Source organism: Camelus ferus, chromosome 35 (genome assembly GCF_009834535.1).
Source record: "Camelus ferus isolate YT-003-E chromosome 35, BCGSAC_Cfer_1.0, whole genome shotgun sequence".
NCBI lineage: Eukaryota > Metazoa > Chordata > Mammalia > Artiodactyla > Camelidae > Camelus > Camelus ferus.
The window spans coordinates 6,954,128-7,026,216 of NC_045730.1; positions in this window are offsets into that span (position 1 = coordinate 6,954,128).

The following is a 72,089-nucleotide window of genomic DNA, read 5'->3' on the forward strand; positions in this document are numbered from 1 at the left end:
CCAATGGGCTAAGAAATCATTCTCACTGCAGAATTATCTAATCCCAAGAGTTACAGGATCAGAGTTGGCTGCTCGAAATAAAAATACTGAAAGCCAGCCCATGTTTTAAAAGTGAATTTGCTCAGTGTTATTCCACATGCATGCTTTTAAGAGGTCTATGGTAGAAGCCACAACGCTACATTCTGCCTTGCAGGCTAAGTCATGATCATGGTAATAGAATGGGGAAAATAAATCTTCCCGAACTCGACAGCTGAGTATAGGTTTCCACAGTGAGTATAAAGAAGACTTTGAAGGGCAAATAAATGGAAAATGAGGTGGGAAGGTGCATGCAGAGAGAAAACAGTACAAAGACTAACTGAAATAAATGCCCAGCAACAAGAAGGGTAAGAGCTAACTGCTGGCAAGGAGAAGGCCAGGATGCAAGTGCTGCTGGGTAGGATGGGAGATGCCAGAGCATCAAGCTCAAGACAACACAATGGCTTTGTGGATTCTGAGGCAGGGAGGGAGGGAAGCTGTGATTACGAAATGCAAATCCCAGTGAGACTTCCTCATGTGATCCTATTTCAATACTTCAAATATGTTCCCACCTACAAATATCGGCTTTTAAGACAAGGACCAAAAGGCCGAAAGAAACCATCACCCTCCCTTTGGAAGACATGTCTGGTTTACCATTCCTTATGATAACACAGTGCCTAGAGAGGGGCGTCTATAAATTTTCTGTATAAAACAGACTCTTTGAGTTTCTCGGGGAGAATGGAAGGGATACATGCATTTTCTTGTTTGTTTGTTTGTTTGTTTTTCTGTAGATTAAGGAGGTTTTGGTGTAAATTGTAAGTGGGGCTTTCAGTACAGTGAGAAAAACTGTTCCATTCTCAGTGACACCTTCCTCTCTAAAATGCATATTATCACAGAAACCAATATTTCACTAATAATGAAGAAAAATGCATTCAAATGTTGCACAAATCAATCTTTTCTATGATTGGAATGCAGACCTGGATGGGGATCGGTCTCTTAAAAATAAGGTATTTTTACAATGTACAGATAAAAGTAGATGAAAACTCTCTTCAACACAGAGAACATTTAAACGCTTTACTATTCCAGTAGTTTCACTAGTAATTTGATTTAAAGCTGAACGTTCAATTTGAATCTTAAAATTTTCTTAAGAGAAAAAACTTAAGATTCAAAATCTTAAATGTAATGAATTTCAAAGATCTCTACAAAAAAAAGTTTAATATAGAACTTTAAAAACTACAACAAATTACATAGAATAAATAAAATATAAGAAAATAGACACTTTTTATTTTGGACTATTAAGTAAATATGTTTCTGTATTTATAAGGGTGAAAATATTTTGGATTACAAAGGGTTTTTTTTTTTTTTCAATCCTACAACATGCCCCCCGTAGTACAGCACATTTTAACCAGTATTACAATTTGGGTTAATGTCTGTAAAATATTTTAATTCAAATATTGTAGCCTTAAAATAATAAAAAGCTAGGTACAGAAAAAATATTGGTTCTGCACAAACAATACTCAGAAATTTTAAAATTTACTATCAAAAGTTTGACTTCTATTTCTTGATGCCAAGAACGCATTGTACTTTTTCCATAGTGTAAATGATTCCTAAATGTTGGCTGATCACACATGCTGTTGTGTATGGAATGGTCCAGTCCTGCTATAATTACTAATTGCTTCCCCTTTCTCAAATGGGGGAAATCATGAAAAATTATGTGGTCACTCTAAATACCACTGAACTTTGGGATACTGATGAATTGTTACAAAAGAATAGAATTATGATTTGTGTTTATCTGTCTAAAAAACAACAAATTTCATATTTATTCTGACTATTCTTGTGAGCTAGTATTTACCTAGTGCTATAATTTGTAAGCTGTGGTGCCTTGCCCCATATATCATTAACAGCTGTATTCTGTTGCCCCTAATTTATAAAGAGGGAAAGTGAAACTTGAAAGTGGTAAGTGACTGTCTCAAGATCATGTAAGTAGCAAGAATAGAAGCAGAATGGAAACTGAAGACAGGTCTACGTGATTCCAAAGCCCATGTTAAATGAATGAATAATGTAAACACCCACTATGATATTTATGCTAGCAATACTGGGAATGAATATTGGCCTAGGAGAATGTCCTGTAGTTGTTTTGCTCTTCTAAAGTCACAGATTTTGGTGTGACTCCAACTGCATTAAATTCCATCTAAAGTGTCCATTTCAGCTTTACAGCTGAAACACTTCTAGGTCTGCTCTGTCAGATCCAGCAATGTTCCTCCCACAACCATTTCTCATCAGGATTAATTCTAACCTCAGGGGTGTATGCAGTGTGAAAACATTTATGGAGAAAAACACCACTATCTGTCTTTGATTCATCCTGTATTAGCTTTCAATGAGATGTATAATTATTCCCTTATGGTCTTTGGCTATTAGCACCAATATCTACAGTTTCCAAGATTCTTAAATCTTGCCCTGCCCACTGAATGGGCAGTTTACCCCTTAACCTGCCCTCTTCACAGATCGGAGAGCAATCTGGATCCATGGTTCTCCTGTGCTATCCATCCATCCATCCAAATTCCTTGTCCTTCTGGACATTAGAAATGTTCAACTGCTTGCCAATAGCCCACTGATTTGATGGGGCCCCTCAATGTCTTTCTGTCTATACACCCAAGGCAGTGATTAATTCCCTACTAGCAGCCATGCTAGTATGAAGGGAAAAGCTGCTGCCTCCCAGATTTCCAAATGGAAAGCAAACACAGCCTCTTCTACTCTTGGCTCTGCATATTTTAAGGAGTACCTATCATCCTAAACCCAAATAAGAAGCGTAGGAAACCAGAGTTCCCTTTATCACCCATGGCTGTGTCCAACTTTCTTGCCTCTTCTCTAGCTCTTCCTCTTCTCCCCATTGTGGAGCATCTTGTCTATAACTCAAAAGCTATGTATTTTAATTCCTCCCTCTTTTACTGTGAGATGTAAAATTCTGAACAAAAAGGTACAAAATTCATCATTTATTTCTTGTTTCTTCTTCCACGTTGTCCAAGGCAGGAGGAAAGCCCTCAGGACATAAGTGGATGAAAGGACAAGCTGAGGTTAATGCAGAATTAATTCTTCAAAAGTCTGACCTTTCTCCCAGAGCAGTGCAGTACTCCTTAGGACTGACTACATTTGTGAATACACAGCAAAAGTCCAATGATCAGATGGAGAAGATCAAAGTAGAATAAAGCAAGAACAGAGAGAAGACAGAAAAGAAAAACAAGAAAGGTTTAAGGTGACAAGGAAAAATAGAGAATGATGAGAAAAGAGTAGAGTGGTAGTAAGAAACAGCAAAAAAGAGGAAGCAAAAAAAGGACAGAAAAGAAGGGAGAGAAGATGCAAGAAGTGATGGAAACATACAACAGAGAAACGAGGTAAGAAAAGAACTGGAGAAGAGACAAAACAAAAAGAAAATTTAAATTTCAGAGAAGAAAACATTTGATCTTCCAATTCCTAATGGGCACAAAACATCTCACATGGCAGCCTAAATCCATCTTCCCCATTCCTTCTGCCCCAGAGTGTTTCCAGCTTCTCATCTTCACAGCTGGCCACAGTAAGTGTATCCAGCTGGGTAAGCCTAGGCACTACCACTTTAAGATTGCTGCTCCATGATGCTCCTTTTCCCCTATTTTTTAGGGTTAGCTGAGTTCCAGACACTGACCTAAAGGATTTATGCACATTATCTCATTTGTATCTTACTCCATATTCTCTGCCTTCTTGGCTGCTCAGCTATACTCTCTCACATACTAAATCATCACTATAAACAACCCACCTACCAACCTTTAATTTACTACATCAAAGAGTAATCAAATGTTTGAGTCAGTCCTTGGTGTGGACAACTGTTATAGTTTCCTTTGGTTTTGATTTCCAATTCAAAACTCCTTTTTCTAGGGGTTATATTACCAATCAATGAAACACGTGTTATTAAAGCAAATCATGGGCAGCAAATTATGTTTGGGACTCGGAGGTGCTACTTTATACTCCTGGAGAGAAGCCCTGTGTTTAAATCTGTGCAAGACCTAGAATGTCACCTGGGTGCCTTTTACAGGCAATGTGCTGAGTGTAAAGACTACAGCTGAAGAGGGACTGTGGCAGAACAGTAATTCTTATTCCAGGATTCACAGCTGTTCTCTATTTATCATAAAGAAAGGCACTTGAGACATTTTGGCCAACCATCCAAAATTCTTCTTAGCAAAGAACTGATGGAAGAAACATCTCCATTTATCAGGTGACCAAAAGAGAAGCATACAAAGAATTGTGGATTTTTCTCAAAGATATGTCAGTGGCAGTGTTATGAAAATTTCCTCAAAAGTTCATGACCCACCTTCAATGTGATTTTTTCCCTCTGTCTTACGGGATGCTCCAATTTGTATTATATATTCTTATAACTTTTATCTCATTTCAGATGGCTCCCTGAGAGCTGAGCTAGCCAAACACTCAGCCAGGATGTCCTGGATCTACTTTCCCAGTTACTACCTTTGTACCATTAGGCAAGGTTTTCTAAGCATTCAAAGGCTCACTTTCCCCATTTGGAAAATGGGAATAATAACAACTAACCCTTTCTGTTGTTATGAGCATGAACTGAATATGGCATGTCAAGCACTCAGAGGTTTTAGCAGCGACAATAACAATGCTACTCATTATTCTTATTGGTGGTTCCAGCACTTGTTAAACATCTTGCATAGCAAACTCTCCAATTACTATTTGTTAAATGAATCATTTGATTTGAGAATGAGCACTGTATTATTATTTGTCTGCTTACTTTATTCATTAAAAACAAAATAATGATAAAATACAAAAACATAAATGTTTTCAACTTATATGAGATTTCATCATTTTGGAAGAGTACCTATAAAACATTTCCCTCTAATGATTCTTGGTTTGATGCTTCCTTCACTGTTTTAAAACTGAGAAAGAAGATGACTATAAGATGGTGGTAACTTCAGTAATCTACACGTGCCCTGCTACTTACAGAAGACTTAGAATGCATATCTTCATAAAATGATATACCAATAACCAGGTCCCTGGCTGATTTACTTTCACTCTGGTCAGAGAATTGTATCAAGATCTTCTACAAATAGCTCTGCTCTTTTCTCTATCCGTTTTTCATAAATCAATAAGTTAGCTAGCTTAAACTTAGCTAACTCACTGTTGTATTGCTCATAAACACATATAGTAAGTTAATTTTGAGTAAATCTCTCTGTTGAATACAAGACTAAAATTATATATCAGTCTACTAAAATCAAAAATCAAATCACAAATGGCTACATAATTAAACACAGCAAAACTAATGTTAACGGTGCATCAAACTTTTTTTTGGTAAATAATAAAATCTTGTTTACATCCAGTTAAATAAGACATCTACATTGACTTAAAACTATTTGGACTCTCTTGACTGATTTTGACCTTCCAGAGTTTAGGAAATTCTTGATTTGCATGTGAACAAACTATAATTGAATGTTCAAAAGAAATATCTATTTTCCCCCTTTTTTCCCCCAGCACATATTAGAACAATTTCCAACTGAGCTGCTTATTGTGAAATTTTGAGGCAGTTTATTTTCTCAATCTTTGTGTAGCCTGTCTCTCCCCCAAATTAGGTTCCTTATTAATCATCTCTGCACATATTATAGTTTTAAAAAGGATACCGTGCTATTACGCTCTATCTTCTGTAACAGTATGTGGTGTTGTGTACTCTCTAATCTGCCACCAGAGTGTCACTGCACATCTCCTTCATGCAGGAAGGGATGTCTACTAACTTACTTTGACAATCAGGAGACTGAAACACAGCTTCTTCCAACACGTAACAATTTGGGGACTAGAGCATTTGAAGATTAGCACTTGTACAAAGCTCTATTTCCTCATATTAGACAGCAAAAACTATACATCAGGAACATTGCTGGAATCAGTTTTGTTGTGTATGCTGCCTTACTGAGATCCCACAGTTTATAAGGAAGATTTCAGCTGTCTATATGGTCATAATTAAAGTCTCAATAGAAGGTGGGATATCACAAACATTTAGATTTTAATTTTTATTCTGCTGCAAAAGACCATGTCATGTCACATCTTTTTTCAGTCATATTTACAAACAGAACTACCACAAGGTTCTCCCCTATCCACCCTTTGCCAATTCTTCCATGCAAGGCTTATTAATGATGTTTAAGTTCTTGGAAGGCAGAGACTGTTTGCAGAGTGAGGTGATATTGCCAAATACAGGCTGCAGTGCTTTACCTCTTATAAATTTAACAGTAAGCTGCTCAACCAAGAAAAAGGAATTTCACATTTGAAATGCCACCTGCATTGCAGGTCTCTTAATTGGGCCAATCCTTCTTCCCCATTCTCTGAAGAAAAGACACCTCCATAGAGAAGCTGGTTCTTAGCTAACAAGGTCACCAAATAATAATGCTTAACTAGAGCTTCTTGTAATTAAATAATAACAAATGCAAAATAATCCTGAGTCCTTATCAACTGATCAAAAGGGACGTCTGGTTTCAGAGCTGTCAGTTTCAAGACTCAGGTGATGGGCTAATTTCTCTCAAGTGTTGATTTGGTTCTTTTCTCTTATGAGAACATATAGAATGATAACCCAGCTGTGCCCTAACCATATGTTCAGATTCACACAAAAGTCAAATCAGCTTTCTTTTTCTAAATTACTTCCTCCCTTGATGTATGGACCTTATTTATAATCTCCCTCTGTGCAGTCATAACACTATCACATTGGGCTTAGTTTCTAAAAACCATAGCAATTGCCTGAAAATTGATTTGATGTCTTTGGCCCATCCCTCCCTTTGGTCCCTGAAGACATTTCAATATGAGCCATGACATTATGATGGATGAAATCTGGCATTTTACTGTAGCAATGCTACTCCCATGTGGAAAATAACAGCTTGTTCAAAAGCTGGTCTTCCAGCCAGAGTTGGGATAGATGGTAAGCCATATTTCCAATCTCTTCCCTTTCCTTTCAAAATATCCTTCCTCAAACTTCTTTGTATTATCAAATTTTCCTGGCATCACAGGTGGAAGCTAATTGTAGGTCACATAATGACAGTGATAATTATGTCACCAGAAGACAGGGTTAATTGTGAATAGGAAACAATCTAGATGTTTGAACATAGAATAAAATAGTTTTCCAGTACAAACTCTGCAAAAACACCCAAGTTTCTGCTGATTTGCGAAGCAACTGTACCTTTTAAAGATATACTGTAAGGCAAAAGTCTAATGCCAGTAGACCAGATTGAAAAAAAAATCACGTTTATTTTTTAATAAACCATATGTTCTTATTTGTAAATTACAATATTTTTTCTAACATTATATTAACTACCACAGTCAACTGTTAAGGCTAATAAGTACGAATGTATTTACAAATTCCCTCGTCAAAAGGGGGAGAAAAGATAGTTAAGATTCCACTAGTGTGTGCAATTAGTATCACTTATATTTAAACGATGATGTATCTTGGGCCTTGGTGTTTTAAATATACTGGTTAATAACCATCTCTGAGGATGACTCACTGCAACTACATTTCTGTTTGTTCTGGGTTGTTTGTATAGGTCCATATCCCCTACTAAAATAGAATAGTTGGACTTATGGAAATATACTGTAATTAAAACATTTGTAATTGAACACATACAACTAGTATTTACGGCCTTCACCAGTAAAACTCAATACTTACTTAACGGCCTGCAGCAAGCAGATGACTAATGACTGCAGTGAGGAAGCAGGACTGATCAATGTGTGTTGAACTCAGGGGGCCCGACTCCCCAAGAGCAGCCTTGATGCCTTCAGATCTGTTCCATCTCATTAGAGAACAAAATAGCTCTTACATTCCCCACATTCACTGTTCATGTTTAAATGATAAAATGAGGCAGTCACTGTCAAATACATACATACCCTGTGAATTATTTGACCATATCCATCATTTTCATGTTCACAGGAGATTGAGCTGCAGGTAAAATCCAGCTCACGACACTGACATTTTGTACTGGGCCAGTTTACTTGGTGTGCCATAATTTGACTTAATTTATTTTTCAGTTTCACTTTTATCTTGTTCACTTTCTGTAGCTACCTCCCTCAAATTCCTCTGACAACCTGAGAATGTCTTGCAGCTGAACGTAATATTAATTACATTTCAAAGCAAACCTTTATTCATTTGGGGACAATCTGTGAAACAGAAATCTGTGACTGAAGCTGCTGCCAAGCCAATTACTGCAAAATAACTCAAATATGTCTCGACAGATTGCATTTTTCCTATTGTTAGATTGTTTATTCCATAGATCAAAAGGCTACATTCCCTTTAATTAAAATGAACTAACTCACAGAGTTAGATATATTATCTGTTCCTTGGGACCATATATGGGTTTCTGTATAGACAGACTGTGCTAATGAAAATCTGAGTTTGGTTTTTTTTTTGTTGTTTTTTTACCTAACTGCATAATTCTAGTTTTTTCTAGATGTTTCCAGGCTTTCTTGATGTCAAGGCAGCCTTTGTATGAACAAGCCAGAGAAGAAAGAACTAATCAGCACTGAAGACCAGAGTGCAAAGAAATTATTCAGTTGCTCAAAGAAATTCACCCTCGGCACACATCACATTGCATCACACGTGCAGAAGAGATTGGTGAATTCCAACAGGTTCAGTGGAATAAGCACTTGACATTCAAATTCTTACCCAAACTTTATCTAAACAATCCAGATTTCTTAGTTCCACAATGCAAAGCTCGGGATTTTTATTTATTTAGTTTTCGTGAAGCTCTTGAGGGACTGTCATATGAGGTTTTAGAAATATTCTTTTCAGTTTAGGATAAAATAACAGCAATCAATATATTGATCTACAGAAGAATAAATTTAAAAATTTTAACAATTGTTTTATATATATATATATGATGAACCAGTATCTCATATTTGTGTTTTTGCAAATTTGCCATTCAAAAGCAAAAAGGTGGCTTCAGAGCCATAAATATTATTTTTTTCTAAGATTATACTTAATTTTAGATATATAAGGAAACACATTAAAAACCTATAAAGGGTCTGCAAGATGAAATTATTATATGCTACAATCCTCTCTTGATATCTAACATGATTATTTTGTCTTCCACTTAAGAAGGTTCTGTTAACATTGAAGAAGTTCAGTTTGGAGAAGGAAGAATCTCAATGCTCAGGGAAGTTTGGGCTTTAAACACACAAGGCACCAGCCAGGGGAAGAACAATGGAGAGTGTGTGAGTAAGTCAAACTGGACAAGAAAAACATCAACTAAGGGTTTGCTGAAATCCTATTTTTTCTCCAGTTCTTCCATTTTTCAGGAGAGTGTGTGAGAAAAGGAAGATATTTTCAAACACACTCTCAGCACGTGGATCAGTGCAGTCCCCAGGGTCCCCAGCTGGAATGAATTTCAATGATCTGCATCCATTTGCCACATCATTTGTTCCTCTTCCATAGCTGTAGGCTGTAGATGGTGGCAAAGTCGTTGCTCAGCTGAGGGTTGGAGTTCATTTCCACTGTTCTGCTCTGGGCTTCCTCCCACTCCTGGCATCCTACCAGACTCAGGAAGCTTCTGGATCTCCATGTTTGGGACAATGTGAGTCAACCACAACAGCAATGGTCGCTTCCTCTCTCTCCCTCACTTCTCAGATACAGGCTGTCTCAGCTCAGGCTGCCACAAAAATACCACAGACAGAGTGGCCTGAACAAGAGACATTTATTTCTCACTGTTCTGGAAGCTGGGATGTCCAAGATCAAGTTGCCAGCATGGTCAGGTTCTCATGAGAACTCTCTTCTTGGCTTGCAGACAGCTGCTTTCTTGGCATGTCCTCCCAAGCACTTCTTCAAAGAAGGACTCTAAAACCATCACAAGAACCTCACCCTTATGATCTCATCCAAACCTAGTCACCTCCCAAAGGCCCAGCTTCCAAATCCCCTGGCACTGGGGGTAAAGGTCTCAACACAGGAATGGGGCTGGTGGGGCTAACAACTGGTCCATAACAAAGGCTGTTTTTGTTCTACTTCCTTCCGACCCCTCATCCAGAGCCATCTGACAAGGGATTAGCCTATTTCAGTTCTGACACTAGCCACATATATCTGCTGGAAATGCACCCCACCCTTGCTCTCTGTTTGGATCTAGGAAGTTGCAGGCAGAGCTTTAAATCACGAGTAAGTCACTTGGGTTTTTGAAATCTGTAATTCTGGCCTAAGCATTTCTGAATACAGGCATCAACAACACTCCTCTGTGTTTCTAGTGGTTAATGGACTATTGGTGACATTTAACAACACAACATAGGATTCCAAGAATAATTCATCTTTCTGGCAAAGGAAATGATAGAACTATCAGCCAATGTGGAAATATGACAGTATTTATAGGCAAATAACCTCTATTCTGTACAAATTGCTGAAGGATGTGAAATCTTTCTGGCTATCCATATCTTCTCCCTTCAAAATGCCTATCACTCTTTGACGAGCCAGTTCATCATTACAGAATCCTGAGGAAGGGATACAAAGTTGGGAAGGTCATCAATAATCAATCACAGGTTCAGAAAGACTAAGGAATGGCTGATCTAATCTATGTTAACTTAGGTAGGTGTGTGTGACAGCCGTGGGCTTGCTCTACTCAGACCTCCCTCGAGAGAATCTGCTCTAAGGGGAGGAGCTTGCTGACAGCTTTGTGCTGCTGTGCCTTCAGAAGGGTCCACAACGGGGTTGAGGCCAGGACCTCCATCTCCCCAGGCTGTTCTTAGCCAATGACTGGGCCTGGTAGGAGTCCTGGGGTCAGCCTTGCAGAACCCTTCTACTGGGCAGTCTTTACCCTGGAGCTTACCATCAGCTTGGCTAAGGATTTCTCAGAGTTGCGCTAGAGTCCAAGCCTCTCCTTGTTAAGTCCTCTATCCTGCCCTCTCTTCTTTCTCAGGTGTCAGACCGATACTGTCAGTGGAAGATTCTCCCACATCCACCCCTGTTTCTTCTCTCCTTTATCCTTCACAACTGTTTGCCCCAGTGAATTTCTTACACTATTCATTCCATCCTGGTATAGGTTTCCCAGAGGAGCAGAATTCAAGCAATATGTGCATTCACATGTATATAATGATGCAAAGATTCGGACACAAAGGTATTGATATATACACACATTTACATGCATTCATGTGTATGTAGGTAGTATACATATGTACACTCACATGTGTGCACACAGACATACTTGTTTAACCAGCCTATACTTCAAAACATGAACTGACCTTCTCACACAGATATGCTAAGAGTACGTTAAAGACAATACGACTTTTCTTTCATTATCTTGATAAAGATTCTTACTGATAGGCAAGAAAGCATCCTTACCTATGTGTTAAAGGGTATAGCATGTTAAAGGGTATAGCATGGTACTTATTATCAGCATGATTGCTTACATTGCTTGTATTAAGAAAGGTAAACCCAAAACTAAAAAACTGTGGTATATATGACCAATATATCTACTCTAGTCTATTAAAAAGCCTAGGTTTTGTTCTAGTAGGTAGGCATTCGTTGAATATATTAGTTTTTCAGTTTTTAACTGGTATCTATTGGTGTTATAAGGATTCAATCTTTTATGAATATTTTATAAGGATGTTACCAAGGACTAAGTCTACCCTAGAATAAGAATGATATTTACGTTCACCCAAATAGAAGTCTGTCACATTTATCAAATTACTCTAAGAATCTTTCAAGACATTTCCCTTGAACATTGATAGATTTCAGGCTAGCCATGACATTTTCAGTAAATTTTATCTGATCGTCTGTTGATGCCTATCCACCTTTTGATTAAAAATCCATGATTTTAAAACTACATTATATTGAAATTTCTGAAACCAGCCAAAACATATAGTTCCAAATGGGATATCTGTGGAGGGTCTTTACATATAACATAATTCCAAATGACACTTATTTTTATATTTTAGATAGGAGCTTACTTTAAGCCTCATTTAAAATATTTCTATGACTTGACAACAGATGTGAAAATCAATTTTGATGATATACTTAAAAGTACCTTTTTATGTAAATGTGATGAATTAATATATACCTTCCTAAATACATATGAAATCGTGCCATTCTTTTCTTTCACAATATCCCATCTAGATTTTCCTCTTTAACTTGATACAGGAAAGCCCAATCAAGTTTTCTGGATTAAAACATCTCTACAGAGTTTGATTTTGCAATGAAAGAGTACATTAGGCAGAAATAACCTTTCTTGAAATCTGAATTACTCAGGGATTTTCTAGCACTCTTGATTCAACAGGCATGCCTTGAGCTGGGACATTCTATTAGCCTTAATCAGAAAAATGTAGCCATATGCTGACTGGGAAATACACTTTCTGAACATTGTACTTTTTAAAAATAGAAAGAAAATATATTCCATGTTATTGTCCACCTTTTAAATGCCAAAAGATCTAAAAAGGACAGGTACTCTTTCCATGTTGGTTGAAGCGTAAGTTAAAAATTTTAGTAAAGTACTTGGATAAAAGCAAATTTTATCTTCAGACTTTTTACTGATGCTGCTATGATAGAGAAAACATATTACATACGTCTTTCTTCTTCCCATTGCATTTTATTGAAAATTATTTTTTCTACATGTTAGTAAATGGTAAGTTATTTGAAATTTAATAAAGAGGAAAAAAAGCATGAAACAGGGAATATTGTAATGAGAACCGTCTCTCCCCCATTCCCCTTCGTCAACCTCCAAAATTTCAACATGCTCTTCACTTGCTCTGTGAAGCAGCACTGTTCGAGCTGGTTGTTCAAGGGGGCAAGATGAACTACTGTGTGTGTAGGCCATAAAGCATTTGCTAATTTTTCTGAGAGAGAGAAGAGCATATTTTAAAAGCTGATAAAATCCTAAAACTTCCTGTCACCCTGGACTTCAAACAGTTCTTCTGGAATCAAAATGCAAAGAATGTCTCAATGAAACACAGGGGTATCATTTCCCTTAACTTTCTGTTTTTTGAAGTTATTGATGAATAATTATGAGAGCCAACCATAGGATAAATATTTGAAAGGTTTTGGGAAAAATGACTGTTCCAGTTTCGTTACCCATGCTTGGAACTTATCACCTGTGTAGCTGAAGATACTTAAGATAATTAAGCTGCCAGTCAAATATACTCTCTGGAACTCTGCAGATTGCAAAGCAACAAATAAGCTCAAAAGAGTTTGAACAAATGAGACCGGGAGGCCAGTAGCTCAGGCACAGACTGCAAAGATAACTTTCACTCTATTTAGCATGAGAAATCACTCAAATATCTATAGTGATTTGGAGACATATCTCATGATGGTCTAAGAGACCAAAGAGAGTGCATTAGACAAAAATATCTAGGAATCTCTGCCTCTACTCAACATTTAAGTGGGCAGTCCTTTCTCAAACTTATTTAAACACCATTATGGACTGAATGTTTACGTACCTCCCCCGAATTCATATGTGTAAATTCTAACCCCCAATGTGATGGCATTTGGAGATAGGGCCTTTGCAAGATAACTGGTGTTGAATGAGGTCAAGAGAGGAGGATCTTCATGATGGGATTAGTGCTCTTATAAAAAGACATACCAGAGATTTTCTCTTGTTCTCTCTCCATCAAGAGAGAACACAGCTAGAAGGTGGCTATCTGCAAGCTAGAGAGTTCTCACCAAAACCTACTTTTATCAGTGATTATTTGTATGTATTGAAATGATAATGCATTTTCCCCTTTAATTTGAAAATGAGATGTTACATTAAAAGGCCATGTTCTTATCCAGTACACTCTACTGCGTTGGCTATATCCCACGTATCTTGAGTATCAAAAGGTTACATATCACACAGTCTCTGTGCTTCCCAGAGAGGACATTTGCTACTTTTACAAGGACAGGACTTTGGCTTAAATAATTTTGCTTAGTTAACTCTTCCAGTAAAAGATGGGAAAGTGGAAAACATCCCTCTCATCCTATCAACAGGAGCAGACCACACTCTGATCTCACATGAAGATACTGCAGCACACAGATGCAGAACCCAATCATTCCAAATAAGAGTGCAGAGAGAATGGAAGAACTACAAAGCCAGCCACACATTGAGGGAAACAATTTATGCATAATAAGCAATTAGAGGCAAACAATTGACATGGCATAATTAGAGCTATCCTCCCCTAGCTATTCAATAAAGCTGTGCTACATTTTAAAAATCTACTTTTAATCATTGAAATAATATATGAACTCATTCATCTTATCAAGCCTTTTGTAAAACCACTCATCCAGCCTAGTCTACTACCCAGAGGTTATCAGGGCTATCGGTTTTGTATGTCTTTAGAGAAATTTTATATACAGTGAGAAACACATGTATGTGCAAAAAGGTGTCATTTTTTGGAATCTAAAAGCATGTTCATTACATTGTGCTTGTGTTTTGAATGTAAGAATCCATTTGGAGAATTCCATGAAATCTTATAACTGCATAATAATCTATACTATGGGTGTTTCATAATTTATTTATTAGTGATAGTCATTTAGATTTCTTATAAGTTTTAACTATTACAATCTAAAATAAATTTCCTTCATTGCCTGTGCATTAACATGTAACTTTTTTAGTGTAGGTACCTCAAAGTGGAAAGCCTGGATTATGGAATTAACACATTTAATATTCAATAGATAATTTTGAATTAATACTAATATAAGAGAGAATCCATTTTATGTACATTCTCATCTATATTTATATTATTAAACATCCAAATTTTTAAAATATGACAGGATAAAATTTTCATCTCAATGGCTTTGATGTATACTTACCTGATTACTAAAAAAGTCGGCCTATCCTATTTATTGGCTATAGTTGTTTCACTGTCTGTGGATTGCTGGATCACATCAAAATATTTCTTTATGACTTTCATATTTTGAGTCATATTTTATGTTTTCCTATTCCAAGTTTGCAAACATAATTTTGTGCATACAATTTTAATAGTTTTAGAGTTTTTTAAAGTATGTTTCTGCTGAGAAATACATATTAACCTGAATATTTTGAGTATTTGAAATAATTTAACTGTTTCACTTTTCCAAAGGTATAGTCACTTGTGCTAACAAAATTATTTCAATGATTTGTAAAGTGCTGTCCATTGATTGAAAAGTGCTGTCTGTATCACATACTAAATTATCACACACATACAGAACACATAAACACATGTTGGTCTGTATTGGGACTCCCATTTGGTTCTATTGGTCAATTTCTTTATTTCTGTCCTTATATCAAATTGTTTAGTTAGTTTTTTTTTATATGATTTTTTAGGGTGTCCAAAAATCTGGTAAACACACGTCATCAAGGACATTTCGCTTTATTTCATATAGGTTTCTTTATATATATATATATATTTTAAGACCATACTGCCTTAATTATAGTTTTACTTTATAACAAAATTACATATGTGTTTATGCATTTCTTCCTACATTTTACTTTGCCTTCTAAAGTGTCTTAAGCATTTTGGGGTTTTTGAATTTTTAGAACCATTTCATAAATTTAAACAAACACATTGATACACACAATTGGGTTTTGGCTGGATGGAGCCACATTCAATTTATATACATTGCTTTGGGAAAATTAACATATTTTGTATTATTGAGTTTTCCAATATATAAGTATGGCAATCCAATGATTAAGTCTTCTCTGCTTTTTCTCAGTATGTTACATAAATTTCTGTGTCAAAGAAATCTTCTGCTTATTTTGTTGTATTTCATCTTACATAGTTGATATTTTGGCTGCCATTATAAATGGTACCTTACATTTTTGTACATTCTAGTCATTTCTGATTTTTTTTATGCTGCCATTTTGTTCAGCATAACAGTCAACTTACTGTTTTTATTAAGTGGTCAGTTTTTTTTGTTTTCCATAATATAATCACATCAATTTGCAAATATGAATATTTAAATATACTTTCAAGTCCCCATAACTTTCATTTTTCTTTCTTGACTTATTACAGTGACTAGATGGTTATAAATGTCGAAAATAAGTTGATTAGAGATTACCTCCAGTAGGTTGCTTGCTTTAAGTGTTTTTCTACATATTCTTTATTTTCTACATATTCTTTTTTTGAGTGTGGAAATTTACTCTTAACTGTAGTTTGCCTTTTTTTAAATCAAGAAAAAATGTCAAATTTTATCAAATGCTTCTCACCAGTTTAGAGGGTCAAATTACTTTTCTCCTAATTTGTGAATGTAGCAATTATGTTAATTGAGTTTAAAATTGTGGATAACATTTTCATTTCTTGGATAAATACACTAATTACATAATATTTATATTTTTAATAAGTTGTATTTTCTAAGAATCTTACTATTTCATTTAACTTTCAAATCTAATGGCAAAATTTGTTTATCATATCCATTTCTATAATTTTAATATCTCTATAGTCTTTTGGTGTAAACTTTTATGTTCCCTTTTCCTATAACTTCTTATATTTTAATTTGTGTTTCAGAGTTTATCAATTTTATCAAACTTTTCTACAAACCAATTTTAACTTTGCTAATTCTCTTTTTGCGTGTGTTTAATTTCATTCATTTCTGATTTCTCTAGTATTTTATTACTTGTACAATTCGATTTTAATTTGTTCACCTGTACCTTAATTAGATTTTTGGATAATTAAAGTTTAGCATTCTTTTTTTCTTAATGTATACATTTAAGATTATAAATTTCCCTCACAGGAAAACTTCAGTTACAATAAGGAGCTTTTAGTTTCAATTAATTACTTTAATTTAGAACTGTATTGTTATTTCTATTTTATTTTTTCCTTGAACCATGGATAACTTAGAAATGTAATTTTGTTTTTGAGTTTCCAAATGTACAGAGGTTTTTTGTTTTTTTTTCCCAGTTATCTTTCTTTTAAATTCTAGCTTAACTGTGATATGGTTAGAAACTTACTATGAATGTTCTAAGTCATTTAAAATTTGTTCAGATTTTCTTGTGACTCAGATCAATCAATTAAAAATGCTTATGTGCACTTGAATACAATGTATATTCTATGGTTGTTGCATTATTGGTTTACATATTTCCAATGGGTAAAGCTTACTGTGTTGTTTAAAGTTTTTGTATCATTGCTGATTTTGTCTGTTTATTCTGTTTGCATGGAGAGGAGTTGTGCTAAAACCTCTTATTATTATTGTAAATTAGTCTGTCGCCTAGTTATTAATCTCTATGTGTTTTATGCTTTAATTTTAGGCACATAAAAAGTTGGAATTTTTCTATCTTGTTGGCAAAATGAAACTTTCATGCTTATGAAATGTCCATCTTTAACTCAAGTTATGATTTTTGCCTTGAATGTTCTTCCTTTGTATTTATAGTTAAACCAATGTCCTTGGTTAATGTTTGCAAAGTATAATTTTATATATTTGGATATTATTTCTGCATTTTTAGCTTTAGATGTTTTTCTTCTAAGAAACACATGATGGATTTTGATTTTTTTACCCAGCCTGACAATCTTTATCTTGCATTTTTTAGGACAATATCTCATTTCAAGTTAATGTAACTAATTACTGACATATTGGGGTTTAAATCCACCATCTCACTATTTGTTTTCTAAGTGTCCTTATCTATTCTATGTTCTTTTCTCTCCTTTCTTTCCTTCCTATTTATCAACTGAGCCTTTTTTTTTTCTTCAGCTAAGACAGCAGAAGAGATGGTTTATTGTACACATGTTACATTCAGCCACAACTGAGAACAGAACCAGTCCAGAATATCACAGGTCCAGGGCAAAGGACCAAAAGGGCCTGTTTTGATATGAGCAAGATGGGTCTCTTAAAGATGGTCGAGGCGATCAGAACGGCGGTAGATGTTCCAGATCCATTGTGACAAGTTCTAGACAGTAGACATGCAGTCCAACAGTATCTAACAGCGTCCCTGGCCTCTGGCTTTCCTTGCTTCTGCTCCTGTGGCTTCCATGGGTGTACAAGTTCACTTGGACCTCTGCCTCATCTTTCTTCTTTTGCACTTCAGCCTGCGCATTCGCTTCTTCCTCCACTTCGCTGTCACGGCGAGGAGACTTCTCAGAAGATGGCACTAAGGCAGAGAGCACATATATTTTTTAATATTTAGTTTTTTTCCTGTTAGGTTGCTAGGTTTATATTTTTCTTTTCTTTTCGTGGTGAAACTAAAGGAATAAGCATTCATGCTTGATTCATCAAAGTCTGATATAAACTAGTTATTTCATCTTTTGTCAAGTAATGCAAGAATATTAGAACACTTAACACATTCCAATACTAACATATTATGTGCTATTGTTGTTTTTCTACTTTAATTCCATGTTACAGTATATTCCAAAAACATTACTATTATTGCTTTACAGAGTCAATATTTTTCAGATGTAACTATACATCCACTTTGTTATTGTTGTTCTTTATTCTTAAATCTTTAAACTTCTATCTAGGATCATTTCTTTCACTTTGAAAAACACTCTGGTACTTAGTGCAGGTTTTCTGGTAAAAACTTTGGTTTTGGTTTGTTTAATAATTAATTTTTGGATATTTTTAATTACATAGAATTCTCGTTGGGCAGTTATTTTCTTTCAGGGTTACTATTCTGTTGTCTTTTGACTGCTGCTTTTTAATTTGGAAAAATTAGTCATAGTGTTCACGATGCTTTTTGCAGGTCACACATCTTCATATTTCTGGCTGTGCTAAGACTGTCCCTCTGTCTCATTTTCAGTGGTAAAGTAGCAGATGTAGAGTTTGTCAAGCCCTAATTCCTCTTCATAGGCATGTGCTGAATCTGTGACTTGGTATCTTTTGTCAGTTGAGGGAAAATGAAAACATTCTTTATCTACTGTTTTTGCCTCATTCACCCTTTCCTTTGGGAATTCCAACTGCACAAGTGTTAGATATTCTCTGCTCCTTTATCTTTGATCCTTAAATCTTTGTTTTCAATTCCTAAATTTCCCTGTGCCTTGTTTTTGAATATTTTGAGTAAAATACTAGATATATTTCTTTCATTGATTCTTTATTCAGTTGTTTCTTAATGCTACTAAATACGCCCCTTACATCCTTGATTTTGGTTACTGTATTTTTCTAGCTAATAAAGCTGATTTAGCTGACATATAACATTGTGTAAGTTTAAGGTACACAATGTATTGATCTGATACACTTCTATATATGTTGCAAAATGATTACTACCACAGTAGCTAACACATAACACCTTCATCATATCACACTTCCTTTTGTGGTGAGAACATTTAACATCAACTCTTCTAACAATTTTAAGCATATCATACAGTATCATTAACTATGATCTCCATGCTGTACTGCAGACCCTTCAGAACATATTCATCTTATAACTAGAAGTTTGTACTCTTTGACCAATATGTCCTAATTCCTCAACACACTGGCAACCACCATTCTACTCCCTTTTATGAGTTTGGCATTTTTAGATTACACATATGTTTCAAAATTTACATTGTTATTTTTTTCTTGGTTTCCAGTTCTCTGTCAAAAGTTTAATTTTATGTCTTACTTTCTTGACTATGTATCAGATAGTTATTTCAAGATATCGTCCCCTTGTGGAACTGTTCTTATTGTTTGTTTCTCTTGGTTTTCAGTCATATTATCTTTTCATGCACACTATTAGTTTTCACTGGGCATCAGACATAACACACAACTGAAAAAAATATTTTGGGTCTGAGGAAGATATGTTTCTCCATAGAGAAATATGTATTTATGCTTCTGGCAGGCACCTGGGGACACTGGCTGTCCTATAGCAACTTCATTCAACTTAGGGACTAAAATGGTTCAAAGTCTTCAATATCTTTTGACAGTGTGCCTATTTCTGGATCACTTTTATTCTTATTACATAGCCTTTTTTTCTATCCCAGCCCAGGTCTCAGAAGGCTCTAGACCCAAATTTTTGTCCCCTATTTCTATGCTGGCTGTGGTGTAACTTTTCCTGTTACAGTAGCAGTGGTTTCCTCATGGGACCTCTCTTTACATGGCCTTGGGGGATGATCATAGCTGCGTCGTATCCAAAACTATTACCTTGTCTAAGATCAGATGTGCTACCCAATATCATTCATGAATTAATTTCCCATGTTATCTGTCAGAGGTGGCTACTGTGGCTGTAACTACAAAACCTGAGTGAGATCAATAAATTACCTCTCATGGAGAACCTCCATTGACTACCACTCATTTTTCCTAATTATTGTGTGAAATTCTTACTCAAATTCTCCCATGTGGACTTTAAAGTCATTCTATTCAGTTAAACCACGATTTTAAGATTCTCACTGAAATTAACTTGTGTATGACTGGCATTTTTAATGATATTAGTACTTTCCAGAAAGATGATTTTTCTAATCATTCAGCCCTATTTTACTTTTTAATAAAATCTGGTGATTATCTTCATATTAGATTCTGTATCTTTCTTTTCTTCTATTTAATATGATTTTTTGGTTTTGATGTTCTTGAGCTAAGGTCTCTTTATCCCCCCATTTCCACTTCAAAGTGTTTATTGTTTACATAGAAGGTCTACAGACTTTTACATATTTATTATGTATATGTAGGCACTTTATGAAAGTCTCACTAATTCTAAAAAGTGACTGCTTGTTAGTTTTTAATTACATATCTCGAGTTTTCTGTGTCTACAATCATATGTAGGCTTCTCTTTCTCATTACTAATTTGAACAGAAATAGTCAAGTATTTGCAAGTTTTTATGGTATTTCAGACATGTTTGGAACATATCCATCCTTTTAATTAGGTAGGCATCTCTTTCTAATTGAAAAACATTAGGAATGATAGCTGAGTTTTAGGAACTATCTAAGTATTTTGAACTTACATGTTTTATTTTTTATATTTCATTAATACATTAACAACATAAACATGTTTCTTAATGTTGAAACATTTTTCATTTCTACAGTACTCCACCTGATTATGCATATTGCTATATTTATTGAACTTAACTTGTTCTAATTTTATTTAGAAGTTTCATCTATATATTTACAAATGATATTAAATATCTTGTGCATTTTTAACCTGGCTAGAATTTAGAGATGTTTGGGCTTAAAAATGAGCTGTGGCGTTACATTTTTCATTTGTCTTTGAATAGTCTAAAACACATAGATACACTGTTGTTTAAAACAGAAATTGGTCTGCAAATCTGAGTGCTGTACCTTACTATTTTTACTATATTTTTATTAGTCTCCTCAATTTCTACTATAATTGATTTGTCAGATTTTCTCATGCTTCTTGGGTAAATTTTGTCAATTGTATTTTACCAAAAAATTGCATTTCCTCTAGATTTTCAAAATTACTGCCATTAAGTAATGTATTCTTATATTCAAGTTTATTGCATATAATATACTTTATTTTTACAATTTTATGGTATTTTAACATTTTCTGTATCTGTGACTATATATCAATTTATATTCCTAACTCTATTTTGGTTCCTTATTTTAACTTCAGCAGGTTCTTTAACTAGTTTCATATTTTATTTTCAAACAGCTAAAATGCACTTATTCTTTTGTTACCTTTTCTTTATCCTCCTTTATTTCATCTGCTAATCCTTTACTAATTTCCCCTCTTCTTTTGCTTATCATTACATAACAACATTTTTCTGTTACACATTTAAATCACTGACAGTCTTTACTTTTTTTTTTAACATTTTTTTATTGAGTTATGGTCATTTTACAATGTTGTGTCAAATTCCAGTGTAGAGCACAGTTTCTCAGTTATACATAACATACACATACTCATTGTCACAATTTTTTTTCACTGTGAGCTACCACAAGATCTTGTATATATTTCCCTGTGCTATACAGTATCTTGTTTATCTATTCTACATTTTGAAATCCCAGTCTGTCCCTTCCCACCCCCCGCCCCCTTGGCAACCACAAGTTTGTATTCTATGTCTATGAGTCTGTTTGTTTTGTATTTTTTTTTTAATTCCACATATGAGCGATCTCATATGGTATCTTTCTCTTTCTGGCTTACTTAACTTAGAATGACATTCTCCAGGAACATCCCTGTTGCTGCAAATGGCGTTATGTTGTCGGTTTTTATGGCTGAATAGTATTCCATCGTAAAAATATACCATTATCTTCTTTATCCAATCATCTGTTGATGGACATTTAGGCTGTTTCCATGTCTTGGCTATTGTAAATTTTGCTGCTATGAACATTGTGGTGCAGGTGTCTTTTTGCAGTAGGGTTCCTTCTGGATATATATGCCCAGGAGCAGGATTCCTGGGTCATATGGTAAGTCTATTCCTAGTCTTTTGAGGAATCTCCATTGTCGGTCTTTACTTCTAATAATACGATAATGTATGTCTCTAAAGTTCCTTTTAACACAGGTTTACTTTCTCACCATGCATTTTGATATGGTTTAGAATTTTAGTTAACTTTTGAATAATTTATAGTTTCATTTTTATTTTCATTTTGATACAAGAATTATTTAGGAGACAAAGCTGATGGTAGCTTTGGGTACCAAACTAAGGCCACAGAGATCAATATTACTTTAAAATTTATTTAGGAAGCCAGCTGAGAGATGGGTGTCAAAATTGAAACCTCACCTCCAGTTTTGGTGTGTAGGGTGGGGAGGGGGTGAGGGCGGACTTCTGGTTTTCTTGTGTGTGTATGATTTAAATAGCTCTTTTTTTTTTTTAAGGTAGTTGTTTTTTTTTCTGTATTTTTTTTAATGTCATCCTTTTAAACTTTCTATATTGGTAGATGTTTATAATTTATACAAAACAGAAGTAGAATAGTATATAAATAATTGAAAAGTATATTATGCATGTGTGTATTAGAGGGTGTACAAACATTAGGTTCCTAATAGGCACATACAATTTAAAAACAAAAAACAAACTGAGGACTACTTTTAGGGACAGTGGAGAGCCACTGAAGGTTTCTGAGTAAGTGAGTGAAAAGGAGCCTAACTGTTTAGCGCAAATGATAGCAAGGAACAGTGCCAGGCATCAAGGCAGATACAGAGGGGTAGTGCCTGCCTTCAGAGAGCTGGCAGCCTGGCTGACACAAGAAAAAGCAAGTAACAACAGTAAATGATAAATCGTGCTTGGCTGACTAAAAAGAGGACAAAAAGGAATAAATTTAAAAGAATGTGGAAAGAACATTATTTCTTTATTGTTTTTAAATACACATTTCCTGAAGGAAGAGCTGGATTTTCAGTAAGGCCCTAAATGGTGATGGCCATGCCACTCTATTTTTAATTCAAATTCCAAGCATTCTGTTTGGTCATATTTCTTTTTGCCAATCTTTAATCACCATATTGATGTTTTATTACTCATTTGGGGGACCATGTCCTTCAGTTTTTAGAAGAAATACCTCAAAACGTGAGTGTTTGGGGAAAAAAGTAAAAAATAAAATAAAAACGTGAGCTTTTGTAATTAAGGATTTATCTGTAGTCCTGATCATTCCGAAGATATTAACATAATGGTTAAAACATCCAGGGAAAAAGGAAGTTAGGGGAGTAATTTTCAGTAGCTTCCCTTTTTTTTAGAAATTCTACTATGATCAAAATTTCCCAGAGAGGGATTTTTTCAAGTTCCCAAAGAACATCATAATAAGGCATAATAATACTTTATAATTGTGAGTAATCAATCTACCCTCAGAGAATTTTCATGATCTTATCCTTGCATTCCCACCAGTTATGTCTCCATTGAGTGTAAGTGTGATAAAAGAGGTGAAGAGGTGTTCCAGACTCAGTCTGAACAGAATTTCAGGCCTCCTGACAAACACTGTGTTGGAAAAGAACCCTGAAATGTCCCACCCGATGCTTACTCAGACCCACCCTCCTCACAGTAACAGCATACGCATTGTTTTGGCCATTTAACAAAAGAGAAAAACTAAGACTTGGAGAAGATAAGTACCCAGGAAGATAAGTAGCCAAGTACACAGTTACTAATATTTTTTAATAAAGGTTTATTTTTAAAAAAATTTGCAATGCCACGTTTACAGGAGTGTATAGAGGTGGCACATCTTCTCCTTAACTGTGCTTTTTACCTTCTGCACAAAGGTAAAAATTTTTGTTAATCTCATAGTTAATGGTATAAAACAGAGGTCAGCAAACATTTTCTCCGAAGGGCCAGGTAGCGAATATTCTAGTCTTTATAGGTCACATATTTTTCTTTCACAACCCTTTAAAAATGTAAAATCCATTGTTAGCTTGCACCATACAAAGACAGGCTGGGCCAAATCTGGTTGCCAGCAGTCGTCTGCCCACCCCTGGTATGAAATGAGCAGCAGGCACTCTTGTCCTGAGAACACTGGTGCCAGACTTCTCAAGCAGCCTCCCTGTTCTCCAACAGGCTTTCCAGACAACAAAGCTTGTTTCCTCTTCTCTCCTCTAGATAACTCAAGACCTCAGAAATTCTCTGATTTACTCCTGGCTCTAACATTAGGTTATTTTATTCCTCAAGCTGTCTCAGCATGGAGTTGGGAGGGAAAACCTGTCACAAGATGCACTCAGCACGCTAGCCCAGTAATATAGATTTTCTTTTTTTTTGCTCCTGAAATATTTTTGGAAACCCTGCTAATGATCACCCCTTCCACTACTGTTGTCTTGACTAAAACCCTTATTAGTTCTACCTTGGAATGCTGACATCATTTCTCACCAGAGTGTCTCCTGCTTACATCCACCTAAAACCAAACTGCCTCCCATACTCCCAAAGTTGCCTTTAAAGCACGTACATGAACTTTCCTGCCACAACTTTCAGTGGTTCCCGATGTTGCTGAGATCACCATAAAGTCCAAATTTCTCAGGATTACACACAAGTGCCTTTAAAACCTGCGGAGCTGATCAAAAAAATATGTACAACTCTCCCAGGCCACTTCTTCCTCTCAGTGTATCTAAGTTCACCATATTCTCTAGCTGGTACACTTTTTCACAGCCCAAAGGGTAAAACCTTCAAATTAGTTGCTTTTCCCTTGAGTCATCATTTCAGATTTTACTTACATTATTTATTCTAATACCAGGATTGGTTATGACAATTTGACATTTTTGGTAATTATTTGTCCCTGCATTTCCTCTTTTTTTTTTTTAATTGGCCTGGATATTCTTTCACGTCAAAGACCATGGCTAATCTTTATACCAAACGAATATGAAAGTTTAGATACATCAATGAACCTTGAATAAATTAATTGCAAATGTCCATTTTATTATGTCACACATAAAATTTTCTAAAATTTTCAAATTTTAGTTCTCTACTCTTTATTACTTCTTAAGGGTGGCAGAAATTTAGGGGCATTAAGTACCATAAATTATAGCGTAGAGTGTAAAATGGATGAAGAGCTAAGATTAGTCAATGAAATAAATCTTTTTAAGTGAAATCACTCTGCAAGACACCCATCATCAAAATAATCAGAAGTGATAACCAGCCATTTAACATGTAACTAGCACAAAGGTACATTTGTGGCTGTCACAAAATCTAGCAAGTAGGCCTAGTAAAAAGCTTAAGTGGCTCCTAGCCAAGAAATTAGGCACTTATTTCCTCATCGCTCCTGTTGGAAAAAAGGTAAACGTGAGAGCCCAGCATCTGTGTCTTGGAGTTGCCAAGAACATCCACTGAGTGACCATTCTCTTGGCTTAAATGATAAAACATATTGAAAGGGGACGCAAAAGTAGACCAACTCCTGCATTGCCAGCAGGAGAAGAGGTGTGGGCCAAACCTGTATCACACTGCAATGTAACAGCCAATTAGTTGGGTAATTGGGTTTTGCCAGTAAGAAGGCAACGTTGTATTTGGAATACTGTACATTTCAGGCATCTACCTCTACAGCATATTTCAGCTTGAGGGAAAGGTAAAAATATCACTTCTTTGTCATTAGTTTTACTGTGATGTCTTTGGAAGACAACTTAAATATAAAGAACTAGGGAGAACAAAACACTATGATTAGCTTCAGTACAAGTGGACCAAACGAGATGGCAAAGAAGTGTCATTAGTCATTGGGGACTTCAGGATGTTAGGGGAAGGATAATCTTGTGACTTTGCATAAGTAAAATCTATTGCCTTTATTTTCAAGGAAGGGGGAGATATCTTTTACATTAAAGAATAATTACTGCTTGTGGAATAAGTATCCAGGATAAGGTAATATACAGAAGGCAAAGTTTTATTTTTGAATGGAATTACCTTCATTTATCTTGTTCTACTAGGAATCATTTAGGCAAAAAGAGCAGTGGGAAGAAAAATGAGGATAGATGGATGACAAAAATATATTATATCTGGAATTCACACTAAAAGAAAAAATAATCTATTTACATTTTTGAGCAGATCTGCATTTTGAGTTAAGGAATAACGTAGATAAAATTTTCATATAATCTAGTAGGGAAAATTCATGAAATCTGGTACACTGAAAAAAATCTTGTTATTTTTCAGATGATGTGGGTGGTAGGATATCCATTCTATAGCTTATTAACTGACTCTTCCCTCAGGTCACAAAGTGTGCTGCACAGAACACTAGCTCACAGGATGTTAATATTCCCACAAATGAAAAGCTCTCTGCCCAAACAGATTTTAACATTTCCAGGATAGAGAAAGTTAAATCCAATTATTAATTTACTATGCAGAAACAATAATATGGAAACATTTCAGAGACTGAAGAAGTAGAATTTTCCAGATTTTTCTGACCAGAAATGTTCTCAATGAACTTCTTACAGGACTATCTTCCATGAAACATATTTTAGGAAACATAATACTGACGTGTTTACAGCTCCATATTACTGAACTGTTTTCAGCCATTTCATACAATACTTTTGATTGTTTTGTGAGGATTTTTGTTTGTTTCTCAAGGAAGATCATAACTTGTGAAGGGTAGAGAAAGAGGTATTTGTATCTTTTGACTGACAGGATAAGTTTTACTAAATATACAGTTTTTAAACAATTGATACTCTTTGGCTCATTCTGTAGCTTGCCTCCCAATTTGGATAAAATTTAAAAAGAAAAAAATGCTTTATATTTTCAGCATCAATTTTAAAATTAACATGAGAGTTTATATGGAGTCTTTAAAATAAGGTTCAAAATATTTTATTTCAACAGCTGACTTCTCTCCCCAAACACCAAATAACCTAGAAGGCAGTTGAAAAGCATGCTGAAAGTGTTCAGAGAAAAACAACAGTCAACTAAGAATCCTATATCCGTCAAAGCTATCTTTCAAAAAGTATAGGAAAAATAAAGACATTTCCTGATAAAGCTGAGAGAATACACTGCTAGCAGATATTCCTTATTAAATTCTGAAGGGAGTCCGTAGGCTGGAAACAAGCGACCTCAGGTAACGACAACCCACGTGAAAAACAGCACACAGGTAAAAGTAATTACGTGATTACAAAATAGAGCATTGATGTATATTTCTTCGCCTTTCTTAACTGATTTGAAAAACAACAACAACAAAAAAGTGTTTAGTAACAATAAATCAGCATAGGTAACTTTAAAATCCCTCCTTTCCACTGCGTCTTACACGTCTAGGACCACGTGCCTCCTCAAGTGCCTTCCACCACCAATTACCCCTTTTTCTCTTCTCTGTGTCGCTACTCCTCATTTGGATAAATTTATGGAATGGATAAACTTGACTAAATCTGACCAAGAAATCTCCTGACTCCACACTGCCGCTGGTAATTACCTCAGAGCCATCTTCGCCCGCGGCGGCCGTCAGCACAAGCGGTCCCTCCTTGCTTCCTCAACTCATTTCTCAGGTCACTTCTCAGGCCACTTCAGTCAGCTTTTCACTCACATCACCAAACAGCTTCTGAAAGTTGGCAGCGACAGGCCGGAGAGAACTAGCCGGGACGCTCGGAGCGCGGGCGCTCGCTCAGAGAGAAGCAGCAAAAAGCACCCGGCCTCCTCGCGGCTGACCCCGCACTTCGCGGAGAATCCTGAGATCTCGCGGGATCTCGGGGCGTTCGGGAATGAGAAACAGCTGCGCGCGCAGGTGCGAAGTCCCTTTCTTCCCGCTGGTCTTGAGGAGTCTGCCCACACACCCGTCCTGCAGTCCCTGAGGCTCATGGACTGCTCGTCGCTCGGACCAGAGGCACAGTGGTCACAGTGCAGGGGCGCCATGTCCCCAGGCCGCTGCCAGGCGTGGGAACTGCACAGCGCCGGGAGGGACCGCCCCAAGCCGGCGGAGGGGTGAACTGCACATGCACCGCCCGCAGGCTCAGCCTCCCAGGATCCCGATGGGACAGTGAGGCCGCGCAGCGTGTGCTGCGCAGCCCTGGGGCTTCCATCTGATGTCAGCCAAGGTCCAAGGTTCAGGGCCACGGCGAGCCCCAGCTGCATTCTGAAATCAGAGGGCTTGAATGGGAGCCCGCCTGATACCGGCAGGTGTGGCATCTTTGGCCTTTTTCTCCATCTTCTTGTCCACAGCCATCCTCCGACTCCTCTCCCTGCAGACGTGCGTACAGTACTCTCCAACGACCACTTGCCTCTGTGTCCACACAAAGCACAGCCATGTCACCCTCCGATAGCTAAAGGAGCAGGGCACCGCAGCTCTGCCGCCGCCTGGGGACACGCAGCTAGGGCGGATAGGGGCGGGTTTGGCAGAACTCGTCCTAGACGCCCTGGAGAAAGGCTCCGGAATGTTGGTGTTTACAGCGCACGGGGCGCCTCCATTTCACTGGCACGCACGAACCTTCCAGAACAAGGACTTGACGTCCTGAGCCATGGAGGAGTGGATGTTCTCACAGCTAGACCCGGCTGGCTGTCCCACTGAATGAAGTGGCCTCAGCACACGTTGAGCCCAAGGGAAGAAAAAAGGCCCTTACTCCAGAAACCCAAGGTATGTTAAAGAGTTCACAGTTGATGGCTGGTCCTAAGGAGCCTTGGGCTTCCCATGCTGGTCACTGCTCTCCAGAAAGCACAAGATGATTTGATTACTGCACTTCATGCAGTAGGAGGAATAATAATAGAAAAAAAGAAAGAAATACATCCAAACACATATCCACTCAGTCACAAATACATGAACCAGAAAACCCCAGACTTTCACTCACATCCTCAGTCCAGTTCCTCCTTGGAGACTCAGATTAAAAAAAAAAAAACAGCTTAAAGGCTGTTTTTTGTTTTTCACTCATCATGTAATGTGATTTTTCAGAGTATTTATCAATGTTGAACACTCTTTGTTTTTAAATGGTATTTTTCCATTACTTTAAAATTTGATAGTGTTCTCTATTTTCTCTAAACACTATGGTCACTTCTTCCCAGTTTCCATTGGACCATTTTCCTCAGCATTTCAGGAATCCTTTTCCTCAAGTCCCTGCCCTAGTCACTCTCTTCTCCCTCCCAGGCAGTCGGCATAATTTCAGTATGCTGAAGACTCTCTAAAACTCACATCAGACATCGCTTGAGTCCCTGGATCATACATCCACTGGCCTCATTGTCATTTCCACTTGGATGTTATGTCAAGTGTTAATGTGACTACCTCTTATCTCTAAACTCCCTCTTTCATGCTCTACTTTGTGATACTGTGACTGGGACTCTGAAAACTACATTTTTTTTTTCCTGGCCAACTGCATCCCTTTTAGCCTCTGCCAGTAGGGGTATGAGGGAAGACTGAAGACTGGAGGAATCTTAGTCTTTTTATCTTGTGTGTGTTTGTTTCTGGTGGATAACTTACTTCCTGCTTGAGGTTACTCTCAGTGCTGTGGCTTCTTCACTCCAGCAACAGTGAGGCCTCCCTGTAACAGCAGCTGAATCCAGTTTGCATATTTTCCAACACTTGCAGAGAGAGCTTTCACTCAGAGATACCAGAACCAGCTGCTAGATTTGCCCAGACTCTTCTCTAAGATCCTTTTTCTTGGTATTCCTTTTATTCCCTCAGCTACGAGGATGATAGCTGTTCCTGCAGTTTACACCTGAGACATCTTAATTTTTTTCTCTTTATACTTTCATTAGTTAATAATTTTATGCCTAGTTTAACTCTCATTATATTAACTTCTAACAGCTCCTTATTAGTATAGTGGTTAGTAACCCCGCCTGTCATATTAATTTCTCTCTGTTAAAACTACTGGTATGATTTCTGTCTTCTAAATGGACTTTTCTGATCTTTCTGAAGCCCAAATCTGACTTAAACTGTCCAATGGCTTCTCCTTGCTCGAGGATTGGAAAAAAAATCCTCCTGAATGGTTACAGGGCTCTGCCTGGTTTTACTCATCCCTTCCTTTAATCTGCACCCTTTTTTCCCATGGTTCTCTGTTCCCATCTATGATAGGTTTCTTTCAGACATTTCTCAGATTCACTATGCTCTCTCCTCCCCTAATCTCATTACTCTTGTTCCACTTCTATCTGAAATGTGATCTCTCTTTTTCTGTTTAACAGTTGCTCATACTTCCAGAACTCAGGTTGAATTTTTTCCTTTCTCGGAGAAACCTCGCTTGATCCCAGTCTAGATTAGTTTCTTTTGTTGTATAATCTCAAAGCATCAGATTCCCTTCCATCACAGCATATAACTGACATACTGCACATGATCTCTCATTAACAGATTCTTGTCTATCTCACTCAGATGGTAAGCACCAGGAAAACACAGCATTGCTAAACACTGCATTCTCAGCACTGAGCAGCAAAGTGATAGGTTTACAACAGACATTTGTTTGATGAAAGAATACATGCATTTAGGAATAAATATAATATGAAAGCAGAAGTACTGTACAAATGGAAATCTGTATATTTGAGGCAAGGAAATGGATATTGATGCTCCCTATTAAATACCAAGTAGAACTTGTTTATTTTATTTTTGTTGATGCATTTTTTAATTTGAAAAGCATTTTTTTCTCTGAGATTCCAATGAGTAATATTTTCAATAAATAGTTTACTTTTAATTACTATGTTTTAATAGACATTTTTTAGTGGTAAAAGTATAACAGATGGTCAGTCTTCTAGAGGTGTTAGGAGAATAACATGGATATAAAAACTTGATACTTCTAAGATGCCTAGTCAATAAGAAATGTATTGCAACAGCTACTTCTATACCTGAACATCTTGCCTACATCTTGACGTGTTATTTACAGATGGGAAATTGAGACCAAATGTACTATTACTCTGGAAATCCCACCATGGTTAGGGAGCCACATCTGTTTATTTGTCTACTAGGAGAGGTGTAACGTCTATTAGAAAAAGAAGTCAAGAATGTATCTGGGAATTAATAAGGGAGATGCAATTTCAAATATATGCCAATTTTTTCATACTTCAAGCAAACATTTGAGTGAAAATTATGATATTTCCTCATTACCTGTTTTTTGTTTTCATTAGCCAAACTGTAATGAGGTTTGCATAACAAACATACACATACATAATGCATGCTATCCCACTGGCCAGCATCTTAAAGTTTGAGTTCAAATCTGGTGAATAATTTAATTTCTCTTGTACTTTAGTGATAATCTAAAATGTTAGAAATTTTTTAAATTTAGGTAGAAAAAGAAGACCTAACACATTTCACAGGTAAAAACAAAAGCAAGAAACAAAACTGTGAGTGATGTTATTATTTTTCATGAAGAAATATCATGTACACTGAGTTCACAAAGAATTAAAAAGATATTGGATCATTAGTTTTATGCCCTATAGGCAAGTTTGAAAACATGCCTTTCCTACTGTCCCCTTTCAGTCTTCAAAGAGACCGAGAGGGACAAAATAAATATCTTTCAGAATGGTAAGCATTAAATAGGAAAAAAAAAAAAAAGCTCAGGCAATCTCCGTAACTATGGTTTAAAACTACTTGGAAATAAATAGTATTTCTAAGAGTTATTCTAAGAATTTAAATAATATATAGTGCCATTTGGAGAAAATATTCAGATGTTGTATGATACATTTAATAACATTAATTTTTTAAACTTATTCTACAGTTCTATTGTGATATGCAATATTTAAACCAATTTTCTGAAAGCTAAGGGAATATATTTTAACAGTCTTCCCCATGTGGTACATAGTAAATCAGAGACATGCACTATTTTCTGTCTTTTTGCAGGGAATATTTGGGTTTGTTTTTTTTTTTCCTTTTATCCATTCATTTCTCTATTATCCTTAGGGAACATCTCAGATATTATGATAGGAGACCACAGTATTGCTCAGGTACTAACACAGTAACGTGGGCCAACCAAACGTGTCAGTCCTAAATAAGATTAGAAATAGCCCAAGCTTTCTGAAATATTTGTACCAGAATAACTCCTGGATGTCCTGCTGAAAAATGACCTGGCGAAGGATCTGAGGATACCATAGAGGAGAAGGAGAAATTTTGAACTGGGGGCATTGAAGGGGCTTCAGTTAGATCTGAAAAGGGAAGAGACATGTGTTTAAAGAGTTTTTCAAAAGCTCTTGAGTATTAGAAACATCACGTTTGAAGGAAATACCAAGTGGCTTTATTTCTGAAATTGAGAAACACTGCCCCGGTCCTATTCTTACAACTTACAGCTACATCCCATAATGCTTAAATTGATGGGAATAAATATTGTAAGTATTTACTATTGTTGGGTGTCTGGATACCATGTACTAACCCCCTACCCCGCTTTGCTAATCATTTCCAGCTATAACTTGAACAGACTGGACACACATGAGAGGAGGAAGTATCTTTCAAACTGTTAAGTGATTGATAGCAAGGTTTTATAATACTTTTCAAGGTAGTAAGTTTTCTTTTTTTTTTTTTTTTTTTCCTGCCTGAAATGTGGCTTGCTGGCTGCAGTTCCAATAGCCACCTTGAGTTTATGAGTCAACCCTGAATATGAAGGTGGAGCAGATGGTGGATGGTAGAGCAGGAAAGGAGGAGCCTGGTCTCAGAACCAACATACAAGCCCCAAACTCCCATGGCAGCTTCTAGAGTTCAAGTTACGAGGGGTTGAGGGAAAACGTACGTGTGTGTGGGTGCATTAGTTTTCTAGGATTGCTACTATGGACTGAATGTTTGTGTCCCACCGAAATTCATACATTGAAACCTAACCCCCAGTGTGATAGTATTAGGAGGTGGAGCCTTAGGGAGGTGATCAGGTTATGAGGGTGGAGCCCTCATTATGAGATCAGTGCATGCCTTTTGCAGGACATCAGGGTTCTTCAGGAAATACATACATCACATTGCAGCTTTGGGTAGAAGGTCAAAGAGGTGGACTCTGGGGTTCTCTCATGCTTGGTGGTTCCATGACTGAAGAGGTGCCTGCCTGACCAGATGGGAGGAATATTAATTCAAGAAGACTAAAGAAATCTGGGATGACTGATCTTCATTTTCCATTTGCTAAAATCTGGAAGTTAACTTTACTATTTAAGCATAAACTAATTTGAAATTTGTTATATTATATTAAGACTACTTATGAATGAATCTGTCAGCATCCTTTAAAAAACAAGCTTTACCAAACAGTCTAGATTCATTTCTAGATTTTAGGCTGTCTGACAGCTGTTGGTCCTCCTAGAAATAGTCTTTAATGTTTGGGTTGCCCTATAAGACATTAAGAATAGTTCTGATAATTCTCCGAGGAAAAACTCATGAGTTTACCGAGGAAATGCTGTGGGAGGAGAAAGGACATACTTCACCTTTAGGGATCTATTTAATTGAAGGATATTAGTGATTGCATTTTAAGTCCTTTCGACATTGCAGGTATGCACAAGTTCATCAGTCTGAAGACTTTGCCTTCACTGTAATGTATTACTGTTATGAGACAAAAAAGAATGCTACCTAATTGCAAGTCAAATTCTCCAGAATAGCATTCAGGTGCTACTTTACTAATAAGTAATAGAATATAACAGTTATTTTGTTTCATGAGCCATGAGCTGCAAGCATTCCTCATCTGGTGATGTTGCAAATGCTCACAGCCTGTAGTATGAATGACTTCCTTATAGTCTGGAAGAATGACCTGTATTTCTTCAGGACATGCCTGTTTTTCTGTCTTTGAACAATGTAGTAAATTTCTATCCTGCTCTCCTGATAATAGTGATTTACTCTATCACTCTTTTGGGAGTATTTTCCTGCTTGTGGAATAATTATGTTGGTGAACAAAAAAAGTACCGTCGAAAAGACTTGGATAATAGCAAGTCACCATTGGGTACAGTGGAAAAGAACAGAGGATGAGGGATTGGAATCTGTTTCTAGCCCCAACTTTCCTGCCTCCTGAATCAGTGCACTCTCTCTGTGTCTCTAGATTTCTGTTTGTTCACTTATAAAATGAGATGAAACTAGATCATCAAGTCTTAAACTGGGATGGCATCACAATCAACTGTGCAGCTTTCAAAAAGCAGATGAATAGGTCCCCTCCTCAGCTTTAGGGTCAGAGTCTCTAGCAGTGGGGGACGAGTCATGTATTTTTAACAAAGTGTCATGGATTCTGCCGATATACTCTGCTCCCTGAGAAATCTAATTATTTCAAAGGATTTTTCTATCATTATTATTTTATGATTCTATATATTGCACATTAGCATTAGAAGAATAATGACAATAAGTGAATATAACAATTTAACAGATATACCAGGATTTTAAAATCCAGCTGTGTCTCAGTAATCTGTTACTACCAATACAGTAAACCTCATGTACCAAAACAAATGTGGCATAGACTCTTCAGCCAGATGGAAAATACAGAAGGGAACTGGAGTGTGGAAAGGGGAGGAAGTTGGTACAGACGTTTTTTAGAGAAAGCAGCCTTACATGCCAAATGCCCTTTTCTCCCGTAGAGAAGGGTTGAGCTGAGCTCCTTAACTGAGAAAGCACTGGCTTCAGGAAGAACTCTTGCTCAGAGCCACCATACCCTGAGAGGTGAGGGTAAGAAACAGGTGGGCTATGGTGATGACCCCACCACAAGAGACAGTGTTCTCTTGTCTCAAGAACGTGGGGCAAGAGAGCTGAATAAGTGATTCACTGTGGCCTGGATGATGTCAGTCACAAGAGTGGATGTTTAGGGTTATGCATCCTGCTTTGCCAGCCTGGGTGCCAGACTCCCAAGTGACAGAGGCACCCATATTTTCTTTGATAAATGTTAATTAGTATTTGTTGTGAAGAGTGAAACATGTGATTCAGGGAGGGGTCTCTCTTGTCTGGATGTAAAGGTGGTGCTGGGACAGGAGGAGGAGTCTTAGCTTTGAATGAAGACGGAAGTGCTTATAATGCTGTGATGGGGCTTATTCTAGTTAGTAGATCTAGTTATATTTTGTGACATGGATTTGCCATTTGGTATCTATATGATAGTAGACAGAAAAACTAAGGATTTTGTCCAATCTTGCATCCCAAGGCAAAAGAAGTTTTGCCACAGTCTGAATGTCAAAGGAGTAGTTGCAGAAGTAGGTAATACAATTTGCTTCATCATAATCCACAGGTTATGCACTCAGCATACCAGTTAATAAAGACAGTATTGTCCCACTAAGGGTTTATTATCCAAGACAAAAGGGCGTTTCTTGATGGGTGAACTGCCAATTCAAACACCAATTGCCTTTGAAAGCACAATGCTTGATAGGGTTTAGTGGCTTTCCCACACCCAGAAAGTCCTCATGCTAGTGGCAGAATAACATTTAAGAATATTTTAGTATTTGTGATCTACATGAAACTAAACTTAGATATGTGTCTCAGATCCTTAACTTAGGGAAATAGCTTCCTGAGCCTGGTAACCATCTTGTGAAGGTCTAATACCAACTAATCACTTTTTGGAGAAATAAATGGACAAACACAATCAGAATTCTTTATGTACTGAGTGCTACCTGTGTGACCAGCAGTTTTCTAGGAATTTAAGACACATCAATGAACAAAACAAAGATGATCTTATATTCATGGAATTTATATAAAATAAAAGGAAGATAAGCTAAAAAAATACATTGTTAAAATGAATCATTTTGTTCCCCAGTAAAACTCTCATGTCTCACCATCTTTTGGGTTAATAAAGAAGTTACATTAGCAGTAAAAACTAAAATTTCAGGGATATGAAATCTGTAACCCAGAGTTTTCACACTACTCCTTTTGAGATAAGACAGGCATTATTTATTAATCTAGAAATCCCTGGAGTTGTCTTTCAGAATTCTGTAGTCAGAGGATCTCTTGTTTTCCATAGCAAAACAATAGATTTAGAAACCTTTATCAACTTAAAATAGTAAGTATATTTATATTTCAGTTCCTAAAGTGCAAGCCACAAACTTCTTTTGCCTTAATAGAAGAAAGAAAACGTAGAGGAACATAACCACAGTAAGTAAATCTAAAGCCAGAAATCAGCTCATCCTAGTGTGAAACCTGACATCCTGGTAGAAATTAAACAAGAGTCTTGTTTCCATCTCCTTAGACTCATTGTGGAAAGGTTTGTCCAAATACATCAGGTGACATTTACTTAAGGGTCATTTTATGGATGGTTTGTTTTTTAACCTTTTCAGTACTTCGGGATTAGATGCATTTAAATATTGCAAGAGAGCTTAGGGTATTTCTAACACCTCCTTTGCTGTTGTAGAAATGATGAGTGAGCTTGCTGAAATGGGAAACAGCCAGTGCATTTCTGGCTAGATCAGTGGGAGGCAGGAGCAGCTGGTGAACAGACTGCACGCAGTGGCCCAGCTGGAGTCCGGGAGATAGGGGAAAGGGTTCTGAGGGGTGGCGGTGGCATGCCTTTCCTGGAGGCCTTTAAAAATCAGTTGGACACCGTTCTGTCTGAGTCAAGAAGGCTACTCTTCTGCCTAATGGATAGGAGTTAGAGGTAAGGCATTCCTGCCAGTCATTGAAATTCGTTGAGAATCTGCTACGTGCCAGCTGCTGGAGACACCAAACAGACAAAACCGAAGTGGCTGTTGCTCTCCTGGGACCTGAACTGCTTATAATTCTCTGAAATAGACACTCAGAAATGAACTGCTCTTTGGTAACAAGGATGTTCCTCAGTCAGACATCACTCGTTTTTCTGAGTAGTGGAGTGCTGAGTGCAGCTTGTGCTCTTTTGTTTTCTTCTCTGAGTTGCCTAAATCAAATTTCAGAAGTAATGAAGCTTGTTAACATACGAAGAACCCCTTAAGAAAACCATTTTGATGTAGACTTGGTTCTCAGTTAAGGGTATTGTGGGAGAAGTTTTACTCCATTAAGTTGCAAATCCTAAACTATTATAAATCTTTCTATTGATGGAATATGCCTAGGGCTGTGCATATCTTTTTCTGGACTTGAAGAGATCTGCTGCACAGTGTTAAATGAACCTCACAGGGAACCAATGGGACAGCAAATATCTTTCTGGCAAGGAGAATGCAATCTTACAGAGGCATCCCTGCTGGACTCCCACAGTGAATGTTTTGTGCTTTGTTATGTTTTGTTTAAAGAACCGTATTTTTAAGAGCAACAGAAACTGGAATCAGATTGAAGAACTAAGAATGCAGCCATTAATCCTTCTTCTATTGGGGGTGAGGGTGAATTACCAGAAAATCTCAACCATTCACTGTCTCATGAGGGCTTAAAAATACCTGCATCACTAACTACAATTTACATTTTAAAACTCAGTAACACATTGGAGTCAGTGCAGCTTTGCTGTGAATCATTTCATTCTCTGAACTACAACCAAAGTTACCTATATTTCTTTAGCTCCCAACTACCTGAAAGTACCCAATTTATTTACTCTCTGGGGTAAAATAAAAATCATCCCAGTTTTTAAGTTATTGCTAAAAACAGTTTTAAAATATAATGTGTGACAGTTTTATAATATAACCAGGCATCTAAGAAGACAAGCAACCAGGACAAAAAATAGCAAAAACAATATAAAATAGATATCGATCTTTCAGAGGTCTAGATAATGAAATTATACTTGGACTTAAAATTGTTATCCTCAAAATGTTCAAAAGGATAAAAGACATGACATTTTTTTTTTCCAGAGGAAAAGTAAATACTTTAAAACTAACTTGGGAAATATAAAGAAAAAAGGGGCTAAAAGTAACATTTACCAAGATAAAGACTGTCAACTTTCCAAAGCTGATGAAAGGCACTATGTTACAAATTTAAGATGACCTATGCTCACCAATAAGGTTACAGAAGGAAGAAAGGAAAGAGAGAAGGACGGGGAGAGAAAGGGGAGAAGGAAGAACAAACTTTTCAAGTAAGAGTATCATGGTAAAACTGCCCAAAGCTAAAGACAAGGAGAATATCTTACAAGCAGCCAGAAAAAGATGCATTACTTTCAAATGAGTAACATTTTTTGTTAACAGTTGACTTCTCAGCAGAGGTAATGAAAGGCATAATAATGAACCTAAAGCAAGTTATTTATAAAGTATAATTCTCAATAATTTCTGTAAGAATTAAGTTGCAACAGGCATTTTTTAAGACAAAAATTAGAGAACTGGCAACCAACAGACATGGAGTGAAAGTGCAAAGGAGTTTTTAAGTATAGAATAAATGGACATACATGGCATTTCAGGGATTCCAGAAAGAACAGAGAGCAACAAAAACAGTAAATATGTGCATATATCTTAATAAATGTGAATGAAAATACTACTTTTTTTGTATTTAAAATATAGGACTACGGAAGTATAAAATCAGAAAGTGAGGAAAAGGATGGTGGTAAATGAAGTTACTGTTCTAAATTCTTACATTGTCTAAGGGTAAGATAAATCACAGATTAAATTTAGACTCTAATAAGTGACAAATGCATATTTTAATGTTCTGTATAACTAATAAAATAGTTAAAGTGTATGTTACTCAAGTACATAGAGAGAGAGCTGGGAAATAAAAATACCCAACAGAAGACCAGAAAGAAGAGAAAAATAACCAAGAACCAATGAGACAAATCAAGGCAAACAAGAAAAGAGAAAGTTTAAGCACAGTATAAAAAAAGCTATATAAAAACCTAACAGGATAAATGTCACAGATGAAAGATAAAAATTATCAAAATGATTTTTTAAAGCAAACTTTGTGGTATTTGCAAGTTACATATCTAAAAGTAAAGAGTATATAAAGTTGAATATTTTAAAAAATGGGAAAGCATATAAGATACAAACAGTAACCAAAATTAAACTGCTTATATACCCAAATATTTAATGAGGAAATAATGCTAAAATTAAACTACTTTAGAGAGTAGAAAATCAGGAGCGTTCCACAACTCATAAAGTAATATAAGCCTATCGCCTACATTAATCTACACTCAAAAATCATAAGTAAATATTCAAATTAAATCTGGCAGTATAAATCCAGTAATGTGGTAAATCTGCGAAAATGATCACAGTACTTTGCAGTGATTCCCATCAAGAGGTAGAGCCTGTTTTCCCGCCCAGTGAAACTATGTTGACCATGAAACTTGCTTTGGCCACTAAGACCCTGGTAAACAATGATGCAGGAAGAAGCTTATAAATCTCTTGAGTGTTGCAGATTGCTGTCCTTCAGTCCTGCTGCTGTGTGAACAAACCTGTGTTCACTGACAGCTGACGAGTCACCCACGGCCAAGTCACTGCTATTGCCCCAGCTGACAGCCAGCCAACCACACACAATGGCAGGACCTTCAGGAACCTGCATGCCCCAGCCAAGCTGAAAGCTACCGGCCGACCCTCAAGAGCCTGGCTCAATCCCAGATCCAGAACTACTCAGCAACTTTGTAACCTGAATAAATGACTGTCACTTTAAACCACTCTTCTTAAATGTGACAGGAATTATATCTGACCAAGTTGGTTTCATGTCAGAAATCTGAAGTTATTTTAATCTCTATTAAAATTTATTTTATTGGCAAGGGTCAAATTAAAACAAGTGTGATCATCAATTGAGTTAATTAAACAATAAAACACTGGAAATATGTCTTTCTAATTCAATAATTCCTCAGGAAAAAGAGATTTTAAGGATGTGGCTTCCTGTTGGGAGTCCAGTTGATTAGGATAGAGAGGAATAGGGATGAGAAGGCATACATTATCATGTGTCTCAGAAAGTATGCCTTAAAGAAGACTGTATCTAGCTATTCAAATGTGGAATTGACACAAATCAAGTATAGAAGTTTGAGTTTCTGAGATGGAATTCCTAGCCTAGAGATAAGTAACTATTTGAAATTGGAAACAACTCTTCAGTTACCTCCAACTTTTATACACAGAAAGTTAGGTAAGAAAGTGACTGAGCAAACAACTAGAGTATATTCTACAAAGCTCTGTGCAGATGAAGCCAAGGACCATGATTAAAAAAAGAAAAATCTCTAAAAGTGAGGATCTAAGGCCCATATAGGTACACAGAGTAGATCTCTAAAAACCAGGGGTCAGAATCTGTCTAATCAAAGAGCATTACCCATTCTAAAAGTAGGGACTAACTGCAGTGTCTGCCTAGGAGGATTTGATAATTGCTGTGGGCCAATGGCTGAGTTTTCTTTCCCATTCTTATACAAATGAAGAATTTATTACTATTATCTTATTTATGCATTTGGCTTTTTTAGGTTCCACATATACACGATATAATACAGTATTTATCTCTCTGATTTATTTCACTTAGCATAAAAACATTTATGTGGCTTTGTATGTTGTGTTTTCATTATCATTTGTTTTAAAATATTTTTATTGCCATTTTGGTTTCTTCTTTGACTGGTTGTTCAGGAGAGTGTTGTTTAATTTCCACACATTTGTGAATTTTCCAGTTTTCTTCCTGTTGTTTACTTCTAGTTTTATACTATTGTGGCTGGAAGTGATACTTGCTGTGATTTCAGTGTTCTTAAATTTGTTAAGACTTATTCTGTGACTTCTCTTATGATGTATCCTGGAGTATTCTCCATGTGCACTTTGAAAAGACTGTGAATTTTGCTGCTATTGGATGCATACCCTTCTTTTTAGTTCTTTGCATCAAGCAGAACCACATTCAGACCTGACATAGGGATTAACTAACATTATACAGAGACTTTGAACTTTGAGTTCAAAATAGGGACTGTTTGGAACCTTTGGATTCTCACCATTGAGGTGAGTGTTAATGTGTTCTAATTTGTGAAGGTGACTAAGCCAAGGGTTTGCCAAAATCAAGGACAGCCTCTGGTGGACTGTGTTACTCTTCTGCAATATCCAGTTTACCTCTTTTAGGAAGATTTAATTTCCCTTGCCCTTTGAAGTCATGCAAGGCCATGTAACATTTTCTGGTCAGTGAAGTGAGATTGTAAGTGATGTATCATTTTGATGCAGAAGCTTTATGGGTTACTGTGAGCTTCTCCAGTTTCCTCCCCACACCTCACCGCTGCTGCAGGCAACACTCCAGATGGTAGCTGCTCTTCCAGACTGTATCTTGGAGTGAGAATGACAACTCCAGTTGTGAGTCAGCAGCCAATCTGCAGTGGACATAAAGCATGAATGAGAATCAATCCTTTGTTGATTTAGACCATTGAGATTTGGGGAATTTTGTCACCTGGGCATAATCCAGCCAGTCTTGGTTGCCCACAAGTCCAAATGTGTATCATCAGTGAAAAAAAAAAAAAAAAGACAAATTGTGTTATAGTCATATACCAGAATACTACATAGTGATTAAAATGAACAAAAAAATGATATCCATAAACATAACAACAAGCTTTATTATAGATTATACTCTCTGTAATTCAATTTTTATGAAGTTTTAAACATGCAAAACTAGAGTGTAATATTTTGGCCAGTAAGCTTACATGGTTGAGTGTAAAGAAAATTTTAGGAAGTGATAAGCATGGTGGTTGTCTTTAAATGGCAGGAAACATTAAATGATGGGGAAGCGGTATGAAAGGGGTTGCTGGGATTCTATTTCTTGATGTATATGTCGGTTTCAAATGTATTTAGTGATAAATTTGTTGATCTGTGCATTTAAAAATAACTTGAAAAAGTGTTTACGGAGATACAGAAGGTAAAATCATTACATTAGATTCTTAAATTTTAATACCATATCATTCTGATAAGCCTCATTATTACTAAGCAAGACCAAAGATGTAGATTAATCAACAGTATTAACTTACAGACACATAAAGAAATGGATGCCAAGGCATCTCATGTGATTTTAAAATTACCTGTGATTTTCAAATGTTTTGACCCTTTAATGATTGCTTTGAAACTCTAAAATAGAGAGTATAAGTAAGATTAATATAGAGTCGCATTCCCAGTCAGTTTCTTTTAGTATAGAACCAATAATTTTGAGCTGTTAAATGAAGAAAAGGTCACCATTTATTTTACTCTATTGACTAGGAGAAATCAATAATGTGTTTTGGTTTTTTTTTTTGCAAATAACTAGTTGTCCCCTAGCAAAACTCTCAGAAGATTATTTGTATCTTATCATTTATATCCATTAGTTAATGAAAACCTTTGTCATGTAAGATAGTGACTGTCAGCAGGTGTCTGTTAAATTAACCATAAAGAAATGTTTTTCAGTACACTAAAATAAAATGAACAAACTCTGATAACACCTTTGTCGGGTCTTGTTACATAATGAAAGTCAACTTCATGAATGATCCCCTGCCTTAGAAATGAGTTCTGTCACTTTCCCTTCATATCAAAGCTACCCAAATTCTGAACACACAAAAAATATTTTTCTTTTTAGCTTCTGGTGCTAATCTCAACATACTCTGTTTATCCAACAAGACTTATTTTATTACGGACTCATTGATCTGCTCTACAGACTTCACCTTATGTGTTCCTGTTCCTATGTTTTTTCTGTATGCATCATATAAAAGGACATCTCCAGTACTTCTTGTTAAAAGAATAGCATGAGAAGTATTCTCCCCTCATTAATATTAAAAAATTGGATTATCCCATTGCAAATTACATGATGATTTCATTTTCAATATTATTTATAAAAACTATTTAATGAGTGAGCAATTGATTGCAGAAGGCGGTGAGCAGTGGTTGGATACTGAATATAATTGCAAGGTATTGTAAAAAGAATCAAGATTAACTCCAAGTTTGCTTGCCAATCACTGGAAGTATTAAGCTGGAGTGGAGACAAAAATAGGTGTTTAGAATGTAGAATTCTTGAAATTGAGGTTATGAAAAATTGCATATATTCATAATTACAGGTTTACATAGGATCACAGCAGTGAGTGCCCTAGTTGGGTAGAGAATGATCTTATTGAAGGGAAATAGGTTAAGGGGCTAAGGGATTGGGTAATTGGAAGGAAAATCTATATTAACATTGAAAGTATCAAGAATTATGAAGGGGGAGGGTATAGCTATGTGGTAGAATGTGTGCTTAGCATGCACAAGTTCCTGGGTTCAATCCCCAGAACCTCCATTTAAAAAAGGTTTTTAAAAAAAAGTAAAATAAAAATGGATTCTAGTGATTAAAAAAAAATAATTATGAAAGAAATGATTTTGGAGAGAGTGGTAGTACACTAGGAGGTGAATTCTTTAAAGGAGAGGGAATTGCCTAAAGCCTAGAAGACTACTGCAACAAGGTGGCTCCATGTGTAGTATAATTAGACGACATAAAATTCAAAGCTGGATTTTCTGAGAGCAGGAAGGCAGGCAAGAGGCAAAATGGAGGAGGGAGGCCATCCAGTGCCCCCCAGGTCTGAGGTAAGAGGGGTGTAGGAAAAAAAAAATACTGTAAGAAAGTACTCTAGGAAAGCGAAGTACTGGAGAAAGTAAAGGGTATTCAGAAAAAAGGGTAGGACATTTTGAATTTTGCTACTCACTGGCCGTGAGGTCCAGAAGGTGCACTGGGAGATTATGTGTTTTCACCATAGGTCGAACACAGCTTTTGAACACAGAGTGATGAGCGATGATCTGGGCGACCTTAGCTCCTTGGACTGACTGTGATGAGATTCATTCGAATGGCCTCTTAGTGTACAGTTATCTGAGGCTGTGCATTTTGGGGGGAGGTCTTGTCAGTTGAACACAAAGTTTTCTTAAAGAGAAGAGCAAGGTTAGAGGAATCAGTAGATTATCAGGTTTTCCTATATAAAGCTCTATGGGTATGCTAATTATGCCTCCAAATGAGATGATTTCATTTTTATTTTTTATTCCAGGTTATTAAATATGTTAGATTCTCACATATTCACCCAATTTCCTATTTTGTCTGAAAGACACATTTTAAGTTAGTAACATATCATCTATAGTGATAATATAGTAAATTGTAATATGTAAAGAATAATTACATAATTTTAAGAAACAGCTTCAAATTACAGGTCTGAAGTTTGTTATATCTTTAAAATTTTCTAATATAGTCAGCTAACCTATATTTAGCATCTCCTATGAGCCAGCCAGATTAAAATATTGAAAATTTTCTTCCTAAAAATAAAATTTTGGAAGTACATGAAAAAAATATTCAATTATAAATAATCACCTAATCTTATCAAATATTTTTAAATGATTTTATAGGACTTCTACCTACATTTTAATTTGGGTATATATGACAGCCTCATAGAATTAGCAACTGTTTGGAGGAGGGGGCAGAAAATTAGTTACACGTCCTACATTGATAAACGCAAGCAAGGGCTGCCTTAAGTCTGCAAATTTTTAACGTCATATTGCAAGTTATTTCTAAAATCATTAGAACTAGACCAAGAGATCATTTTGCTTCTCTAGCTCACACCTGTCTCTTGAACATTAATGCAGCTGAAAAAGTTATGCTTCGTTATTTTCTTCTTTAATTGAAAAAAGATACACTTGGGGCATCTTGATGCCAAGTTAATAAATCCTGTGGAAAGGATTTAATGTTGGAAACATGAATATAAACTTGGAATTGACTGAATTGGCTCTACTCTAATGAACTGTGACATTTAATTCATAATGGCAGAAATTGCAGCTTAAATCCACGTTAATCAGAATGGAACTAAATCACAAATCACTAATCATGACTTTCTCCTTATTCCCAAAAAGATTTTAAAAAATAATGCAAAGAAACTCACAGTAGGACACCCAGGTTTGACATAACTCGCGTGCTTTTATTTAGCAGGGAAGGGAAGGAAAGAGAAGAAAAATTAACCCAAGTGAACTTTAAGTCCCTATTCTTCCATAAGTGGCACTTGACTTTTTTGTGGGAGTGTGAGTAATCAATGCTTTTTCAAAGACTCTGTCAAAGAAAGTGCTCTCTAGCATGAAGTAAGTGCATTGTGGGGAAACTGCATAGCCTCCGGGAATCTATTGTTTCCCACCTTTTTCTCCTAGTTCCCACTTATTGATCCAGCATCATAAGATTGCCAAGTCTGCCAACAGAGAAGAGGAGGACAGCATCTCAAACACACAGGCATTTGTTTGAGACCAAGGGCAGCACGCACTGAACAGGAGACTTCCCTCTGCAGCAGTTAGCCACCGCACTCACAGTGAGAGAGGACAAGCTCTGAAGTTGAGGTTACCGCCCTCCTGTAAGCAGGAAGGGCAAGATATGGCAGCCCTGCTCCCAGTTCAAGCCTCTCTCCTCCAGTCACTGCATTTCTCCTGTGCCCTCATAAGGATATTAGTGATTTCAGGGTTTTTGAATCAACTAAGGCAGAGTTAACAGTGAGTTAGGAAGGTACGGTTCCAAAACAGTCCTGATGTTCCCTATATATATGTATATAAAATGCTCCCCAAAGAGGCCAAATTCTCCAAATTTATACAGGCCAGATCAGTGACTGTCTGGTCCAGAGCAGTGGGAGTTAGCGGACAGACTACGTAACAGTTCAAGGGAAATGTTTGGGCTCGTTGAAAAGTTCTAAATCTGGGGTGTGGTAATGGTTCCACAACTCTGTATATTTACTAAAACAAAACAAAACATTGCACTGTTCCCTGACAATGGTTGGAGTTTCCGGTATGTATACTATATACCTTGGTATGTAAAGTATATATATGTGTGTATTTGCATCGTTATAGATTTCTTTATTTTGTTGAAGTTGTATATATTTAAATGCTTATCTATCCACATTAACTTGTTTAAAAATAGTTTCATGTATTTGGTAAGACATTTTCTTACTGGTGGGTACAAGTAGCACTAATGCAAAAGCCCAGAATGAAAACGTTTACCAAAAATGGAACTAACTTTCTTCGTGCACAAAATGTATATGTAGTTGTTGGATGGCCAGAACTCATTGGAAGAGGCAGTGATAACATACTTTAGATTGTGACATAGCCTGCCGTCTGCAGGTTAAAACACAGGCATCTTATGCCATCCTGACTACTCTCCTCGTAAGCTTTTCCCGCCTAGTATCATTTTATACCAATCGTAGGCAAAATTAACTTCTAATTTCATTCCTACATTCCCACAGCCATGAGCATGTGGCTTTGCTACAGTACTTACTACTCCGCATTATACTTGTTTATTTGTCTGCTTCTTCGCAAGTCTGTATGCTTCTTTGGCAAGGCTTGTGTTTATGTTTATTTCTAGTTTCTTGCACAGTGTCTAACACAGAGTAGATAAGTAATAAATGTTCACTCAGTATATGTTTTTGCTAAAAGTGGGTTTCTTTTCTCAGTGGTATCAAAGGGAACTGCATTCCTGTCTGAGTTGTTACCCCTTTTCCAGTTTTCTGTACTTGAGTGAATAGGAAGGCTCCATGGAAGACACTCTTGAGATACTCATTTGGTTTCATATGAGATCGAGACAAATATTGAAATAAAGGGTAATCTAGTGTTGTGCTGTTTTGTATGAAACAACTAGCCACATATGACTATTTAAATTGTAATTAATTAAATTTTTTTTAAAAAATCAGTTCCTCAGCCACACTAGCCACATTTCAGAGTGGTCAGTAGTCCCATGTGGCTAATGGCTACCATACAGGAAAGCACAGATGTAAAATCTTTCGATCATTACAGAAAGTTCTGTTGGGGAGTTTGTCTAGACCATCACTTATATTGTGAAGCTGGTCTGGATTTACAATAATTGACTTGAAACCAGACGGAACTATCAACTCGAGACATGCTGGAGTACACTCAGCTGTCCCAGAACAACAGGAAAGTATTCAGGGATGGCAGAAACCATTGTCCATCATCTTTCATACTATCTGCTATCTCTCCCATATTGTATCAAAAAAGGTACAGAAAGTACAGGATACCTCTAAAATTATTAAACAAATTCTGAATTTACTTGTTACAGAAGTTGATTCTTATCTCAGACAAATAAAGAAAAAAATCATATTAGATAAATATTCCTTATGTTTAGCTGCCTTTGAAAAAAACATAAAGACACTGCCCATACATCTTTTGTGTAGATAAAATAAGCATGCTGAACACATCATGGATGGCAGTTTAAGCATGGATCTGTTCTTCTCCTGGGTAAATGTTTTGTAAACAAGAAAGAGAAAACTCTGACAAAAGAAACACCTCAAGATTCATGAGGTTTTAAACCCCCGAGACTACTTTCACTGAAAAGATTTTTAAAAACCTGAATAATTACATGGCCACTTACATTTTGTAGCTATTCGTGCGAAGGCTATGAAGAAGGGTAATGAGATTCTAGGCTTACGGTGACAAGCTGATCGCCTACAGAGAGAGTGGGGAATGTTCTTGCTTTCTCTGTTCTCACTTTCTGTGGCCAGAGTTGCTACATATTTTTTCTATACCTGCATAGAATCATCAGGTCATGAACACAAACCCTGAACTAACTGCTAGGAAGATTAAGATGTATGTGGCATGGTTCCATTCTAAGTTAGCTAGATTCTGTTATAAGTACTCTAAGTCACTTATCTGTAACCTTTTTAATCACATGGTAGATTTTATCAGGTCCATTTTTTAGATGAGTAAAGCTAAGGAACAGAGAAGATGGGCCTGGGAAGGAACAGAGGGATTGGAATTTACATCTGCCCGATTGAAAAGCCAAGATCTTCTTCTCTCTACCCCTTTGAGAGAGAGTCAAGGAATGTTTATTTTGGTTCCATGCAGGAGTAAGTAGCTTCTTCAAAACAATTTGTGATAATTGCCATATGATTCTTAGAAACTAGAAAGATACATTCAGAGGGGGCTGCGTATGGTCTGAGTTCTAGTGTATCATTTAGAACTGACCCTGTTTCCTGCAGGTGTTTCACTGAGTCCAACAGAGACTTACAGCCAGACACGACGAGTGTGGTGAAGATGACCACAACCTTGGCTCCTGTCTCTAAATATGAGTCTCACATCCTCTAAAGGAGAGGAGCTTTGGGCCGTCCTTCCATTTATTAGTTCAGTCATTTATGAAAATATAGTCACTGTATATTTTGTGCCAGACACCGTTAGGTACAGTGATCTAAAGGGTGAGGCCAGACATCTGACTGAAGGAAGAGAAAGGAAATCTAAGAAGTGATCTGCACTGGGATTTGCTCTCTTGACAGGATGATCAGCTTAGAATATTTGTATTCACAAAAGACCTGCTTGGATTTTAGTCTTAGTTTGGCCTCTTTTATATGTCAGAGGAGACCAGAAAAACAACATCCTCACTAAACTATGTTAATGGAACCATACCCTTTAGGTTTGATTCTCAGAAACGTCAGGAAATTAAACACCAGAGTCCCCACAGCTGCTCTCCAGTAAAACACATGGCTTGTAAGAGAAGTCAGCGTACAATTAAGAACGTCCCTTTTCATTAACTTCTTTTCTTCCACTCACCCCGATGCCTTTCAGATTCTCTGCATTCCCATTAGTGTCTCTGAGAGCAGGCTTCTGGCAGGGTCTGAAACTGAGTTAGGAGAAATGAAAAGGATAATATCATTCTGCGTTTGCAGGCCCGTAAAGTTATTAAAATTAGATAAAATAAGCCTTTTTTTCCCCCTGAGCTTTAAAAAGTACGTGGCCTGGGTCCTCTAAGGTTCTCTACCTCCTCCAAGGCCCTCCATAAACTACCTCTCCATTTTAAACTCATCTGACAAGGAGCTTACGATACTGGACTCAAATTCCAAGTAGAAGGCTATATGCTCTGAAATCTTTCCTAGATAAGAGCTGTAAATCTTATCAAAATAGTTCTGTGACCTCTAGTGATATTGAACCCCATAATATCTTTGTGAGAGTAAGAATCAGAAGTCCCCTTCCCAATTTTACCTTTTTTAGGTTTATTGAGATATTACTTACATACAGTAAAATATACTCTACTCAGTTTTACAGATGTAAAATCATGTAACTATCACCCCAGTCAAGATGGAGAAGAATTCTATCAACCTCCAGAATCCACTCGTGGTCCTTTGTATGATTCATGATATACGTGTTTAATTAATCACAATTTTGACTTTAATATTATGATGTCTCATGTGCAGATTAAAACCCTTATAGCCATTGAATCTCAAATCTTTCACCTTTTGCAGCCTTGTCGCTATTCCTGTTCCTTTCCCATATGCCATCAATCACCAGTATGCTGGTATATTGCTACTATTTTTGCTTCAGAGAGGGCAATTTTTTTTTAAATGACTCTAAGTAAAGAGTCAGATTTGCCTTCATTTCAACCATTTTCATGGACACTCATATCTTCTTATAGATCCAAGCGTCTGTTTGATTTACTCTTTCCACCACGAGAACTTCCCTTTATAGTTCTTTTAGTGCAGGTCTACTACTAATGAATTTTATCAGGTGTTATTTGCTTTAAAAGTCTCTATATCTCCATTAATTAAAAAAAATTTACTGAAAAAAAATTTTGGATTGATAAGATTTGGCAGATTCTTTTCTTGACTTCTGGCTCCCATAGTTTCTAATAAGAATTTGGCTGTAAATATTTCCTTTGTTCCTCTGTATCTTTCTGAGCTCCTTCACATTTTTCATTTTAGTTTTCAGTAGTTTGAATATGATATGTCTAGGTGTGTATGTGTGTGTTCACCCTGCTGTGGTTCTTCGAGCTTTTAGGTACGGGGTTTACTGTCTTCATTAGTTTCTAAAAATTCTTGATTATTATCTCTTCAGGTATTTCTTCTCCATTCTTTCTTCTTCTTGGATTCCAAGTACATGTACGTTTGACCATTTGATACTTCCCGCAGTTCTGCAGGGCTCTGTGCTGTTTATTTTTCTCCCAGCATTTTCAGCAATTTTGACACTCCCTCAACCATCGGAGACATCATGTGGTCTGAGTAAAAGAACATTGTCTGCATCTCCTCCAAGAACAGAGTGTCTGTTTTCTTTTCTCTCTGCCCAGCCGTGATTGACTTTTACCCTTGCCCTGTGGACCATGGGGTTTCTGCCCTTTTCTGAGTAGATGAAAGCTTTTGTTTTGTAGGAGATACAGAAATGGCTGGGGCTGTGAGCTGTTTCCACAGTGGTGTTTGCTCCCTCTTTGGAAGCTACATCACCAAGTAAAGTCTCTCTTATGTCCAGTGGTATATGCCCACTTTTCCTCAGCAGCCACTGGGATGTTCTCTGAAGAGGAACCTGTAAGTGGATGCAGTTACCTTTGTGTCTGCAGCTTCTAGGTATTCTTTCCTTTCATGTTAGTTCATTAACAATCTTACCTAAGGTCTTCTTGCCAGTTTCTCTGGAGGCTACACCTTTCTCTCATGCTCTACCAAAGCTGCATCACTGTTCATGTTCTATTTCCCTTTGCCGGCATCTGCTTTTTTTCTAGATTTAAGAATAGTTGGTTGCCCTGTGATAACCTTTATTTCAAGAAAATGTATGCTTTTCTAAATCATCTAGTTTATCTTTATTTTTTAATTGGGTGTGATAGTCTTTCCAACCCTCTGCATCTCAGGTGAAAGCAATTAGACTCTTTCTTGACACTGTATCCAAGTACTCAATTGCTAGAGTTAGAGAATTTGCCTAGAAATGAACCCAAATTATTAAGATCCACATAGCTTTGGGGTTTTTTCAGAATCATCTATATGTTACTTAATATCTCTAGGAGTTGGGTTAACCTGTCAACCATGAAGAATACGGAAAGGATGCAGGGTTACACCAAGTTCCAATATCATTAAATACTTAAATATTTTGATTGCCAAGGAAGTTCCAGTAAGTTAAAGTACTGTAATAAGCTGAAGAGGTTGTGAACATTCATGACCAGACCAGGGACCTGGGCTGTGTGTTTCAAAATCCCCAAGAGGAAGCTCTTTTTTTGAGTTATAAAGTTCTGGACATAGACTGCAACAGCAGCTTAGCATGTCCTATTAAGTTAAATGAAAGGAAGCCACCTCAGTCATCCTGCTTATCAAAAATTCTGTTTAATAAGTAACCCCTATTAGGTGAGAGGGAATTGTCATCATAGGGATTTAAGATTCAGTGACCTCAGGAAGTTTTATAATTCAGTATAGCAATATTTAGAACTAAATCCAGGTTGTTGTTAATGCATATACTTTAATTTGAAACTAAGTACTTATTTGATATTTTATTTTCTTGTCACATGTAAGACAGTTCAGCTTGCTAGAATTAAGAGGAGCTTTGTGATTCCAATTTAAAGTTGTGAGAAAGTGATCTGAATTTGTAACTTTAAGTAAAATCTTATTAATATACTGAAATATACTGTTGAACACTGAATATAACTGGTTCTCTATACTTACAAATTTAATTTCATAGAACTGAAAGAATTACTTAAGTTCTTGGGAAGTTTTATCACTCAGACTATTGAAGTACTTTAAAACAAAAGTGACTATATTAAATTTATAAATGAGATTTAATTATTAATGACATATAATTAATTAAGCTTTTAAATGGGACCAAATTTAATCAATGACCTCTTAAAGGTGTTGGAATTTGCTAATGTATAAATATAACATCAAGATTTGTAACCAGAAAAAAAAAAAAACTTTAAAGAAGAATACATTTTTGCATGTACAACTAAAATAAATTATATAGTACTTTAAAAATAAAACAGAATGAGCTTTTCTAAACAGAAATAACTCATGATAAGAAGACACCAAAAATTTTACACTTCCCAGTTCCAGAAGAAAAGATGTTATTTAGGTGGTAACATTTGTTCACTTATTAAGGACAAGAAACAAGACAATATGACATCAACCAATTAAAATGTCAATTTTGCGTTGCTTTAATATTTTCTTTTTATCACCATTACAGAACTTGTATCTGCTCCTATTCAGCTTTGCCAAACAGAGTCATGATATAGTTCATTGTTACTAACAGTATCTTATTTCTTATCACTTCCTAACGTTGACTCGGTTTCCTCTTTCACTCCTGAGTCTGAGACTAGTAAATTCTGAACTAATGATAGAAATGTGTTTATTTAATTTTGACTTCACAGTATTTCTGTTTTGAAAAGAATTATTGAATTTCTTTCTTCATTATACCTAAACGGAGGGAATCAGGGAAGAGATTGTGAAAACAGGCAAGAATTGTTCTGAGATGTTAATTCAAACTACAACCCAGTGAAGGAGAAGAATGATTTACAGGTTAGTCCTTCTTTACCCTGCAACCATGACAGTGACTTAAGTCATGTATCATTCGGACAAAAGGTGGCATCTGAGGAAAGGCTAAAATGGTAACAGTTGTTTATTCTGATAGACAAACCTACTGCCTGCCGACATAACTTGTTTGTTCTTCTACAATCTCACATCTAGTGACTCAGTGAAAACTGATGTTAACATATAAAGAATCCAGAGTCCTGCTGTCCCCACGTTAAGGCATAGTGATTCTTCACATTTCTGGAAAGTCATGGCATGCACAAAGGATGCCTTCCGCTTTAATGACCGAGTGAAAGTCACAAGAAATGATGGTTAAGAATTAAAATGAATTTGGAGCATGGTCTAATGTTGCCACAGAATCACAGCTTGGTAGAACTCTCTGAAAATTTTTGGTCAGTTTTCACATTGGTGCTTAAAATAAAACTTCAATTGTTATCTGGGAGTGTAGAATAAATGAGGAGGGTGGGGTGGAAGGATGGGGAGGGAATCTGGGCAATAATAGCACAAAAAAATGCCCAGATCGCTTTACAACACTTTAGAATGAATAAATGCTCATGTTTTCACATGGATGATTGGGTTTTTACGACAGTCAGTGTTTCTCAACTCCCACAGTATAAACGAACTATAAGTCAAGTACGTTCTTAATTCTTATTGCTGACTCCTTAGTCAGAACTGACATTTTCTTTCCTCCCAGCACTAAAATTTTATGTAATTTCTTATGCTTGGTCATACATCTCTTATTTCCCAAAGTTTTCTCAGAGGATGGAAAATATATGAGATAAAGTGATTTACTAAATTGCAGAAATTGTGGTTGGTGTGGGTGACCTGTTCCACCAGAGCAGGTAGATTTCTTTGTATCAGGCCTGAAAATAAGCAGATTACATTTGACAGAGATGTGGAAATAAAATATATACATCCTTATAAAACATATTCATCTATAAAGGGAAGCAATTTAGTATTTTAATGTAGGGCAGGAATCTGAAAAGGGGAGTATCAGAAAAGGTACAGAATTAAAATAAGTTTGAAGAAGTGTCCCAGCTGGATTCTGGATTTCACCTACTTCTATTATATGTGAAAAGACTTTAGGATTCTGGAGCTAGGAACTCATTGAAGTATATTAGTTCTTACCTGTCAGGATGGTTCTTAGTACATAATTTTCAAGTGGTGTAGGAAGGCTTTGAATTGCTTTTCAGCTCCACATTACAAAAGGTACAGGTAATGATAAAGCAAGGGGAATATAAATGGGCAATAAAGGAGACAGTGTTAAATACCAGCCATAACCTCGTGATCAATTGCAAGAAATGAGGACTTTAATAGTTACATTCATTGCCTTATTTTGGTGTAAGATATTTGTGTACATATTATTTATTTTCTTTTTACATTCCAACATCCCATTCCCCTATTTCCTAATAAGAGGTGTGTCAATATTATTTAACATTACACCTCAGGATTTATGTTGAGGGATATTGTAAGGAAAATGACTCAGAGATGAGAGAGATCACTTCAAGATGGATAAAGCGAGATATGGGAGTGTGTAAATCATTTTGCTCAGGGGGTTAGCATGTTTCATCTGTTTGAAGGGTAGTTGAACATGTTAGGCAGGATCATGATTTTTTTTTCTGTTTTTATTAGGAAGCTAAGTATTGTTAAGCAAAGGGTGCATAGTTGACATTTGACAAGGGATGCACTCCAGTGACTTTGTATTAGGTCGATACACCTAAGCTAAAATTGTATTTTCTAGAAATTTTTCCTTGCATGGTTCTGATTTAGGTTTGGCTACAAGAAAAAAAGTGTGAGGTTTGGAGCATAAATGTGAAGCACAGTTGTGACAGTCCAACGGCACCATGGAATTTGTGGGGGCTGACTTGTCAGCCCAGGGACAGCAGCCAGGTTCACAGCTCCACTCACACCTGCTCACTGTCTCCTTCAGCTTCCCCAAGTCCCAGAACAGGTGCACAGGTAGTTTCTTTCGCTGGGCGTCTGCATCTTTTTGAGCTTGAAGGTGGTGGGAGACAGACATGAGTTTTAGTTCCTTGTGGATCCTGTTGGCTCTCAGGCATTGCAGTTTGTCCATGCTTTCCAGTTTGTTCTTGCTGTCCCCAGGGCAGCCCACCTCTAACCCCATCCACTGGCCCCACTATGTCACAGCAACTTTACGACCACTACAGATGCAGAGAAATCCGCTTTCCTTTGCTCTGTTGACCAGTTCCCAGAACTTTATAAGACTGACTCCCTATGATAAATCTTACAGTCCATTCATAGTGGATTTGTTTCCCTGTTAAAGTGTAAGTGATACAGATAGCACGGCTAACAGTTCGCTTAGCTTAAAGAGGGTAGGAAATCAAACACATACAAACTGAGAAAACATGAACATTGAAACTGAGGGCATTTTTTAATGTTATTTTTTTTCCCTGCTTTCTTGAGATCTAATTGACATATAACACTGTGACAAGCAATGTGCTGAAATGATATTTATTACTGAAAAATGATTGCCACTGTAATGTGAGATAACACCTCCATCACCTCCCATAATTTTTATGGTAAGAATGTTTAAGAACATTAAGATCTCCTTTCTTAAAAGTTTCAAGTGTGTAATACAGTGTTGTGAACTGTGGTCATCATACGGTACCTTAGATCCCAAGAACTTACTGATCTTATAACTGGAAGTGTGGACCCTTAATCAACACCTTCATCCAGCCCCTGGTAACCGCCATTCTTCTGTTTCTCCTAGTTTGGCATTTCCAGATTCCACATATAAGTGATATACCATATTTGTCTTTCTCTGTCTTTTTTCTCACTTAGCAGTATAATGCCCTCAAAGTTCATCCATGTTGTCACAAATGGCAGGATTTCCTATTTCTCATGGATAATATTCCATTGAATATATCAAATAATACTCATGTACAAATAGACCACATTTATGTTTCTGCTCATCCATTGACAGACACTTAGATTGTTTCTATGTCATGGCTATTGTGGAAAATCTGCAGTAAACATGAGCACAGATATCTCTTTAATATCCTGTTTTCATTCCTTTCTAATATGTACCCAGAGGTGAGATTTCTGGATCATATAGTGGTTCTATTTTGAATTTTTTGAGGATACTTTATACTGTTTTCCATAGTGGCTGCACCAATTTACATTCTCACCAACAGCGCACAAGGGCTCCCTTTTCTCCACATCCTCACCAACATGTGTAAGTGTTATTTCCCAGGTTATGTGTAATATAATAATATGCACTTCCTGAGAGCACATGAAAAGTTGAAACATTTCTCTGTATCTCCCACAATGCTCTACACAGACTCATTTGGAATTTTAAAATGTTTTTTGTTCATTTATCAAAGGAAAATATTTGAATAAAGGTTCAATCTGTAAAAATGCTTAAGCTCGAATCCTAACAAATTTTATAATAGTAACCATCAGTCTTACTGAGCCAAATTTCACTCTTGAAGCTTCTGAAACTAACGACAGATAATACCAGTTCTTCATAACCTGCATCTCCCTCTGTTTTAATGGCCTTTTCTGGTGTCCAAAGTGCTCTCCCTTATAGGGTCATCATGAGGGTAACTGCAAAAATGTGCTTTAGAATTCCGTGAACACCTTGGGCGAGGGCAAAGGAGATGGTTATTCCTTAACTTCAAGGTATTCCTGATATTAAAACTCATATATCTTGTGCCATGCTAGTGGATAGCACCAAAAAATACAATTGATAGCATCATCTTACCAACAATTAAATCCTAAAAAAGCACAGTGTTGAATATTTCCACTTCAAACCCAATTGTATTTGCCATCAGGATTCTTTCTCTGTTCTACATTTGAGTGCCCTGCTGTTACTGCACACCATAGGGATGTTCGGGTCCCAGAGTAGAGAGTCTGCTGGTGTCGTGTTAAGAATAGATCAAGCATGAATGTGTGGCCATGGCTCAGCTTTGTTGGAGTACTGAATTCCGCAAATGGAAGAACAGTTTGAAAAGGCAGTGCAAGAAATTATCAATGGCTGAAGGCAACAGTTACAAAGAGCCTGTGGTTTTCCTTCCGGCATATGTCTTCCTTCTGCATTTCAGTCATTGTGAGATGGTATGTGACCTAGGATGATGTGAATCTCAGGCATTTTCAATTTGGAGAGAACCACTGCTGCCGCTCAGAATAAAGGAGCTGTTCACATCCTTCCTTTCAAGTTCACTGGGCGGCAGCCACGTACTGGGCAGGACAGAATCCTGGTTCCTCATGTGCCAGTTTACTGAGACACAGGCTTATCTTAGGTACTGCCAGCACTGGTGTTGCTATCTGCAGGATTTCCTCATGTTTAGGACAGCCATAAATACTTCAGAAATACATATCTCTTCTCATATGCTTCCATTTCAAATCATTACTCCCAGGCTCCTCAAAGGTTGGATTCTTGCTAGAGTTGCTCAGTTCTTCATCTCCCAGTTTCCTTTGTAAAATATTATATTTTCTGTGCTAACAAAGGGGAGTTACAGAATCAGATTTTTTTTAAGGTAAGGATTTTAGGATAAAGCGTAGCTCCCTAAATTTAAAAAAAACAAAAACAAAAAACCTCCCAGATCAATTACATGTAGAGACATAAATAAAAGAAACATTACTTGTAAGTGATGGCATATATTCCTGTCTGCCAACTCAATAAATAAAAATTGATTAGCATTAATCACCATTTAGAGTGTTAGTTTTTACCTCTTGATGGACTTTCCCACAGAATTCCTTTAAAGAGTGACTGTTGATAATGCAGAATTTTAAAAATGATTTCATGTATAGGATGTTACCAGGGAGAAGTTGGAATATGCAGTGTTCTCTCTTTCCTGAAGCCTGCCATCCATCGTGACCACACTCAGCTCAGCTTTCTGGACTGATAGGAATCATCTGTGCAGCAGCCAATCAGAATAGAGCCACATTCATGCCAATAAAGGGGGAAAAAAAGTAAAAGTAAGAAAGTCCCCTTCACCCAGATGCATGCAAATAGCCCCAGCTTTATTCCCTGGTCAATCTCTATAAACTCCAGGCCCAGGATAGTCCTCCCTAATCTTCCTAAGGTCTTTATTTCATTCTGGTTCTGTCAGATTTCACAGCCACTTGAATAAAATCCTTATCTACTTCCTTCTGTTGGTTTTCCACAATAAATTCATTTTCTCATACGACATTCAGATAGATTTACTTTTTCAAATATATTTACAAACAAAGACTAATGTCATAAAGATCTGTATAGATGAAAGGCCAGGAATAACAATAGGGCATATTTCTGGTCACCAATCTAATGACTTCTCATTAAAATTATTCTCACCAGTTTTGTATATTTCCTATATATCCTTGAAAATACTGCATTTTTCTGTAAGTTTTCTATATGACTTATTTACTTCTAATTTTTATTATTCGCAGATTTAAAATTTTCCAACTCATATTTTATTGTATTTGACTCAATTATTTAAACATAACACACGGCAGGATAAATATAAACATGACCAGAGACTTCTTATCAAAAGCAATGAAATCCAGAAAACAGTAAAGGCACATCTTTTAAAGAACTGAAAGAAAAAAAATATCTGCCAACTTAGTATTCTATACCACCCAAATCTATCTTTTAACAACAAAGGCAAAAGAGAGATTTTTTTCAGACATTAATAAAAACCAAAAGAAGTCAGTGCCAGCACACCTGCATCCAAAGGAAGGTTAAAGGGGTTCCTGTGACTGGAAGGAAAGTGACACCAGATAGAAATGTGAATCTACACAGAGAATGGATTGCACAGGAAATGGTAACTGTGTGAGTAAATATGGGAGAAAGTTACTATCTTAAAAGTCCCTTTAAAAATTGCTGAGTCTTTAATAGACATAATAATACACTGTGTGGTGTATATGATGTGTAGAAGTAAATTTTATGATAATGCCACAAAGCTCAGGAGGAAGACAAGGACATGTGCTTTTGCAAGATACTTGTGTGCGAAGTGGCGTAATATTACTTAAAGGTAAATTCTGATAAATTAAAAATATATACCTTCACTCCAAAAATAGCCCCTGAAAACAAGTAACATGTTTTATCTAATAAGACAGGAAAGGAAATAAAATGGAATTATGACAAGTGCTCAATTCAAAAGTAGAAAGAAAAAAACAGAGATAAGGGTGGGATGACCAGAAAACAAAAAGCAAGATGAAAGGTTTAAATGAAACCTTATTGCCTGTAAGTGGTGTAAGACATTTGGCTAAAAGAGAGATTTTCAGATGGGTTAAAAACTGAGATTCAACTATTTGCTGCCGTAAGAAACCTATTTTCAATATGACGACACAAGTTAAAAGTGAACAGATGTAAAAGGATGCACTGTATAATCACAAGAAATTTGAAGTCACTATATTGATATCAAAGTAAATTTCCCCGAAAAAATAAAAAAATGAAGGCCATTCCATAATGATAAAGAAGTTGATTCATGGGGAGGCCACAACAGTCCTGATATAGCTATAATTCAAATAACAAAACCTTGGAATGTACAAGGTAAAAACTACTTGAAGTGTGAGAAAAACTGGACAAATTTGTAACTATGACCAAGGATTTCAACGTCTCTCTTTCAGGAATTAATAAAACAAATAGACAGAAAATCAATAAGTAAAGAGAAATGTGAACAACACTATCAACCAATTGACCTAAATGACATTTGAACACTTCCTAAAACAGCACAATATATGATTTTTATTCTAACTATACCCAGATGATTAAAAAAAAGACACATTCTAAGTAAAGTAAGTCAGACAGAGAAAAACAAATACCATATATCACTTATATGTGGAACCTAAAAATAATGATACAAATGAAATTATTTATAAAACAGAAACAGACTCACAGACATAGAAAATAAACTTATGGTTACCAAAGGGGAAGAGGTGGAAAGGGATGAATTAGGAGTTTGGGAAAAATAAATAAATATATAAAAGAGAAATAAATTTGAAAAAATAGACATTGTGGGACATATGACTTAATACATTCAAAAGATTTTAAATCTTAACAAAGTACTCTCTCCTATAATGGAGATAAAATTAAACTGAAAATCATTAACAGAAATATACCTGGAAAGTCTTCAAATATTTAAAGCTAAGTATCGCATTTGTAAATAATTCTTAGGTAAAAGAAGAAATTAGAAGGAAAATGAGGAACTGTTTCAAGCTGAATCAAATAAAGTGCAGCTTATTAAAATGTGCAGATTGCAGTTAAGCAGTTAATTTGTAGCACTAAAATGCATGTAGTAGAAAAGAGAAGACTGAAATTAATAATCTCAGCTTCCAAATTAAGAAACTAGAAAAGAAGAGCAAATTAAAAATAGAGAAAAGGAAATAATATTTGTAAGAGCATAAATAAAAAAGAGGAAACTGGTAGAGAAAAATCCGTGAAACCAAAAGATGGTTCTTTGAGATCAGTCTAATTGACAAGTCTTAGATCAATCAAATAAAAAGAAAAGACACAAAGGATAAGTGACAGCACTACAGATTTTACAAATACTAAAAAGATAAATAGAAATTATGTCCAACTTTGTGCTACTAAATTCAACTTAGACGATAGACAAATTGCTTGAAAGACACAAAGTACCAAAGCTCATTTAGGAAGAGATGACTTGGGTATCCTATGTCTATTAAATCAAGTGAATTCACAATTAAACACCTTCCACAATGAAAACTACAAGGTTGAATTCTATCAGACGTTCAAGGAACGAATAGTATCAAGCCTACATAATAAACACTTCCAAAACACTGAGAGGAGAAATTGCTTCCTCAGGCTCTTTCTAGGAGACCAGTCTCACTCTGATACCAAAAACAGACTATAAAATACGAGAACTAAACTAAAATGTTATTCATGAAGATTAATCACATTTTGTGTTTTGTATATGTATCTTGCTTGCCAACAAATGAGCAAGAACAGACTCAAAAGCATAAAAGACATTTAGAAACAGGAATCTGTAACTGAAGAAAATTTCTAATTTATTAAGTTAAATTTCTCTGTAAATTGGGAAGAGACTTCCAGACTGTTCTTTGCAAATGAGCGTATTTTAAAGACAATTGCTCTAACCAAACACTTATCTGATTCATTTTCAAAACAGAAGAGAAATTCCAGATGAATTATTACATTACTAGAGCAGATGCCCAGGCCTTTAGGGAACTAGATTTTTTTCAAAGTTGTGAAAGAAAAAATGGTTTTATTCCATAGTTTAAATCTCTGGAATAGTGTTTTTTTTTTAAACTTAAAAGGGAATATATTCTGATTACAAAGTCACAAACAAATCCTGTCAAGCATACAAAGTAATATGTGGAGAAATTAATCTATGACACTAATGAGATTAAGCTTTAAAAAGGGATTAAAGATTAAACTATTAAGAAAAAGAGTGGTAGCAAAAATGAGTAAAACAAAAATGCCAGGCAGCCATAAGAAAAGGGTCAGTATATCTAAAGGCGGATTGACTTGAAACTCACTAAAATCCAAAAGAAAGTAGAAATCGTTTTAAGTCCAGATGCAAAGGATGAATCAACTTGAGGAAGTGATAAACTTGTCATTCAGTGTGGTAGAGGATAAAACTAAGGAATAACAAATATATTCATGCCTAATAACCTCATCACTCTGAGGAAGAAGACCAAACTGACTCCCTGCCCAATGTTCTAGCTGTATCTCCTGCCCTGTTCTTTCCCATTGAGGCTTCTAGCTTCACTGGCCTTTCCATTCCCTGAATAGTGGGCACAACCTCCTAACCCAGGCCTTCAGCAAAGGATGGTCCCTTGACCTACACTGACCTCCTCATTCTCTGGTCACTTCTTGCACATACTTTGTCTCCCAACCTAAAAGTGATTTGCTCCACTAGAACAGGTTACCGCTGACATGTAATCTTGTTTAATTGTGACTTGCTTTCATAGCGCTTATGGTAGTTTGTCATGATACATTTCTGTAAGTATTTGATTCATGTCTGCCTCCCCTCCTCAACTGTAAACTCCTTGAGTGCAGGACTGGGTCTCTACTCTTGAGCTTGCCATGTGGCACAACTTAGGAATTAAAAAGTATATTTAAGACAACAAATATATTAATCAACAACAAAGAGAAGAATCAGGCTCAAAATATAATCATCAAACTGAAATAAGTAAAATGAACAGAAAAATGAAACATTAAAACTCAAGATAGACTGAGGCAGTAAGAACACAAGTAGAATTCTGTTCCTATTGCTTGAATGACATCCTAAGGTATTGAAGGAGTTGTCAGAGAGGCAGTGTGGTCAAGTAAAAGATGTGTTCTCCCCAGCACATAACTTGTGCATTATAGCCTGACTTTTATCTGCTGTGTGCTACTGTTGTTTCCTCTTTCCTTTTGCAAAATACTTTTCCTTCACTTTTACACAGCGAGGACATGGCTTGCAGACACTCAATCAAAGATAACATCATGAGTAAATAAATTGGTGAACCACAGTCGTAGAAGATCTCATCACGGCCGTGAATGCCACACAGTCTAAGAAAGAGACCTTTAAGTTAAGTGATGATGCCATCAGGATCTACAACACTCCAGGAATCTAAAGCACAACTCAAGACTTCCATTGACATCGTTTACTCTCCTTAATGGCATTACATGTCTCCCCGCTGGCAGTGACATTTAGCCATAGGGGTGTGTGGAATTACCAGTTTAGAAAATATCTAGCTAGTTATAATAAAGATAAAAATCTCTGTAACCAAGTCATGTTGTTAGTCCCAGGCCACACAGATATTGTAACACTGCTGCTTGAATGGTCATTAAAGATCTCTTTAAAGTTTGTTTGCATTGGAGAAAAATCCAAATCTTAGTTTGTTTTTGTTACTTTTCTGATGTAATTTTCTTAGCTAATAACCATCGTGACCCAAGCAATTATATTTATAATAGTCAAGGTATAGCTCATATATATATAACTTTATTTTCAGATTTGTTCTATATATTTGTTAAAAAGAAAAGTGGACTTCATGTCTTATTTATATTCTAGAGTATATACAGCTTTAGGGAAAATTTATAATTATAGGTTTGTAGAAACAATATAATATGAAGAAATGATAAAATTTTTATTTACCATATTATACATTTCAGAAACTGTGTGGACTTATTTTATATACATGTCCACTTTCAGTTAACCATGTCTTCCTTGTTGCTAGAAAGCCCACATGTTCAAATGGTGTTCTTTGTTACTCTTGGCCAAACAATGGATCATCTTAAACTCAAGCACAACAGATAGAAAGACCCCATGAGATATTTACTTTCGTGGGTAAGTGAAATAACCTTCCTCCTGGTTTTTATGTTAGCAGGCCACATGCCTGGGATGGTAGGTTCTATGTAGAGGTAAGACAGTGTGGGAGAAAGATACTTTGGATTATCTGCTTTTTCCAGACTGTATATTAGGAACCCAAAGTAAAATCTTTGTGGAAATACCAACAACTGAAGCTGACGTAGACCACTGTGACTTATATAAAAGCACCTTGTGCACAGATGAACAGCTCTGGAATGCGGACTGATTTCAGTCCTGGGCAGTCGGGATGGGAATTGTATCTGTGATAATAATGGCACAAGGCAGGCAGAAGCTATTTTTAAAAGAACTGCCTGGAGGCCAGAGGGTTGCTTCCAAAGGGAGGGGGAAAAAATCAGCATTTCCATCTTCCCTTCTGAGTATGGAGCTCTGACTTTCCCAGCCTGCAGACAGCAAAAGCTGAACCTATCTGGATTAGTGAAATGTGCTGCAGAGAATAAGGAGAAAACGCAGCCATGCTATTCTGCGCAATGCCTCTTCTATAAATCTGTGCTTAATATCTGAGCAGCTTCATGTGGCAAACAGCAAACTCAATATGTAGAAAGAGCTTGTAACTCATTATCCTCAGTCTATTGCATTGTTACCAGTTATTGCCTCTGAACAATGCATGCCTGTAACAACTATCCAAGTCATACATAATGCATGCTAGATTGGAAAACCTATGCTCAAACTAGTTATATTAAATCCACAACTCAAAACATAAACCCTTTGCTTATTCACATCCCTCTCCTTTTAGCATTCGTATCTAATTTTATGCATTTATCTGTTTGCAAACATGGGCTTATCCTTTGGTTGATATTCTTCAAAAGTAAAGATTCTATCTCTAAGCAACAAGAACAAACAAAAACAAAAGAAGAAAGCAACAACAAATACTTCAGTCTGAAATAACTGCTCTTATTCCAAATAAATTTAATTTGAAGTAACTGAATTACTATATAAGTGATCTCGCTCCTTCTCAAAGCTCACATCAAATAGCCAGAAACATCTGTGAACAGAGAGGAGCGTGGTCAGGGATCTTGGGAGAATTTCGTAAGCACAGTACAACATTCAGCCTGCGCAGCTCAAAGACTCAGGGAACTGTTCCTTCAGTAGAGTAATATCCTTTATTCATTGTCATCCTTCCCACTTTTTAATGGAGAAATTGATGCTTTTAAAATGCTTAACCTCAGAGAAAAAGAAGTTGAAATAGAGATATTTAATCGAGCATCAGAGTTAAAAGCAAAGATTGATAATGCCTGTCAGAAAAATGAGGCATTTAAAAGTCAGGCATTAAGCAGGGTTACTTTGTGGATGATTCTGTTGTTCTAGGCGGCAGGGTGTAGTAGAATGAGAAATGTCACACCCTGATTCAAAATCTTCTGCAGGTCAGTTCTCTATGCTCTGCTTTTACTCTATTTAATAACTGAAAAGAGCTTCTGCTTTGTTTAAGTTAGAGCATGTAATAATAATAAATGTGTATTGAGTACTTACGTTTTCAACTTTAAAACACAATCTAAACAGACACACATCCAACATATAATTGTTTGCTTGAAAAAATCATATTATCTGTCAATCGCTGTCCTGTTTGGCTCCTCATTACCTTTCAGACAGACTTCTGGAGAGAGCGTCTCCATTCATTTACTTTAATACCTTGCTCTCTATGCATCCTTCAGTCCACTACAGTTGAGCTTCTGTGTCCCAAACTAAATTCTAATGATCAGTTTGCCAAATGCAATTGATAATTTTAGATCCCAATGCAGAAAAATTCACACAAGTACTGCATAATTCAGGAATAGTCTCCCTTCAAATGTTTGCTCCTCTTGCCACCTCTGAGTTAAGCATGGTCAGTCATTTAGTACCCATCTCCCATTCTCCTGCCTGTGCATTTATATGTGTATGTATGTAACACAGGAAGATTAAACTGCTTTTCGGTCTTTGCCTTCTAATCCCTTAATAGATCCTGCAGCTCTTTCCATATCTGCGCTCTGGTGTAGGTGGGGCTACGTCCTCCTTTCTGATGGGTGGTACGGGGGCTCCATGAAGTCTGTAACTTCTCTGTTGCTGACAAGCATTTAAGTTGTCAAACACTTATTTTTTTAATGTTTCAATGAACATTTCTGAATGGGGTTGGTGAGTCATAGGTAACACACTTTAAAAAGTTACAGATACTGCCAAGTCTCTACCAAAATCTTTCAACTACTTCTCTCACCACCAACAAATAAAAATGCACATCCTGCTTCTGAAACATACTTATTTGTTATTGACTGTCTTGTGGTGAAAAACATCTTCTTTCACTGATTATTGGTGAGAGTAATCATCTTTTCATATTTTTACTTACTGTATGCTGCCACTGCTTTCTACTTTAAAATCTTTTAAAAATTTCCTGTGGTAGAGTTTGCCAATGATATTGAGATTATACTGGATATTTACACTTGAAGAACCTTAAGCATTTATGTTTTATATATTGCAAATATTTCTTATATTATGCTGTTGAGTTCTGAACATGTTAATGTTATATTGTGTTACACATGAGTTTTTAATGTTATATAATCACATCTGGAATTCTTTCCCCTTAGATGTTTGGACTGTACGACTTGCTTCTGATGATCATAAAATGTTATTTATAGATTATTTTATTAGTTTTCTTTAATCCATCAAGAAATTCCCCCATATATGTGTGTGTAGATACAGAAATGTGTATGTATATACATATATGTGTGTGTATATATACACATATACACACATATATACATATAACTAAAACATTTATTGAATTATTTGTAATTGCTGAGTGATTTTTAACATTATTTTTATTATAGACATAGCATATTTCATAGGGCTGTTTATGAACTCTCCACATTTTGTGCTGACTACTTATGCCTACATGAATATCTCATTATTTCAATTTGTGCATTTTAATAATTCATTTTTATAACAGGGTATGTCCATCCATACTATTATTTTTCAGTTTTATGATTTTAGTGATTTTTATCTTTCACTTAATCTTACACTACTCACAAAAATTAATGTAAAATGGATTAAAGACTTAAATACGACCTGAAACCTGAAAACACAGGAAAATGCTTCTTGACACTAGTCTTGAAAATAATTTTTTGACATGACACCAAAAGAACAAGCAACAAAAGCAAAAATTAATAAGTGAGGCTATATAAAAATTTTAGAAATTAAAATGATTTTGCATAGCAAAAGAAACAATCAACAAAATGAAAAAGGCAGCCTAAAGAGTGGAAGGAAATATTTGCAAACAATGCATCTGATAGGACTTAATATCTAAAATATATAAAGAACTCATACAACTCAATACAAAAAAATTCTGATTTAATATGTGCAGAGAAATTAAATGGAACTACCATGTGATCCAACGTTCCCATTTCTGGTAATTTATCCAAAGGAAATGATTTCAATGAGATATGTGCACTCCTATATTCATTGCAGCCTTATTCACAATGGCCATGACAAGATATGGAAACAACCTAAGTGTTCATCAACAAATAAATGGATAAAGAAGATGTGATGTGTATTTATACATTATATATATAGCATATATATATTATGGGATGTTATTCATCCATGAATAAGCAGGAAACTGCCATTTGCAACAAAATGGGTGGAATTTGAGGACATATTAATAATGTTGATATGTTAAATAAGTCAGGCAGGAAAAGACAAATAGTGCATGATCTCACTTACATATGGAATATAAAAAAGCCTTACTCATAGAAACAAAGAGTAGACTATCTATTTCAAGTATCTGAGTTGGAGGAGCAAAGAGATGTTGGTAAGAGAATACAAACTTCCAGTTATGAGAGGAATAATTCTGGAGATCTAAAGTACAGCATGATGATTATAAGCAATAAGAGTTTTCTAAATACTTGGAAGTTTCTGAGAGTGGACCTTACATGTCCTCACCACAAGAATAAGTGATAATTATGTGATACAGTGGAGGTGTTAGCTAAGACTATGTTGATGATCATTTTGCAGTATATAATACCTTTACAATTGCAATACCTTTACACCTTAAACTTGTACAGTATTATATGTCAGTTATATCTCAATAAAGCTGCACAAGAAAACAATGCCACTCCCCCCACCCAACCAAAAAAAGAACCATAACCCAGCTGCCTCTAGATTTCTTCTCTCAGTTTGAAAGAATGTTCATTTACTAACTGAATCTGAGATCTTGCTCAAGATACAAGCGGTGTTTTTGTTTCCAAACTATCTTTCTCAACTAAGCATGTCAGTAACGAATACCAATTAGATACTCAAAACTTATTGGGCAGAGAGAGTCCATTAGACCCACAGAATAAACTGAAAAAAAAATCAATACAAGAAATAAAGATAAATTTAGATCTACAAAGTACAGAATAAAAATCTGTACGTTACATTTACATAGAATGTTCTTTTGCATTATTTTTTAAGTATAGCATTAATTTGTCTTATTGTATCTCACTTTATTTAATTTTTAATTGAAGTATAGTTGATTTACAATGTTGTGTTAGTTTCTGGCATACAGCACAGTGATTTAGTTATGCATATATATGTTTCATATTCTTTTTCATTATAAATTATTACAAGTCATTGAATTAGATTCAATGAATTATAGATTCATTGATTATAGGCTATAATTAATTATATATTATATATTATAATCAATAAATCTATAGATTATAGGTTATAATTGAATTATAGATTATTACAAGTTATTCCCTATGCTATACAGTAGGTCCTTATTGTTTATCTCTTTGATATATAGTAGTTTGTATCTGCTAATCCCAAACTCTTAATTTATCCTTCCCTGTCCCTTTTCCCCTTTGGTAACCATAAATTTGTCTTCTGTATCTGTGAATTTGTTTCTGTGTTGTAAATATGTTCATTTATGTCATTTTTTTTAAAGATTCCACATATAAATGGTATCATATGATATTTCACTTTCTCTGTCTGGCTTACTTCATTTAGTATAATAATCTCCAAGTTTATCCATTTTGCTGCTAATGGCATTATTTCATTCTTTAGGACTGAGTAATATTCCAGTGTATGTGTATGCACATGCACGTGCATGTGTCACATCTTCTTTATCCATTCATCTGTCCATGGACATTTAGGTTGCTTCCATTTCTTGGCTATTGTGTTGTTTACTTGCTTTTAATTCATTTCTCCACCTGATATTTGTCAAAGGAATAGAATACTTCTACCTATTTAGTCTGGGGATGTTCTGGAAATTTAGAGTAGCTGCTCCTGTTTGTTCTTATTTTTGCTTACTGATTTCCCTCCCCTCTTCTCCTCTGACCCAGTTTCTATAGTCGATGCCTTTTAGGATGGCCCTGACTTCCATTTCAGCAATCCTTGTAACAAACTCATTTAAAGGTATTTATTTTCCATTGACTTCCTTAGTTTATGGTAGGAATGTACACTCCTCTGTGTTGGCAGGAGTGTCCCAAAGCCAGACCAAGAAGCCTTCACTGCTGCTGATTAAGATGCCAAATCAGATGCATGCCAGTCAGAAGATGCATGGTCTTCTAAGTGGAACTGGCTCTTTTATGTTTTTAGAGCTCTGAGGAGATGAACTTGGTGAAGAAGCAAGAGGCAAGGTTTTTGTGGATCTGAGGACTATCCTTGGCTTGGAAAATATGACCAGATCATTACTGGAATAAATTTAAAGTAAGCTGTGATTTTTCCTGCAAAAAGAGTTGCTCTGTCAGCTTTCGCCCTCACAATATTGCTGGCTACCAGATTAGGGCTTAAAGGCATACACAGCCCTTGGATTCTGGAAGTTTTCCCTAAGTACTGCTCAGCTTCATTCCCTTATCTGCACTTGCTAGGAATAAACAGTTCATCATCTACTTCAGCATCCTGCATCAACTGCCTGCCTCCTCACCAGATAACCATGGCCAGATTTGCTAAGTGGATAAGGAAGACTTCTGGAAGGATTTCTCAAGGCATCAGGTGAAAACATTTAAAAGTCAACAGATTATGTAAACAGGAATGTCAGTTCCTCTGATACCCCTAGGGAATTCACACCCCTGAAGAAATTTGTAAATGTGAAACAGAAGCAATGACAGTGCAATGACAAAAACTGTCACTATCCCCAAAAACCTGAATAATGAAGGACATCAACATTATGTGCTCTGATACACACACAAAGCAAGTGGTATTGCCAAGGAGGGAATGACAGAAAAATATTCTGTGGTTTTGTTCCTTTATTTTTCTCATGATTCCCTCCCTGAGTATTTGTAGAAAAAGACTAGGAATGTGTTAATAAAGGATGGGGGTAATGATAAAAATTAGAACCTTGATGGCTCTCATATTGGCTTTTGAATGTTGTCTTTCCCTCTACCCTCCCAATTCCACTTAAGAAGAGGTCCCAGGAGGTTAGCAACCTCTGGCTCTGAGAAAAAATTAGTCTGGTTTAGCTACTTTCTTCTCACACTGTGCACTAAGTCTGCAGAATTAGGCAACAAAACAAGCTTAGCATTGACAGTCCGTAGGCAGACTGAACAACTATTCAAGTTGAGGACCAAACAGACAAGTCCCCAAAGGGATTATTTCTCCTCTAATCGACAGGATGGGAAAGATTTATCACAGCATTGAGACAAAATGTTGAAAATATTATTTTTTAAGACGTCTATGGTGATCTTTGTCAATCTGAATTCTGTCTACACAAGAATGCAAAATTTCTATTAATAGACCAAACAAAACTTGTTGGTTTTTTTGGTTTGTTTGTTTTTAATTCTCCTTTAGTTTAACCTTGTTTTTTAGAACACAATTTGGTTACTTGCCTACAAAGATTGAGGAAATAAGCCAACAATTTCCTTCCACAGAAATCTTGGAAAGGTCTTTGATAGTGTTTAGCTTTCTAGTATGCCACTAATTAAAATTAACTCTCTGGGGATTCTTTAAAAAAGAAGTAACCTTAAATTATAGAGGTGCTACCACGTATTAGGATTTGTTTATTTAGGTCTTAAATCTCTATAAAACATCACTCTTGGAAAATGTCAGTGTATCGATTATCTTCCTAAAATGATACCATCCTCTTTTATTAGACCATGTCTAGCAGGCAATGAAAATTTATCTTATCTTAGGTGACATTCAGAAAAAAACAATGTGTAAAACTAAGAGAAAAAAAAATCCAAGAGCTATTTAAAGCCATGGTGTGTGACCTTTATAATCACTTATATCAATTTTGTAACTGCGCAAATATTTATTGGCCCTAAACTTTTGATTTTGTTAGTAAAATCACTGAAATTAGATTGAGAAGCTTTTATATCATATTCCTGTACTCATTGGTATGACTCTTGTTTATCCACTGAACAGTCAATAATGTTAGCTTATATTAGTTGTGGAAAGCTAAAAAAATAAATAAATAAATAATGGAAATCAAAGAATGTTAAAGTAATCAGCACAGTAGTTATTAGATCAAAGTGACCAAATTTTGCCTTTAAGGGTCTATTTAACAGAATTAGTGATGAGGTCCTCTTAGATGATGCTGGTAGTAATGATGGATGCAGTAATGAAAGTGAGTGAAGCACTCCCACTAAGATGCAAAAAGGTAGAATTAAATCATCTAAATCTAAGGTAGATCATAGCCCTTCTACTCACAACCTATAATGATGTGTCTAAAGCTTGAAATCAGAGACCAAGAACAATAGAGGAAATGCTTTCTTCCAGCAAGGTGCTCTTCCTTAGCTTACCTACTTAACGTTTTCCTTTTCTTTTTTTTTTTTCCTTTTGATTAAATCATACAGGGATAGTTGTAAACTCCTGTATAATTATAGACTCCTGTAATGGGTTGAGTTGTGTCCACCCAAATTCATATAAACCCCAGGATGTGGAAATAGGGTGGTTGCAGACATGATTAGTTTAGATGAGGTCATACTGAAGTAGGATGGGCCCTGAGTCCAATGTGATTGGTGTCCTTATAAAAAAGGAAAATTTGGACACACACACACATAGGGAAAATGCCTGCAAACCCTCAGAAGCTAGAGGAAAGCATGGAAGAACTCCTTCTTCATAGCCCTCAGGAGGAACCAAACCTATCATCTTGATGTCAAACCTCCAGCTCCCAGAACTGTGAGACAATAAGTTTCTGTTGTTGAAGTTGCTCAGTTTGTGGTACTTTGTTGAGGAAGCTCTGGAAAACTAATACAACTCCTTGGATAGAGATAGAGACTCTGACCTGAGCATCAGAATTATTTGCCCAATTTTAAAAATATAGACTCCATTCGAAACATCCACAACAGATTCTTTTCTTTTCTTTTTTAACTTTTTTTATTGAGTTACAGTCATTTTACAATCTTGTGTCAATTCCAGTGTAGAGCACAATTTTTCAATTGTACATGAACATAACATACATTCGTTGTCACTTTTTTTTTTTTTTTTACAAATTTTGAACTCCCAGTCTATCCCTTCCCACCCCCCGCCCCCTTGGCAACCACAAGTTTGTTTTCTATGTCTATGAGTCTTTATGAGTCTGTTTCCACAACAGATTCTGATTCAGTATGTTTGAGATGGATCTGCAAATGTGTATTAAAGAAAACCACCAAACTGAAAAAATTCTAGTCTGTGATTCTAATGTGGCATTGGCATGGAGACCTCTACTCAAGGGAGAAAGTATCAAGAGAATTCATCAAATGTCAAACAAAACAAAAGAACAACTGGGTTTTGGTGTTAGTTTTTCTCTAATTTGCTTAGTGAAGTTAAAAACTTATTTTTCATTTCTGGGTCTCAGTTTTTTTTTTTTTTTCTTCTTCTTCTGAATGAGAAGGTTGAACCATACTGTAAAAGACAAAAATTTGCAGTCTGAGGTGTTCTCATTAATATTACTTCCCAATCATTATTTTGATCAATAATATGAATGTGTATACCAGTTCCTCCATCATCATGGATGCACTAGTCAGTAACAAACTCCACGTTCCTCTGTAGGTCACATTCCCCATGAAATGAGCTCTTAGTTGAAGACTTGTGTACAGGTGGCTTGTTGGAGAATGAGGACATTGGGATGGGAAGAAAGAGAAGCAGAACCATCCTGAGGTGACAACAGGGTCCTCAGACAATCCTCCTGGTGAGAGATGGCTCACAATGAGGTGAGAGCCTTGGGAATGTGGACCTCCACATTAACCAGCCCTAGGATGTGGGTTGCTTTCAGAGAAGGTGTGGAGACTGTGTGCGCAGAATTCCTGGGGAGGAACGAGGCTGAGAGATGTCAGCAGGCAACAGCGTTGGTAGGTTGTGAGAGCATCCTAGAGATGGTGGTCTCTTGGAGGCTCTACAGTGTCTACCATCGTCTGCCTCTTGTGTCATTTGATTCTACTTGCCTGCATATTCACTCAGTCTGAGAACAGCTCCTCCTGCATTGTGGTTGGTCTCTCTTCTTGGCAACTTAAGGAAGAGGCAGGTTAGTTAGATGAAGGATAGTTCCCACCACTTGGAGCTTACAACCTGCCTTACCTGTTTTCTCACTCTGCTATCTTAAATTCTCCTCACCCCCAGCTACGACCTCTGCTGGTCTATGTGTGTGGCTGATGGGATGATCTCTGGTCACCCAGCCTTTCTCAGGCCATGGCCACGATGCTGCATCTTTCCCATTACGATAGAACAGACGAGCATCAAGAAATATCCTCTGCGAATCACCAGGGTTCCCGAGTGACATACCACAGTACTCGCTACCCACTGTCTTAAGATTAATGTACTTTCATTTTTTTTCTGACATTGGTAGGTAAATTTTGTATATAATTTTTATACTGTCTACTCTTTTTATAATATG